Here is a 72,089-nt window from a genome sequence, read left to right as displayed (position 1 = left end):
ACCTAGCTGGACTTCGTGCCAAACGTCCAGTCAGCCCATCAACCTGTTTGGACTTCGTGCCAGCTATCCGGTCGGCCCGTCGACCTAGCTGGACTTCGTGCCAGTCATCAGGTCAGTCCGTCGACCTATCTGGACTTCTCCTGCACACTCGATCAGAGTGTTAGATAACAACGAAACTAACTTAACCTATTTTATCATTCATCAAAACTTGAGTTAAACCGTAAGTGCTAACCGCACCAACAATCTCTCCCTTTTTGATGTAATGCTAACTTGGTTAAGTTAGTGATAAATATGCATGTAAGAAACAAGCATAAGTTGTTAAGTTAGCTTTTAGATTTTGTTCTATTTCTGTTTGTTTAACTAACTTAACCACCTAACCCTCCCCCTTTGGCATTAATAAAAAAATAACATAGAACAGCAAGGTAACTTAAAAAAATGCAAGGTAAACGAAATTTAGAAATGTAAGTCAGATTATTTGGGGGAGTATATAAAAAAATGATTTAAGTTTTTAACTGATACAAAAAGCTATGTTTAATTTTTCAAGAAGATAATTGTAATTGTAACTTTTAATCTTTCAAAAATAGTTTTGCAATTTGGAAAGATGTTTTGCAAAGATAGTACAAAGATAGTACAAAGATATTAAGGTTAAGTTCAATTTACAAGTCAAGTTTTAAAACTAAGTAAAATACGTTTGATTTTGTGAAAACTTAACTAAGTAAAATAAGTTTAAGTTTGAAAAAACTTAACTAAGTAAAATATAAAATTTGATTTTGTAACCTTTTAGATCAATTTTTAAAAATATATTTTGAAATCCAAATATGATTTTCAAAAACTGAAGAATCCAATTTTTCAAAATCAACTTTTTTTTTAAAATTAAGTTTGGAAGGTTTAAATCAGAAACCAAGTTTAGAAGGTGTCATTTTCAAAATTTGAAAAGTTTAAAATTTGAAAAATAAAGCACATTTTCAAAAAATAATTTTAACTTTCAAAACTAATTTTAAAATTTCTAAACACTTAGTTTTGTCTTGTTTTAAAAAAAGGTATTTTGTAAAAACTAATTTAAAATAAGTAAAAAAATAATTAACCTCCCTCGAACCTGACATTACAAAATTTGTCTAACCAGTTAGCTACTTACTGATTATTCAGAGGATAGCAGCTTTCACTTGGTTAGTCAAGTTAAGTCTAAACATCAGTTAGTGTTTGACTAAACTGATGACTTAACTTAATTACTATTTGTTTGGTATTTAACGCCCAGACTTATATCGATGCACTGACATAAGCATCCTAAGTCCAGGCAATTTGCCTATACATCTCACCCCTTTTTATATTTGGCAATCACAAACAAGGAAATCCTAGGGTGTTGGTGAGATGCTCAAGTACTAGCCCTAGGGGAACATGCTTTCTAGGGGATTATTTTAGTCTAAGGCTAAAACTGTTTTGAAATTCTAAAAATAGGAAATTTTGAAAACATAAAACCATTTTACCCTAAAATTTGAAAATTATCATTTTTGAAAACAATTTTTAAAATTCCTAATCTATGAAACAAATCAAAATCAATTATTTTCAAAGTTAAGATATACCTAAGTAGGTGTAACCCAGAATATCATAAGTCAATGTCAAAGTCAAGGTACAATAATCATAATAAAATATACATGGTGATCAGGAAGTCAATCAAGATGAGGATGGGGGTGGTCCAGAACCCAAGGAATGGAACATCTCGATCAGCTCAGTGTGACGGGTCCGGGCATCCTCTCGGGAACTGGACAGATCGCGTCGAATGTCAGAAATATCCTGTCTCACGTCTCATCTCAAATCGGAGACCTCCTGACGAAGGCTCGTCATGGATAGCTCGAGTCCAGCAACTCGATCGCCTAGATTGTGAGGAGCGGGACGAGGTGCTCGACCTAGATGTGGAGGTGGTACAGGGGCCGAAGCGCCCTCGTCGAATAACAAGACCATAAACTCATCATGCTCTGCCTCCTCCTGGGCATCTGGGTCTGGCTGGTGTTGTGCCCCCCTCCGCCAAGACATGACACCATCATCATCTACATGGACACCTGCTAAAGAGAAGCTCCTAGGTCCTATGACTTCGAACTCAGTCATGGCCCGAACATTACCTCGGGTAACGTCAATATGTAGGTGGGCACAATATGCAGTCAAAATATGACAATACGGCATCTGGACTCGAGCACTGGTGATATATCCAGCTGAATAAATAATGGTCTGAAAGATGTGTAGACTAATATCTATATCTAATCTATGGCAAAGAGCATACAAGAGAAAGGAATGAAATGGGCGTATCATCGCTATATCGCGAGTGGATAGTGTTAGGACCTTTGTGCCCGCTAGGGGGGGGAGGGGTGAATAGCGTTTCGTCGCGCTTGAGTTGGTTTGCTTCTTCTTGATGATGTGCAGCGGAAAATACAAGAACCAAACACCAACAACGCTAACTCTAGGGATTTACTTGGTATCCACCTCAAGCAGAGGTAACTACCGAAGGCGGAGAAGCCTTACAAGCTCACAATACAACAAGAATATAAAGAGAAACAAACACAAGGGAAATCTTACAAGATTTGTACAATAAACCCTAACCCTAGCTTCTTCTTCTTGTTACAACTCGCCTCTTGACTTGGACGTGCCTCCAAGAACCTTCAAGACTGGCGGAGAGAGCTGTGGAGAAGTCGCTGTGAAAGTCGCAGAAGAATCGCAGGAAAGAACGCAAAGTTCTACGGAGAAAACGCTCTGCCCAGGCTTTAAACAGTGCTCCCAATCAATCCAATTCATCCCCAATCGATTGCCACGTCAGCACCGCTTCATCGTAGTCGTCCATCGCTCGTTTCCTGTGCAACGGTCGAATCCCAACCGATCGACCGATCGATTGGGAACATCTGAATCGATCGGTGGATCGATTCAAAAGCGTTCTGTGTTCTCGCGATCGCACGAGAACTCCCCTGCCCAATTGATCGACCAATCGATTGGGCAGCTCCCAATCGATCGCTCGATCGATTGGGAAAGCTTCTGTGCTCACGATTTCACATCTCAATCGATCGACCGATCGATTGGGCCTTCCCACAATCGTAGCACACACCAATCGATCGACTGATCGATTGGACCCTGGTTCAATCAATCTCCCGATCGATTGACCAGCCTGGACTTGACTCAAACTCAAGTCCAAAGCCTCCAACCCAACTCCCGGTCAATCGTGACCTGTTGGGTCTTCGTGCCTAGTATTTAGCCACACCAGACCAACCTCGAACTAGCCTTCTAGCCTCCTCCATCAGCCTTGCGTCCCTCCGATATCTCCCATCCTTCACGCCTTGCCTTCAGGAGCTTCCTTCGGCCTCATCCTAGTTGTCGGATTATACCACCACACTCGACTAACCTCGAACTAGCCTTCTAGCCTCCTCCATCAGCCTTGCGTCCCTCGGATATCTCCCATCCTTCACGCCTTGCCTTCAAGAGCTTCCTTCGGCCTCATCCTAGTTATCGAGTTCTCCTTGCCAAGTAACACTAGGACTTACCTTGCCAAGACCACATGCTTGGACTTACAACCTGTGCCAAGATCACACTTGGACTTTCCAATTGCCTGGCTCCTCACCAGGACTTTCTCCTTTGCCAAGATCACACTTGGACTTTCTAATTGCCTAGCTCCTCACTAGGACTTTCTCCCTTGCCTAACATCCAGTTAGGACTTTCCATCACTGCCTAAATTCCAGTTAGGACTTCCATCACTGCCTAAACTCCAGTTAAGACTTCACCACTGCCTAACATCCAGTTAGGACTTCACCACTTCCTAACCTCTAGTTAGGGCTTCCACCACTGCCTAACCTCCAGTTAGGACTTCCACCACTGACTAAACTCCAGTTAGGACTTTACCACTGCCTAACCTCCAGTTAGGACTTCCACCACTGCCTAAACTCCAGTTAGGACTTCACCACTACCTAACCTCCAGTTAGGACTTTCCCAGTCAAGTCTCCTGTCAACCTTGACCTACTTGACTTGTATTCTCATCATCCTGGTCAACCCTTTGACCATCTCCACAACCGGGCGATTGCCCTAGCAATATCCATATGTTGTCAATCTCCTTATATTGTTAAACTCCTTATATTGTCAAACATCAAAACTTAAATCCCGACTCAAGCTTGACTCAACTCAAGCTTAGTCAAACTGGTCAAACATAACCTAGGGAAATTGCCCCAACAGATAGCGGTAAGATACAGAAAACTAAAACCCTATAGAGTGCATAATCATGAACTCGAAGGCCTACTGACCTAAACATAGTCACCGTGGGTAGACGCTCCCCTCTGAAAAAATACGAGTAAATCGTATCCAGAATAATGTGTGAGTAGGGATCACCAAATGGTAGATCCCTAAGAGGGTAGCACTGAAAATAACACGTAGATGGTCGTAACTCTAAGAAGTCCTGAAGCTACCCTAGTGACATAAGTGAGATCATCTACCCTAGCCAAGTTATTATAAAATTCAGCACATAAATCTATGTTTACTGAATTGGTACAGTGAACAAGGTTTCGCAAGTTATAGTGGCTAATAACCTCTACAACTGGAACACATGAACGTAAGAAAAACTCTCTATCTAGGCACTTAGTTCTAATAGGCACATAAATAGTCGACTCAAACTTAATCCTATGTTCGTCAGTAGGGAACCTAGGGTCAATACTAGCAGTCGAGGGCCTAGCACCAGATCTAGAGTGTTTTCTACATTATTTAAAAAAACTATACTTAAGCAAGTAATCAGTGAAATATTTAAAGAAACTTACGAGGAAAAAGAGAGTTACCGTGGCATCGTGACTAAAGTTTTAGAGATGACGACCTCGGTTGATTCGCACCCACGTAATAACCGCGGAATGGAATAAAATTTTAATTTAAATCACTCTCGCGGTAAAGCTCGGAAAGAGCCTTGACAAGAGTGAAGAGGAGAAGGTGCAAAAGGTGGGGGTTGTTGGGATCGAAATGTAGCTAGAGGGGGGGGTGAATAGCTCGTCGCGTGCTCGTGTGCTTCGTTGCTTGTTTCTTCAAGGATGTGCAGCGGAAATACAAAGAAACAAATGCATACAAGACAAACAAAAGGATTTTACTTGGTATCCACCTCACAAGAGGTGACTAGTCCAAGGACCGACGCACACAAACACACCTCCACTAATAAACACTCCTTTTCGGTAACTACCGAAGGCGGGGAAGCCCTACAAGACTCTCAATACAAAAAGAAAAAAAAGGGAACAAAAATATAAGCAAAGCTTACAATGAATACAAGAAACTCTAACCCTAGCTTTCTTCTTCTTGCTTTTGATCCGCCTTTTGACTTGAAAGAACCTCCAAGAACCTTCAAGAACTGGCGATCTGGAGCTTAGAAAGAGCTGTGGAGTTGATGTCAAGGATCTGAGATGAATCGGTGAAACGCTGCTGTAACGACCCGGCCCTTTTGGCCTCTTGGACGGCCCTTGTGGCGGCCCAACTGGCGGCCCTTATGTCGTCGGCCCATTTGGCGACCTCTCATGTCGTCGACCGACGACCCTTTGGCCGTGTCGTTACTCACTAGGACTTTCCACCCCTGGCAGTGGATTTTTGCCTCCCCCAGGATTCGAACTCTAAACCTCCAGGCTTAAGTATTAGAGATTATGAATCCTGGTAACCAAGTGAGATCATCTCGACTTCAAATAGACAAATCAAATAAGAAATTCCAAATCTGACCCAGAATTCGAAATCAGGCACCAAATTCCAGCAACACAGGGAACCCATCGCAGCTTCAAACTTGACTCAAAATATCCCAAATCCATTCACCAAATCAGTCTGACATTTAATGAGTACAAAAAGGATAAAAACTAGAAGTAATGCAAGCCCAAGTTAATCCCAAAAATTCCAGATCTCAATTAGCTCCTCATCCTTACTCAATCCTGTAGAATTCCTACTACACTACCCAATATTTCAAACCACCAAATAGCCAAAACAAAAACCCATTCAATCACAAAGTTTGCAGCGGAATCAAAAAAACCAAGGTCAACATCGAATCAACCTCTGTATCAACCATCCAATCCTGTTATCCCAGCATTCACGGAGATCACAAAACCACCAAGGAAACACACTAAGATCCATCGAATTGCAGCATTGTATTGAAATCCATAAACTATATCCCAATTTCACTAGAAATTTGATACTATCACAATGGTGCAGGAATCAAAATACACAGCCTACTTGGGTCTATTCCAGAATTTGAACCCAACTCCGCAAAACAGCCACAACAGCTAAGGAAAAATTCAAATGCATGAAAACACACTAATCATACAAACTGCAGAACACAATCAACTAGACATTGGAGTAGCATTTGAAACTCGGAACTACATCAAGCTAAAATCATGCCAATTCCACAACAAATTTTGGAAAACAAAAGCCTAGACTGCAACCCCCCACAAGAACGCAACACCAAATTCGTGCGTAGTCGTCTAAATCCAAGATAAGAGCATGGAACAAATAGGAACATCTTTGACACTCGCAAAAACCCGACATCACCTTGCCTACTAGACCTACTAGTATCAACAAAGGAAGAGTACTTGCTGCATCAATTAGGGCATAGCTCGAAGAGATGAAGATCGACGGCTTTGCTGCTCGCGTGAGGAGAAGAAGATCGCACGTTGCCGTTCGGGTGAGGGAGAAAGAAGACAGGGGATGGTGCCGCGATCTCGCGCTGAGGATAGGCGGCTATCTGGTGAGGAAACCGCGAGAAGGAGGTGCTTGCGGAAGAGGGAGTTCGGCGCGAGATTGGTGAGGGGAGAAGGGATCGGGAATTAGGGGTTGAGGGATTTAGGTTTAATATTTATAACTTAGGTTTTGATTAATTCAATTATAGGTTAATCAAATTAATCAACTCCTGCTTTTGGGTATTTCTAACAGGCTTTTATAGGCTCATTAATGTATCCCCTCTAAATACGTCCTACAAGCTCCAATTAATTCCAGAAAAATTTCTAAAAATTCCAAAAAATTCCGTTAAGGCTATTAGCCTATTAAACCTTATTATTTAATTATTATCCGGTTCGGTATTTTACAGCTGCTGAAGGAATCGAACGCCTGCAGCTAAATACGACGCCAACGGTTGAATCCCGATCGATTGGATTGCTCCCAATCGATCGGGGAGGCTTTGGATCGATCCACTGATCGATCCAGAGCGCCTCTGTACTCTCAGGAAATGCCTAGATCGATCCAGGGCTTATCGCGACAAATCACAGCTTCCCAATCGATCGACTGATTGATTGGGGCCTCTGGATCGATCGGCTGATCGATCCAGCAGGCTTCTATGCGATCGCGACTGCCTCCCAATTGATCCACTGATCGATTGGGATGAAGGCTTCTCGCGGGGACTCCCCAATTGATCGGCCGATAGATTAAGCTCCAGCCAATCGATTGGCTGATCGATCCAGCTGTTGGTTTTTGCCCAAAACCAAGTCCTAAGCCCCTCAAACCAACATCCGGTCAACCTTGACCTGTTGATACATCATGCTTAGCATCCGGTCACCCTTAACCTGCTAGAACTCGCTCACCAAGTGTCCGGTTAATCCCTTTGACCCACTTGGACTTTTCTCCTCTTGCCAAGTATCTGGTCAATCCCTTTGACCTACTTGGACTTTTCTCCTCTTGCCAAGTATTCGGTCAATCCCTTTGACCTACTTGGACTTTCACTAGATGTCTGGTCAACATTGACCCATCTGGATTTCCCTGTGCCTGCCTTCACTCACCAGGACTTCCCTTCTGCCTAGCTTCACTCACTAGGACTTCTCTTCTGCCTAGCTTCACTCACCAGGTCTTTCACCTAGCTTCACTCACTAGGACTTCCCTTCTGCCTAGCTTCAGTCACTAGGACTTCTCTTTTGCCTGGCTTCACTCATCAGGTCTTTCACCTAGCTTCACTCACTAGGATTTTCACCTGGCTTCACTCACCAGAATTTTCCTCTGCCTGGTTTCACTCACCAGGACTTTCACCTAGCTTCACTCACTCACTAGGTCTTTCCTTCTGCCTGGCTTCACTCACCAGGACTTTCCTTCTGCCTGGCTTCACTCACCAGGTCTTTCACCTAGCTTCACTTACTCAAATTTTCTTCTGCCTGACTTCACTCACCAGGACTTTCACCTAGCTTCACTCACTAGGATTTTCCAGTCAAGTATCCGGTCAACCTTGACCTACTTGACTCTCCATCACAATCTCCACACATGAACAATTGCACTTGCAATCCCCATGTGTTGTCTACATGTATTGTCAAACATGTATTGTCAACATGTATTGTCAAACCATCAAAACATAAACATTAAGACTCGAGCTTGACCTAATTCAAGCTCAGCCAAATTAGGTCAACCTTGACCTGGAGAATATTGCACCGACAATCTCCCCCTTTTTTATGTTTGACAATACCATATTTAAGTTAGGCTAATCCCATAGCCTCAACTCCCTTCATGCCACTAGGTAATGAAGACGTAAGTTAAACCCTACATTCTCCCCCTAAGAGGGCAAACTCCCTCTTAGATAATGAAGGTCTAACTTAAACCCCTTCATTCTCCCCCTATTGGCACACATCAAATCCACACATGCCTCATCTTTGGGCACATAACAAATACACAAACTCTCCCCCTGAAAAGTTGTTCATCGTTGTTCACAACTTCACTCGTTGTATTCAACAAACCTGTTGGGTTCAACATGATAATGAAGGTACCCTACCCTTCATTATCATCAATGCTCACTTGTGAGTATTAAAAGGTCCAATAACCCAAATGAAGGTCTCATACCCTTCATTTGTATCGAATGCTCATCCATGAGCATATACCAACTTGAACCACTTGAACAATGAGGATATCCACTCCCCATTAAAGTTCAAACGCTCAACCTTGAGAATGTTCTTAAAAGAAGGTTAACCACCTTCCAAGGTTCATGAAAAATAGTTTTCATGTCCTTAACGAGTAACTCCCCCGAAAGACATGGTCGTGAACTTCTATCATTGCACCAACAATGACTTGGAATCCCTAAAACTTTAGGAAACCCAAATTTAGAAGTTTTGAGGTTCATAAATTAAATAATGAAGTCAAACCTCAACCTAAACTTCAATTTAGTCTTCCTCAACCAATCCATCCTTGTTTTCAACATGAAAACACCCTTTTTATGTATACAAATGTATTTTGAGGGGTTAGGAGTGGTTACCTAGACTAAACTTGGTTTGGAATGCTGAAATCAGGCTTTCCCATCCAAAATCAGCTTCCTCAATCGATTGGAGTTGGGTCCCAATCGATTGAACTAGTTTAAATCGATCCACTGATCGATTCAGGAGGGCTGGATCGATCGGTGGATCGATCCAGGAAGCTTCTGTTCGTGAGAAGCTTGCTCTCAATCGATCGCCCGATCGATTGAGGTCTGATAGTTGCTGAAATTTCATTTCAGTCAACTTCAGAAGCCCCTAAAAAATTCTATAAAATTCTAAAAATCATAAAAATTCGTGTAGACATTTCTTAGGGTATATACTTTCAAGGAAAAATAGTTTTCTATGAAAATACATCATATTTTCAAAGATTGACACAAAAACTTGAAAACTTATAAAAACTTTAGTATTTTCTTCAAGTTTGTGCCTAACTCTTCAATGATGATCACTATCAAAAGATAGTCTTCATCAAGGTTTTCCAAAAACATTTTAAAATGATTTTCAAAACCAATATCCCACCATGTTCCTTGGACTCAATGCACATGACTTGTACATTAGCTTTCCTAATGATGGGAAAACACATAACTATGTGTTTTGATGAATCTAAAACTCAAAAGAATGCACTAAATCAACATCTTGAGTTTTGTTCATCATCCTAACATCTCACTTGTATCTACTATGCACAAAACACATACAAGTCATCTTATAGGTCTTTGTGAGATGTAAAACTTGGTTTTGCTCTAGTCTAGGGAGCATGCATATCTATCTAGGCATTTTGTGGATATTGAACATCCACCTAGGATGTATCTTGTTGATGCTTGTTGATAAATGTCATTTGTCCTTAATTTTTAAGGAAATAAACATAATTCATGATAATGTTATGGCATACATCAAAAAGAAATAATTTTCAAAAGAAAATTTCCTATAACTACATGATGTATCTATATCATGACATGGTATTTTTGTGTTTTTCATCATAAGATATGAATGCAAAAATAATCATGATGTCATGACATATAATGGACAAACAATCATGGCGAGGTTTAGCATAAATAACATACCGAGGTTGTCTACCTAAGTATCCTTAAGCCTTAGCTAAAATAAGATTTAAAACCTAGATTGCCCAATTTCCTCAAGAAAATGCCAAACCCCAACTTGACATTTCTTTAATCTCTTAATTAATTTATGTCACTTGAAATTAAGCTTATTCCTCAAATGTTGCCATATTTCGTTCTTCCACAAGAGTAACATTAAGAAAATACCAAAATCTCAACTTGGTATTTCCTTATGATTTCCCAAATTGTGCCAATTAAGATTAGAATCAATATCTCCGGAATTAGGCACATTTTACTCTTCCAAAGAGTAAATGATAAATCCATTTCATTTTCAAAGGTTAATAATATTCTTAAAAATGCTCCTCGAGTGTCAACTTCATCATGATTGGTTTAACTACCCTTCCACTTAAGGTTAACACTCTCTAACTCATCTATGGGGTAGAGAAATGCTCCTAGGAACCCAAAATCTATTGGTGCTCCTTGGATGCTCTAGGTATTTACTAGGGATAACTTCCCTAGATACCTTCCTAGTGACCTTGCTTGGCTTCTTAGAAGCCTTGGTCACATTTTCTAGGTCAACCCTAGGGGTTTCTTCCCTTGTGACCTTTTTAGTGACTTTGTTAGACTTCTTAGAAGTCTTAGTCACTTTAGTTGCAAAAATACTCCTAGGGATAATTTCCCTTGTATTTTTGACTTGACCCTTAGACCTAGGGTTGGTTCCATAACTATATGGAACCCTATGGTAAGAAATTTCATCCTTCTTAGCCTTAGGTTTGTATCCCAAACCTCTATGGCCATTGGATGGCTTTTGTTGTTCTAAACCTATATTTTTACCCTTAGACCCTTGTGTTCCATTTGTGATTTTTCTAAGGGTCTTCTCTAATTTATCAAATCTTGACCTTAAGACTTAATTTTCCTTCCATAATTCCTCAACCTTAGATTTTTCACTAAATTCTTGATTTTTCCTTTTCTTAAGCAAAAACCTAGAATCCTTAGGGTTCTTGCCTAAATTCCTATCTACCCTTTTAAACCTAGGTTGAGAGGATTTGGTATGAAAAGCTACATGATTTTCCTTAACTTGATCATGCCTCCTATTTTCATAGTAAATAGCATTGAAGTGATATAAATTAGAACTATCATGCTTTTTACCATAATTTAAAGGGGTAGACTCAATGAAAGTTATCTTTCTTTTTACCTTGGAGGCTCCCCCTTGAATGAGCTTCCTCCTTGAGCCTTGACCACCTTCTTCCTCTTAGGGCATTGACTTCGATAATGCCCTCTTTGTTGGCATAAGAAGCATACAATGTACTCCTTGCTCTTCTTCGTTGTGGGGATGGTCTCCTTGGGCTTCTCCTTGCCCTTGGATGCCACTTGGCCCTTCGTCTTGGCTAAGTTGGGACACTTGCTCTTATAGTGCCCATTCTCCCTACACTCAAAACATATAATGTGATTTTTATTTTTAATTGAATTGTTTATACCTTCATGTGTAGGAATGGTATCTTCTCTTTTTGATCCGGAGGTAGAAGCTTCATCTTGATCCGAACTTGATACTCCTCCAATAGATTTGTCATGACTTGTGGAGGTGGAAGCTTCTTCATCCTCTTCTCTTCTTAACCCGGATGTGGAGACTTCTCCTTCTTCTTGATCCGGTGTCACCAAAAATTGCTCCTTCTCAATCCTAGAGATAGAGGCTTCATCATCTTGTACATGGAACAAGGAGTATGCTCCCTCCTTGTTCCCTTCATTGCATTCCCTCGAAGATGAAGCTTCTTCATGGACTTCTTCTTCGGAAGTTGAGCATCTCTCAATTTCAGAGTCCTCTTCCTTTTAATTTTGCTCCAATGAGTCACCCTCTTTGGATTCTTCTTGGATTGGTGCAGTGGAGGGGATCTCATGAATTGATACCAATTTGCTCCAAAGCTCCTTGGCATCCTTGAACTCTCCAATTTTTCCAAGAATGTGGCTAGGCAATAGATTGACCAAAAGCTTGGTCACTATATCATTGGCCTCACATCTTTGGATTTGTTCTTGGCTCCATTTGTTTTTCTTGAGGACTTTGCCTTTAGAATTTGTTGGAGCCTCGAAACCTTCCATGAGAGTAAATCATTGCTCTATCTCCACCATTATGAAATTCTCGATCCTTGATTTCCAAAGATCGAAGCTTGTTGAAGCGTATGGTGGAGCTATCCTCGTGTCAAATCCAAGTCCATCTTGGAATTGTATTTTGAAGTAGAGCTTCGTGAATTCTTTGACTTTGATAAATTTGCTCCAACTTCTTCACCCTCTCGCTTTGCTTGTTTGTTTGCCCCTTCCGGCAATGATTCCAGTGAAGAGCGACCTCGCTCTGATACCACTTGTTGGAACCGAAATTTAGCTAGAGGGGGGGTGAATAGCTCGTCGCGTGCTCGTGTGCTTCGTTGCTTGTTTCTTCATTGATGTGCAGCAGAAATACAAAAAAACAAATGCATACAACGCTAGCAAAAGGATTTTACTTGGTATCCACCTCACAAGAGGTGACTAGTCCAAGGATCCACGCACACACACACACACCTCCACTAATAAACACTCCTTTTCGGTAACTACCGAAGGCGGAGAAGCCCTACAACACTCTCAATATAGAAAGAAAAGAAAGGGAACAAAAATATAAGCAAAGCTTACAATGAATACAAGAAACCCTAACCCTAGCTTTCTTCTTCTTGCTTTTGATCCGCCTCTTGACTTGGAAGTGTTGGTTGCTACTCGGAAAACCTAGAGGTTCCACTGTACAAAAATTTTGTACAAAGGTCTGAACCTTTTCCTAGCTACCATGTGTTCTTTTAAATTAAATTTTGGATCGCCTACGGAACTTAACACGTTTGATCCAAAACTTAATCTATTTGTTCTTTTAGGTTTTGACTTGGGTCTCCTGGGAACTTAACACGTTCGACCCAAATCACCTTAAGTTATTAATTCCATTAAATATTAATTTCCATAATTAGTTCCCAGTACTGACGTGGCGAGGCACATGACCTTCTTGGATATGGGAGCAACCACCACCGACTAGACAAAACCTTTTATGGAAAGCTAATATTTAATTTCCTAAAATAACTTTAGGTTAACCGAAAAAAACAATCAAATCACAAGGAAAAATAAAACAAAAGAACACAACATCGAAAAACATATTCGAAATACTAGAATCGTAAGCCTCTTGTATTTGGTATTATTTCCATAAATAACTAGTATAATGCGGAAAGGAAAAATTACTAGTTATACCTTCTAGAAAGACCTCTTGATCTTCTACCGTATTCCTCTTCTAACCTCTGACGTTCTGTGGGCAACGATCTTCCGAGATGAGAAACCACCAACCACCTTCTGTTGGAGGATCGGTGGCCGGCTTGAAGGGGGGTTGGATAGACGGCACCCCCAAATCGTTTGCTTCCTACACTATTGTTAGCTTGCGCAGCGGAATACAAATAAAAACAAACAAGCTAAACTAAATACAAGACAAAGAAATGAAATGCAAACCGCTAACACGTTCTATGTAACGTGGTTCGGAGATGATGCTCCTACTCCACGGCTGTCCGTAAGGTGGACGATCCCTCAATCCGTCGGTGGATTAGTCCCCGGAAACTCCGGCTAGCACAATCCTCCTTGTCGGTGGAGAAACCTCGCCACAACTCGATCAAGAACACTTGGATTGCTAGAGCACTAAATGACTACTAATTAGGCTTTAACCAAGTCTAATTTCGTCAGGTTGACCGGCCATCCCAAGCTCCCTCTTATAGAGCTTGGGGAAATCAGCCTTACTGATTTGCCCGTTACCAGTCGACTGGTCCTTGCACCAGTCGACTGGTGCCAACCCAACGTCTCTCTCAACGGCTATCTATCGGTCGACTGGTCCCAGCCGTTTTGGGCACAGAGAGCTCACCACCAGGATCCAGTCGACTGGTACAACCCTAAACTTAGGGTTTCCCATCCCGAGTACATTTCTCTCGCACTCGGACCCTCACGACTCACTTGACTCTTCTTTGCAGCCTTGACCTCTTGCCTTCAAGCCTACTTCCTTTGGCTCTCGTCCCTCGGATGCATCCAAGCCCACGGCTCATACCCAATGCCATCCTTCGCGTATGCCTCGAAGTCGCTTCCCTCGGCCCTTGTCCTTGCTGCCTTGTCCACGGTCCCTCGGATGCTCCATCCTTCACCGGACCCGAAGCCGTCAACCTGAGTCACATGTGTCACCTGCAGTCCTGCACAACTCAAGTACACATATCAAATAACGAGGGTAAACCTAACTTAATCCCTTTGCCCAAACACCAAAACACATGGTCCCGCGGACCATTGGGATTGCTCCAACAATCTCCCCCTTTTTGGTGTTTGGCAATACGTTTAAGTTAGGGAAAACATATAGCAAATAAACATGCTAAAAATAATGGACTTACGATGCCAAGGCTACACACTTGGACTTACTCCGCCGAATGGACTTACGATGCCAAGGCTACACACTTGGACTTACAACGCCGAATGGACTTACGATGCCAAGGCTACACACTTGGACTTACAACGCCGAATGGACTTATGTTGCCAAGGCTACACACTTGGCAACCACCGAAACAATGCACCAAGCATTGGAACCTATCACAAGGCTCCCCCTACACCTAAGCTCCCCATTGAGCTAGGATTTTTCCACAGGGCTTTTTAAGAACCTATCCCAAGGCTCCCCCTACACCTATGCTCCCCAATGAGCTAGGATTTTTTACAACGGGCTTTTTAAGAACCTATCCCAAGGCTCCCCCTACGCAAAGGTACTAAAGGTTTTCCCAACTAAACCTTACTTCTCCCCCTTTGCCTAACATCCAAAAAGTTCTCCAACAATATCCCAATTGTTGAAAACTTATCATCCAAACTGACCCTAAACTCATGTATTAATCCTCTTTGGATCCCATACATCTAAGTGAGTTGACATGGTCACAAACCAATACTGAAAATAGTTTCAGACTGGTATCAGTCGACTGCCCCAAGTGCCAGTCGACTGCCCCCTTCGACAGAACCTTACAGAAGCATTCTGTGGTCAAAAAACACTGTTACCAGTCGACTGGTATCGGCACCAGTCGACTGCCCTCGTCAAAATGAGCTTACAGAACCATTCTGTGCTCAAAAACATTGTTACTAGTCGACTGGTATCTGTACCAGTCGACTGGTACCCTATTTCTGAAAAAATCAATCTTTTCAGGCCACCTTCAGAAATGCACCAGAAATTCCCTAAACCTCCAAAAATTCCCAAATTTTGTGGAGAGGTCTATTGTACCCTTGTCTACTTGGGAAAAATACATTACAAAATCTATCTATTACCAATCCCAAGATTGACACAAAATCCAAAACTAGCTAAATGGTCCAATTGAACCTTGACCTAAAGTCCTAGTTTTGGCTTCCTTTTGATGTATTTGCCCATACCAACCCACAATGCATCCCTAGCATTGGTTTATATGACATCTATACATCCAAAACCAATTATCATGCTATATGACCCCAAATGTCATATTTCTTGCATGAAACACAATCCATGTGTGCCAAATCCCTAGGTTTGAGACTCAAGTTCGTCTCCAAACCATTTGGCACACTCCATGGCTCCTCTAGACCCCAAAGTAGAACCCACCTGAGATCCATTGGCCATGGGTCCCAAATTGACACTTGGAGCTCCCCCTAGAGCTCTTTACCTTAGTCACCTCCCTAGGTGACTCATCCACAATGGCTAGGCCACAATGGTGCACCTTAGACACATCATCCTTGCCATAATCATATGCAACCCTAGCATATTTCTTCTCATTGGCTTTAGATGATTCTCCCTTGCCCTTATCATGTGCCACCCTGGCACATGGTCTCCTTTTGACCTTGGAGGGACTAGATCGATATCCCAAGCCCGATCTATCATTGTTGGGTCTTTGACTACCCAACACCATACTTAATCCCTTAGATCCAATAGTGAATCTCTTAAGGAATTTCTCTAAACCATCAAGCTTTGTCTTCAAAGCTTGATTCTCCCTTTCTAGATTCCTAACCCTAGAGTCAACATGTCCACCTTGGACATTCCTAGACCTACCCTTTCTAGGCATATGTCTCCCCTTCTTGGGATTAATGCCTTGGGTCTCCTTAGGTCTACCATTTCTAAATTTATCATGCATAGATTTCCTAGGGTTATGATCCACATTTACCCTACTCCTATCATGATATCTAAAACCAAAATTTTGCATGGGCATATAATAAGAATTATTTCTAACATGCATGGAGGAGTTTAAATTTGAATTAAACTTCAAGTTAGGATATACCTCCCTTACCCTTGAAGCTCCCCCTTGACTCTTGCTTCTCTTCTTCTTCTCCCATTTCTTTAGATGCGCTAGCTTCTTAATTTCTCCCTTCTTGCGGCATTTGGTGTGGAAGTGACCCTTCATTCCACATGTGAAGCATACAATGTGCATCCTCTTCTTTTGGGTTTCTTCATTCCTACCACCCATGTTAGCATTTAAAATAACTTGATTGGGTTTAGGAAATACCTTCTTCTTACTCATTGGACACCTACTCTTGTAGTGTCCCTTCTCATTGTAATCGAAGCATACAATGTGGTCCTTTGACTTAGCTTCGGTGGAGGTGCTCACTAGGTTGACCTCCAAGACCTCTTCTTCATCTGTCTTGGACTCTTCTTCAACCCTTGAGGATGTTGATGATGCTTCATCTTCCTTCTCCTCCTCGGATGTTGAGCGTGACTCAACTTCCGTTTGCTCCACCTCCTCTTCTTGAGCTACTAAGCCCATCTCCTTGGGCTCTATCTCCTCATGTGTAGGCAAAAGTTCTTCTCCTAGAACTTTCTTTACCTTGCTCCACAACTCGTGAGCATTCTTGTATTCACCTACACGACTTATCACGTTAGAAGGCAAAATTTCAATCAATATTGATATTACCTTTGAATTTGCCTCTGATCGTGAGGTTTGCTCCTCCGTCCAATGTCATGTTCGGAGCTTCTTTCCTTTCTTGTCTCTTGGGGCTTCAAATGGTTCTTCGACGACCATCATTGTGTCCCAATCCGTGTCGAGGAAGCTCTTCATCTTCACCATCCAAAAGGTGATGTCCCCAAGGCTTCCTCCTTCAAATTTTGGAGGGACAATAAACCCGGCCATCTTATGCTTCCTTGGCGGTTAGTCCAACGGAGAGCGTCCTCGCTCTGATACCACTTGTTGGAGGATCGGTGGCCGGCTTGAAGGGGGGTTGGATAGACGGCACCCCCAAATCGTTTGCTTCCTACACTATTGTTAGCTTGCGCAGCGGAATACAAATAAAAACAAACAAGCTAAACTAAATACAAGACAAAGAAATGAAATGCAAACCGCTAACACGTTCTATGTAACGTGGTTCGGAGATGATGCTCCTACTCCACGGCTGTCCGTAAGGTGGACGATCCCTCAATCCGTCGGTGGATTAGTCCCCGGAAACTCCGGCTAGCACAATCCTCCTTGTCGGTGGAGAAACCTCGCCACAACTCGATCAAGAACACTTGGATTGCTAGAGCACTAGATGACTACTAATTAGGCTTTAACCAAGTCTAATTTCGTCAGGTTGACCGACCATCCCAAGCTCCCTCTTATAGAGCTTGGGGAAATCAGCCTTGCTGATTTGCCCGTTACCAGTCGACTGGTCCTTGCACCAGTCGACTGGTGCCAACCCAACGTCTCTCTCAACGGCTATCTATCAATCGACTGGTCCCTGGACCAGTCGACTGGTCCCAGCCGTTTTGGGCACAGAAAGCTTCTGTGCTCACCACCAGTCGACTGGTTCCAGTACCAGTCGACTGGTACAACCCTAAACTTAGGGTTTCCCATCCCGAGTACATTTCTCTTGCACTCGGACCCTCACGACTCACTTGACTCTTCTTTGCAGCCTTGACCTCTTGCCTTCAAGCCTACTTCCTTTGGCTCTCGTCCCTCGGATGCATCCAAGCCCACGGCTCGTCCCCAATGTCATCCTTCGCGTATGCCTCGAAGTCGCTTCCCTCGGCCCTTGTCCTTGCTGCCTTGTCCACGGTCCCTCAGATGCTCCATCCTTCACCGGACCCGAAGTCGTCAACCTGAGTCACATGTGTCACCTGTAGTCCTGCACAACTCAAGTACACATATCAAATAACGAAGGTAAACCTAACTTAAACCCTTTTGCCCAAACACCAAAACACATGGTCCCGCGGACCATTGGGATTGCTCCAACACCTTCTTCTCCTCCTAGCTAGGTTCGGCCACAACAAGGAAGCTTTACCAAGGATGAAGAACAAATCACCAACCAAGCTCCAAGGGATGCAAGCTTTCTCTCCTTCTTCTTCTTCTTCTCCAAGTAGTATCCGGCCACCACAAGAGCTCCAAGGGAGATGAAGAATTCGGCCACCACAAAGAAGAAGAAAGAAAGAGAGGATGGCCGGCCACAACACCAAGGAAAAGAGGGAGAGAACAATAGAAGTTGTATCCCATGAAGGCACCCCTACCCCTTCTTTTATATTCCTTGGCTTTGGCAAATAAGGAAATTTATTTATAATAAAATTTCCTTAAATTTCTTTGACAATAATTAATTAAGAAAAATTTAATAAAATTTCTTAATCAACTAATCATGGTCGGCCACCTCAAATAGAAAAATTAGGAGAGTTTCAATCAATAATTAAAACTTCCTTATTTGTCTTTGGAAATTTTAAAAAATAAAATTTCCCTTTATAATCCCTTCATGGTTGATAAAAAGAAATTTCTATAATTTTTATTTTTCAACATGTGAATAATTTTTAAAGAGAAAAAATAAAATATCTTTCCAATCTACAAATAAGGAAAGAGATCTAATCTCTTTCTTTAATCTTTTGTAGATCCTTTTAAGAGAGATATTTTAATTTTAATTCTCTTTAATAAATTATATCTTCCACATAATAAAAATTAAAATTAAAATTCTTTTTAATTTAATTATGGCCGGCTCTCTCTAGCTTGGGTTCAAGATAGGGTCGGCCACCCTAAACCATGCTTAGGCCGGCCCTAGCTTGATTCCAAGCTAGCTTGGCCGGTCCCCTTTAGGTGGGTATAGAAGGTGGGTATAGGTGGGTATAGTACTCTATAAATAAGAGGCTACGATAGGGACCGAGAGGAGGAATTGGTTTTGGTCTCCCGATAAAATTAAGCATCCCGTGTTCGCCCCGAACACACAACTTAATTTTATCAATAATAATTCATTCCACTATAGAACTATTATTGAACTACCGCACCAATCCCAAATTACATTTTTGGGCTCCTTCTTATTATGAGTGTGTTAGTCTCCCTGTGTTTAAGATATCGAATGTCCACTAATTAAGTGAGTTACTGACAACTCATTTAATTAATATCTTAGTCCAAGAGTAGTACCACTCAACCTTATCGTCATGTCGGACTAAGTCCACCTGCAGGGTTTAACATGACAATCCTTATGAGCTCCTCTTGGAGACATTATCAACCTAGTATCTCTAGGACACAGATTCCTTCTATAATCAACAACACACACTATAAGTGATATCATTTCCCAACTTATTGGGTTTATTGATTCATCGAACTAAATCTCACCCATTGATAAATTAAAGAAATAAATATCAAATATATGTGCTTGTTATTATATTAGGATTAAGAGCACACACTTCCATAATAACTGAGGTATTTGTTCCTTTATAAAGTCAATATAAAAGAAACAACCTCAAATGGTCCTACTCAATACACTCTAAGTGTACTAGTGTAATTATATAGTCAAGATAAACTAATTCCTAATTACACTATGACCTTCCAATGGTTTGTTCCTTTCCATTTTAGTCGTGAGCTACTGTTTATAATTTATAAGGTACTGATAACATCATCTTCTATATGTGACACCACATACTATGTTATCTACAATATAAATTAATTGAACAACTACAAACAAATGTAGATAAATTGACCAAATGTGATTCTTTATTTAACATAAGTGTTTACAAAAGCTTAGGCTTTCAGTATACATTCCAACAGGAAGAACCTCCAAGAACCTTCAAGAAATGACGATCTGGAGCTTAGAGAGAGCTGTGGAGTTGCTGTCGAGGATCTGAGATGAATTGGTGAAACGCTGCTGAATGAATCGAATGCCTGCAGCTAAATACGACGCCAATAGTCGGATCCCGATCGATTGGATTGCTCCCAATCAATCGGGGAGGCTTTGGATCAATCCACTGATCGATCCAGAGTGCCTCTGTGCTCTCAGGAAATGCCTAGATCGATCAATGGATCGATCCGGGGCTTATCGCTACAAATTGCAACTTCCCAATCGATCAACTGGTCGATTGGGGCCTCTGGATAGATCGGTTGATCGATCCAGCAGGCTTCTGTGCGCTCGCGACTGCCTCCCAATTGATCCACTGATCAATTGGGATGAAGGCTTTTCGCGGGGACTCCCCAATTGATCGGCCGATCGATTGGGCTTCAGCCAATCGATCGGCTGATCGATACAGCTGCTGGTTTTTGCCCAAAACCAAGTCCCAAGCCCCTCAAACCAACATCCGGTCAACCTTAACCTGTTGGTACATCATGCCTAGCATCCGGTCACCCTTGACCTGCTAGAACTCGCTCACCAAGTGTCCGGTCAATCCCTTTGACCCACTTGGACTTTTCTCCTCTTGCCAAGTATCCGGTCAATCCCTTTGACCTACTTGGACTTTTCTCCTCTTGCTAAGTATTTGGTCAATCCCTTTGACCTACTTGGACTTTCACCAAATGTCTGGTCAACCTTGACCCATCTGGATTTCCCTGTGCCTGGCTTCACTCACCAGGACTTCCCTTCTGCCTAGCTTCACTCACTAGGACTTCTCTTCTGCCTAGCTTCACTCACCAGGTCTTTCACCTAGCTTCACTCACTAGGACTTCCCTTCTGCCTAGCTTCACTCACTAGGACTTCTCTTCTGCCTGGCTTCACTCACCAGGTCTTTCACCTAGCTTCATTCACTAGGATTTTCACCTTGCTTCACTCACCAGGATTTTCCTCTGCCTGGCTTCACTCACCAGGACTTTCACCTAGCTCCACTCACTCACTAGGTCTTTCCTTCTGCCTGGCTTCACTCACCAGGACTTTCCTTCTGCCTGGCTTCACTCACCAGGTCTTTCACCTAGCTTCACTCACTAGGATTTTCTTCTGTCTGACTTCACTCACCAGGACTTTCACCTAGCTTCACTCACTAGGATTTTCCAGTCAATTATCCGGTCAACCTTGACCTACTTGACTCTCCATCACAATCTCCACACATGAACAATTACACTTGCAATCTCCATGTGTTGTCTACATGTATTGTCAACATGTATTGTCAAACCATCAAAACATAAACATTAAGACTCGAGCTTGACCCAATTCAAGCTCAGTCAAATTAGGTCAACCTTGACCTAAGGAATATTGCACCAACAATCTCCCAACAGGGGTAGGGAATACCAGGGGCGCCCGCCCCTGGTTTTTAAATTCATTTTTATTTAATTTTTTTTATAGAATTTTTAAAGTTTTTAAAAATAATTTTTTAAAAGAGATTTTTAAAGTTTTTAAAAGAAGTTTTAAAAGAATTTTTAAAAGGATTTTTAAAGTTTTTTTTTAAAAGAATTTTTAAAAGGATTTTTTAAAAGAATTCTATTTTTAAAAAAGACTTTTTAAAAAGATTTTTAAAGTTTTTAAAAGAAGTTTTTAAAAGGATTTTTAAAGTTTTTAAACAAAATTTTTAAAACACTTTTTAATGTTTTTAAAAGAATTTTTTAAAATAAATTTTAAAGTTTTTAAAATAATTTTTAAAAGGGTTTTTAAAGTTTTTTTTAAAAGAGTTTTTAAAGTTTTTAAAAGAATTTTTAAAGTTTAAAAGAAGTTTTTAAAAGGATTTTTTTTAAAAAAAAATTTCTAAAGTTTTTAAAAGGATTTTTAAAGTTTTTAAAAGAATTTCTAAAGTTTTTAAAAGATGTTTTTAAAAGGATTTTTAAATTTTTTAAAAGAATTTTTAAAGTTTTAACAAGAAGTTTTTTAAAAGAATTTTTAAAGTTTTTTTTAAAAGAATTTTTAGAATAATTTTTAAAAAGATTTTAAAGTTTTTAAAAGAATTTTTTAAAGAATTTTTAAAAGAATTTTTTTTAAAGGATTTTTAAAATTTTTAGAAGAATTTTTAAAAATATTTTTAATGTTTTTAAAAGAAGTATTTAAACAAATTTTTAAAGGATTTTTAAAGTTTTTAAAAGAATTTTTAATAGATTTTTAAAGTTTTTTTTAAAAGAATTTTTAAATTTTTTAAAAGAAATTTTTTCAAAAAAATTAAAGTTTTTTAAACGAATTTTTTAAAAAAAATTTAAAGTTTTTAAAAGAATTTTTAAAGGATTTTTAAACTTTTTTTAAAAGAATTTTAATAGTTTTTAAATGAAGTTTTTAGACGAATTTTTAAAAAGATTTTGAAAGTTTTTAAAATAATTTTTAAAGTTTTTAAAATAATTTTTAAAGTTTTTAAAATAGTTTTTAAAAGAATTTTTAAGGTTAATTTAATTTAATTTGATTTAATTTAATTTAATTTAATTAGTTTAATTTAATTTAATTTATTTTAATTTAATTTAGTTTAATTTATTTTAATTTAGTTTAATTTATTTTAATTTAATTTAGTTTAATTTTAATTATAATTGAGTCCTTAGTCATCTCACCCGATCTACGTTTTCAATTAGGGAATCTTATAATTTTGTGAGATAAATTAGGTTCAATTTTAGGATTTAGTTTAACTTTGTGTTAGATTCAGGTTTAGCTTTGGGTCCAACAGATAGACATTCTCTGGATAAACTTCTGGGCTATGGTGAGTCACTTGGACATCATTAAAATAACCATGCCTTCGAGGTTTTCCAAATAGTCCTATCCACTGGACTTAGTACAAAATCTTGGTCTAACTGGTTAGGATCCATAAAGGGTAGCTTCGGTCAATTCCACTTGGCCAAATGCATCAGGTCGAAGTCATATCTTCCTAGACATGCATAGACTAAGTTTCCCTAACGTACTATCATCCAAAGCTTCACCAATACCATAGGTCAAGTTAAACTTGAACCCTTTCTAAATAGTCCTTATTACTGTGCCGGGTAGGTTGGTTTGGGTTATCCTGTCGGGTAGGTTAGTTTTGGAAGTGTCAGCTATTCTGGAGTCTCCCCCTGAATTATTGGCCTTTAATTTTTTATTCTTGATTTATGTCTGTTCTTTTTATAGTTGTAATTTACTTGATGATATTCTAAGTCTTAGTGGGGTTTAAAATATTTGGTTTTGAATTTATTGGTCTAGGTTTGTATTTTATTTTTTGATTTGATTTTATATAATGTATTTTTTTCTTTGGATATGTAGTATTGGTTGAGTCCTACTTGCGTGGTTAAGCACGCTTTCGGAACTCAAGCTTTACTTGATTGTTTGTGTTGAGTTATTAATGATTTAAATGTTTTATTTGAACTTGACTTGTAGCCAAGTCCGGTTTTGTTGTAAGTTGCTTTTTGATTATTTAATATTAGATCTAAATTTTTGGATCTAGTTGTAAATTTTTTTAACATTTCTTTTAATTTGTTAATTTCTAGTTTTAGTAATAAATTTTCCTCCTAAGTGTTGTGTCTTGAGTTGGTTTTGGATTTTTGATTTGTTCCTTGAGATTTTAATTTTTCCTCAAGGAGCAATTTATTTTCTTTTTCTAGTTTAACTAATTTACTATTCAAGCACGAAATAATTTTAAAAAAAATATTTAAAATAAAATTTACCTTGTCGGGACCTTCGGAAACGAGTACGGACTCGTGGCTCGATTCGGGTTTGGACCCGTCTTCCGATTCTTCGTCCGATTCTTCTTCGAGGGCCATCAACGCGAGGTGGCTCTGGTGCTTCTGATCGTCGGCCTCCGATTCGTCCGAGGAGGAGTCGTCTCAAGTTGCTTTGAGAGCCTTCTTCTTGGATGCCTTTGTTTTGTCGCTCTTTAGTTTCGAACACTCGTTCTTGTAGTGTCCCTTCTTGTTGCATCCAAAGCACGTTACGTTCTTTAGTTCGGGGGAGTTGATCTTCTGTAGGTCCTTCTTGCTGAAGTTGTCCTTTCTCCTGGTGAACATCTTCCTTACCAGGTTCACCAGGCACTCTTCATCTTCAGTCTCCTGATCCGACTCTTCTTCGGGGTCAGGCTTGTTTTTAGATCTCTCCTTTGAAGAACCTGGAAACAGAGCTACACCTTTCTCGGTCCTGGCGTTAGTTTGCTCATGCAATTCTAATTCACAAAAAAAGCTCATCTAATTTTACTTTGGATAGATTTTTAGATATTTTGTAGGCATCCATGATAGATGCCCATAAATTGTTGCATGGAAAAGCGTTCAAGACATACCTTATTAAGTCTCTGTTCTCCATTTGATGTCCTATTGCATGGAGATCATTGAGGATGTCCTTGATCCTTGCGTGGAGCTGACTTGCCGTTTCTCCTTCCTGCATTTTAATGTTAAATAACTTATTTAATAACAAGTAACGTTTCGTTACCTTTACGTCACTTGTTCCTTCGTGTAGCTCGATCAATTGTCCCAAAGTTCTTTCACATTCTGGTGCGGTCCTACCCGGTTCAATTCTTCCTTTGTTAGTCCACACTGGAGCGCGTTGAGTGCTTTGAATTCTGTTGAGGCTTTTTTCTTCATATCCGAAGTCCACTTTTATGGGTCCAGTGGGATTCCGGAGTTGTCGACCGGCGTCTTGTAGCCTCTTGTGATGCTGAACCATTGGTCGAAGTCCGTCTTCATGTAGACTTTCATCCGCTTCTTCCAGTACGAAAAGTCATCCCCGTTGAATAGGGGAGGGCGTACTGTACTAAAGCCTTCAAGTTGAGACATCCTGCACACAAGTAAAGAAAAAGATAAACAGAGTCCCAAGACTAGGTCTTGGATTAGTAGTGCGGGATTAAAATAGAAATAAACTAAAAAATTGATTTGGTGTTGCACCAAATCAGATTAATAGCAACGAAAAGAATTCCCAAAAAGGTAATAAAACCAGTTTGGGATAAAGACAAAAAATTGAAAATCAAAAAAGAAGAAAGAAAATTACACCCCTATCTGATTGGTGGTTGCACCAAATCAGAGCGGTACCTGTTCTGATACCACTTTTTGGATCATAAGCATTCGATAGAGGGGGGGAGGGGTGAATATGGATTAAAAATTTCGATATGCACAGCGAAAAAAGTGAACAACCAATAACAATGCTAACACAAGAACCTTTTACTTGGTTCAGAGCTTGTGTCGACTCCTACTCCAAGACCTGTACACAAGGGTACTTTCGATGGGAAATTTACTAGCAATTTGAAGAATATTACAATAGTAATTACAATTTCTTTTTAAAATAAAAGTATACCGATGAAAACACGGAATGAAAAAGAAGAGCATGTCGTCGGAAGAGCGTCGCAACGTCGCAGGAGCACAGAAAAGTTGTTTTTGAGTTGTTTTGGAGTTTCAGCCTTAACCCTCCTTATATAGGAGGTTCGGGGCGCTTGAAACCTTCAGGGCTCCCTGAACATGACGTAGTCGAGCCAATCAAGGCGCTCCACGTGGTGAGGTGACTCTTGTTGGGTTTTTCGGGCCTCGAAAATCACTTTTTCGCGTCGCGGAAACCCCGAAACTCCCTAGCCAACAGATCTGTGCAAAGAAAAACATTCGAAGTTACAAGTACGAGTTTCTACCTAGATCTACTCCTAGATCTACATGAAAAGATTCATTACCCTCGTTGCGTGCCCTTTGCGTTCCCGCTCGTCTCGACAGTGTCGGATCTCGAGAGTGTCAAAGTAAACACTCCTCTAGAAGTATCCACACGAACACATAGGTGGAGAAAACCACACAAAAGGGTGTGCTAGCACCTTGTGTGATTCGGCCAAGGAGGAGGAGAGGGAGAAAGGAGAAGAGCACTTGAGGAAGAAGATGGAATAATGCCACTTGAATGAAAATGAATCCAATTCATTCAAAATTATGGCCGGCCACATTTCCAAAATGTAACCCCCATTCTCATTAAATGTAGTCATTAAAGAAAATGACTTTGTAACCCCCATGAGGTGGAACACTTTGATGATGTGGCACATCATCATTAGTCCTCCTAATGTCAAATCACTAATGATGTGGCAAATAGTCAAGTCAAACTTGACTCTTCCTCTTCCTCTCAAGTCAAGTCAAACTTGACCAAATCTCTCCCATGGTTGATCTAATCCAACCATTTGATTCAAGCCAACTTAATATAATGAATCTAATTCATTTAATTAAATTGATTTAATGAGTCATTATCTAAATTAGACTCATTGAACACATGAATCAACTTGAGTCTAACTCAATTAGCCCAATTAGGATTACTCTTAATCCAATTTGATTCATCAAATGAATCTAATCCTCTTGGTTCATCATATGAACCTAATCTCTATCTAATTGTCCTTAGTGTGTGACCCTATAGGTTTTTGTAACGTTGGCAATGCCCCTAAACCCATTTAGGAGCATAAGTAATGAGCGGTATCTAGCAACACATCATTACTACCCAAGTTACAAGAATGTTAAGATCCAACATCACCTTGTGATTACTAATTGTGACTCCTCACAATATATGACAAGTGTCCTTCCATCCTAGACATCTAGATTGATCAATGTGAGGTATAAACCGTGTCATCCTCTGATCAATCTAAATCCTGAACTCCAAGTAGACTCACTAAATCAAATGAGCTCAATATCTCATATTGACTCATTTGGGTATGACCATGCACTTCGTGGTCTCACTCTATCAAGAATACCGATGTCTCTCCCGTCATATAGGAGGGATAGATCCCATCTACATCACTCACATCCCTCCGCATAATTTGTTACATACCCAGTAATCGCCTTTATAGTCCACCCAGTTACGGGTGACGTTTGACGAAACCAAAGTACATAACTCCTTATGTAGGGATCCATGGTGACTTCAGGTCTAAGGACTAATAGTCATACTAATAGCCACATGAGAAAGTATATGACACTCATATAACGATCCATGATACTTTCTCATGGCGGGTCATTCAGTATACATTCTCCAATATATACCCATGTGTCAACTTGATATCTCTATATCCATGACTTGTGAGATCAAGTCATCGAGTTGACCTGCATGCTAGTCTTATTGCATTAACATTGTCCCTGAATGTTAATATTCGACTAGGAATGATTAAGAGTAGTGTTCCCTATATCATCTCACTATCGATTCAACCAATCGATTGATATAGGTAAGAACCTTCTACTCAAGGACGTTATTATACTTAGTTTATTTGGCACCAATACAAGTAAGTATAATAACAAAAAACCAAATGCTTTTATTTATATAGAATATGATATAACAAGTCCAAAATACAATCATCAAATGATTGACTCTAGGGCTCTAGCTAATAATCTCCCACTAGCACTAGTGTCAATCCGTGCAGGCTCTAAGTCCCAATGACCTAGTGTGACCATCATGCTTCCTCTGTGCCAAAGCCTTGGTCAAGGGATTTGCGATGTTAGCCTCTGTAGGTACTCTGCAAATCTTAACATCTCCTCTCTTGATGATCTCTCGAATGAGATGGAATCACCGTAGTATGTTTTTGGTCCGCTGGTGTGAGCGAGGTTCCTTCGCCTGTGCTATAGCTCCATTGTTGTCACAATAGAGCTCAATAGGGTCAGCAATATTAGGAACCACCCCAAGTTTAGTGATGAACTTGCGAATCCAAACTGCCTCCTTTGCTGCCTCTGATGCAGCAATGTACTCGGCCTCTATTGTAGAATCAGCTACTATGTCCTGCTTCGAACTCTTCCAGCTGACAGCACCACCATTAATGCAAAATACAAACCCTGACTGCGATCAGTAATCATCCTGATTGGTCTGGAAGCTGGCATCACTGTAACCCTTTACAGCTAGCTCATCATTGCCTCCATATATCAAGAAATATTCTTTAGTCCTTCTTAAGTACTTAAGAATATTCTTGACCGATATCCAGTGACTTTCACCTAGATCTGACTGGTATCTGCTCGTCATGCTCAAAACATACGAGACATCAGGTCGAGTACATAGCATGGCGTACATGATCGATCCTATGGCTGAGGCATAAGGGATCTGATCCATGCGGTCTCTCTCCTCTCTAGAAGAGGGACCTTGAGTCTTCGAAAGACTCACGCCATGTGACATCGGCAGAAATCCCTTCTTGGAGTTCTGCATGGCAAACCGTAGAAGTACCTTGTCAATGTATGTACTCTGACTTAGGCCAAGCAATCTCTTAGATCTATCTCTATAGATCTGAATCCCTAGAATGCGGGATGCCTCACCTAAGTCCTTCATTGAGAAGTAACTCCCTAGCTAGGTCTTGACAGACTGAAGCATAGGGATGTCCTTCCCAATGAGTAGTATGTCATCCACATACAATATGAGGAAGACAACTATATCCCCTACAACCTTCTTGTAGACAGAAGGCTCATCTTTGTTCTTGATGAAACCAAACTGTTTGATTGCATCATCGAATCGAAGATTCCAGCTCCGAGAAGCTTGCTTTAGTCCATAAATGGACCTATGCAGCTTGCATACTCTGCTAGTATGTTGTGGATCTACAAAACCCTCAGGTTGTGTCATGTACACATCCTCATACAGGTTTCCATTCAGAAACGCGGTTTTGACATCCATCTGCCATATCTCATAGTCATGGTAGGCTGCAATAGCAAGCATGATCTAAATGGACTTAAACATCGTTACTGGAGAAAAGATTTCATCATAGTCAATACCATGAATCTGCTTGAAATCTTTAGCTACCAAGCGACCCTTATAGATAAGTCCATCCATGTCAGTCTTTCTCTTAAAGACCCACTTACACCCAATGGGTTTTACCCCTTCAGGTGGATCAACCAAAGTCCATACTTAGTTGGTGTACATGGATTCCATCTCGGATCTCATGGCTTCTAGCCATTTCTCAGAATCTGGTCTCATCACAGCTTCCTGATAGGTGGTAGGCTCATCCTCTATAAGCACAACGTCATCATGGTGAGACAAGAGAAATGAGTATCTCTCAGGCTGATGATGTACCCTATCAGACCTGCGAAGAGGTAGGTCTACTTGAACTGGTTGTTGTTCCTCATCTCTTTGTGGAACAACATCATCCACAACACTTTGTGGTTCCAGTTCAACTTCCATCGAGGCTTTAGTGCTATTGTTTGCATCTTGAACTTCTTCAAGATCGAACGTGCTCCCACTAGTCTTTCTAGAAACAAAGTCCCTTTCTAGAAAGACCCCAGTCTTTGCCACAACTACCTTGTGCTGACTGGGAATGTAGAAGTAATATCCCTTAGTTTCCTTGGGATATCCAATAAGTAGCACTTGTCGGATTTGGGTCCTAACTTGTCTGAGACTTGACGTCGAACGTAAGCCTCACAACCCCAAATCCTCATGAAAGACATCTGGGCATCTCTCCCAGTCCATATCCTATATGGTGTCTTTATCACGGCCTTGGATGGAACTCGATTGAGTATAAAAGCTGTCGTGTCTAGAGCATAGCCCCAAAGGTATGTCGGAAGATCTGTGTGACTTACCATAGACCGTACCATATCTAATAAGGTACGATTCCTCCTTTCGGATACACCATTCCACTGTGGTGTTCCAGAAGGAGTGAGTTGGGATAGAATCCCACACTCAGCTAGATAGTCACGGAACTCATGGCTAAGGTATTCTCCACCTTGATCGGATTGAAGTATCTTAATACTCTTGCCAAGCTGATTCTGTACTTCATTCTTGAATTCTTTGAACTTTTCAAAGGATTCAGACTTATGTGTCATCAAGTACACATAATCATATCTACTGAAGTCATCAGTAAATGTGATGAAGTACCTATAACCGCCTCTAGCAGCGATATTGAAAGGGCCACATACATCACTATGTATGAGTCCTAACAAATCAGTCGCTCTTTCGCTGTGCCCACTAAAGGGAGTCTTGGTCATCTTGCCTAGTAGGCATGACTCGCACATCTCATAAGATTCAAAATCAAATGAATTCAGCAAACCATCCTTATGAAGCTGGGATAAGCGGTTGTCATTTATATGACCTAAGCGACAGTGCCAGAGATAGGTTTGGTTCAGGTCATTTGACTTGAACCTCTTGGTATTTATGTTATAAATAGGGCTTTTAAGGTCTAGAATATAGAGTCCGTTTATCAGAGGTGCACTACAATAGAACATATCGTTTAAATAGGCGGAACAACATTTGTTCTTTATTGTAAACGAGAAACCTTTCTTGTCCAAACAAGAAACTGATATAATGTTCTTAGTTAATGCAGGCACATAACAACAATCGACTAACTCTAGTACAAGCCCAGAGGGCAGAGATAGAAAGTAAGTCCCTATAGCAACAGCAGCAACCCGTGCTCCATTGCCTACTCGTAGGTCCACCTCGCCCTTTGTCAATGTCCTGCTATTTCTCAGCGCCTGCACATCAGTACAAATGTGAGAAGCACATCCAGTATCTAATACCCATGATGTAGAAATAGATAGATTGACTTTTATAATATATATACCTGAATTGGAAGTCTCACTTCGCTTCTTCTTAAGATCCTCCAAGTATACCTTGCAATTTCTCTTCCAGTGCTCGGTCTGACCGCAGTGGAAGCAGGTAGCATCCTTGGCGACCCCTCCTTTAGGCTTCAGTGCCTTGCCTTTGCCCTTGGCTTGGGACTTTCCCTTGCCTTTGGGCTTGCCCTTACCCTTATGTTTCTGAACCATCAGAACAGTGTTGGGCTTAGCCTTCTTAAGGTTCAGCTCAGCAGTTCGCAACATACTAAGCAGCTCGGGCAGTGGCTTGTCAATCTCGTTCATATTGTAGTTTAGAACGAATTGACTGTAGCTATCCGGCAAAGATTGCAAGATCAGGTAGCTTTGGCTAATAAGCCCAAGACTTAGTATAATCGGTAGGTAACGATTACCAATTACATCTCTATGCAACTATTGTTTATAGGATAAAATCCGCATTTATATTAAAACTCGAGTTAGCTTTGGCTAATACGCCCAAGAGTTAATATAAACGTGATTTTGACCTATCTACCAACCATTGGATAATGCCTATAGTTAAACTCGATCTAATTGAGTTAACTAGTTACTCAATCTAATTGAGTTGTACTCACCCATGCGTTGATAGGCGGGACCAAGATTGTCCCTCGGTACCCTACCAAGATAGTATGCGTTGCTCTGCTTTGGCAGATTCAACAACAACATGCGATCGAGGTAGTGGTAGGTATCACGGCATGGTAGGCATTACGAGTTGACGCGATTTAGATCTAATCTAAACGATGATGTGTATCATATACTCGATAGATCTAATCTAATCGTGGGGTGCATCATGTGCACGATTTAGATCTAATCTAATCATTAGGCACTAATTAATTACTTAATTAACTAGCATGCATCACATACACACAAAAGCAATTAATTAAATAATTTTATGATTATGTCATGGCCCTACTACGATCTTCTCAAGCCAATGAGAAGATCAGATGGTCAACCTAAGGTCAACAGCTTCTCAAGCTCCTTCCTTTGACCACCTCGTGTTGCTCGCGCCCTCCTCGTAACTCCGTCTCGAGTGGACCTTCCACCGCTTCAAAATTTACATTACAATTTTGAAACTCGAGTTACATTCAAGTCTAAATCTAATTTACAACCAGAATATAAATAGGTCGCGTATCAAATACAGCACACACAAACACATGATGGCACGCAGGCCGTATTTTAAATTACAACACAAATTATCCAATCGAATTGGGTCTTTGGGCCATGACTATCACAAAAATAATATATAATTCAAAATTATATATTTCTATAATTTTCTATAATTTTTCCTATAATTTTACAATTTTTACGAGTACAATTTCCCGACGGTTCCGTTTAGCGGTTTTCGGGCGCAATCGCGAAACAAATCCCCTTGCAAGGCCAGGGGCAGCGCCCCTACCTGCGATCTAACCATCGCGAGGGTTCCTTTGCGATCTAACAGCGCCTTAGCCCGCTGTCCCAAAAGGTTTTTGGGCGAAACTTGGCCGTTTTGGGATAAACTTATCGGTAGTCGAAGCCTACAAGTGTCGAAACACTTGTGCTTCGCTTCTACGAGAAAAATACTCATAAAAACTATAAAAATCATAAATTTACAGAATATTACAGAACTGAAAAGTTTTCATAAAACACAAAATAAACTCGTATTCATCTTCGCACGTGGCTCTGATACCACTGTTGGATTTTTCGGACCGCGAAAATCGCTTTTTCGCGTCGTGGAAACCCCGAAACTCCCTAGCCAACGGATCCGTGCGAAGAAAAACATTCGAAGTTATGAGTACGAGTTTCTACCTAGATCTACTCCTAGATCTACATGAAAAGATTCATTACCCTCGTTGCGTGCCCTTTGCATTCCCGCTCGTCTCGACGGTGCCGGATCTCGAGAGTGTCAAAGTAGACACTCCTCTAGAAGTATCCACACGAACACGTAGGTGGAGAAAACCACACAAAAGGGTGTGCTAGCACCTTGTGTGATTCGGCCAAGGAGGAGGAGAGGGAGAAAGGAGAAGAGCACTTGAGGAAGAAGATGGAATAATGCCACTTGAATGAAAATGAATCCAATTCATTCAAAATTGTGGCCGGCCACATTTCCAAAATGTAACCCCCATTCTCATTAAATGTAGCCATTAAAGAGAATGACTTTGTAACCCCCATGAGGTGGAACACTTTGATGATGTGGCACATCATCATTAGTCCTCCTAATGCCAAATCACTAATGATGTGGCAAATAGTCAAGTCAAACTTGACTCTTCCTCTTCCTCTCAAGTCAAGTCAAACTAGACCAAATCTCTCCCATGGTTGATCTAATCCAACCATTTGATTCAAGCCAACTTAATATAATGAATCTAATTCATTTAATTAAATTGATTCAATGAGTCATAATCTAAATTAGACTCATTGAACACATGAATCAACTTGAGTCTAACTCAATTAGCCCAATTAGAATTACTCTTAATCCAATTTAATTCATCAACTGAATCTAATCCTCTTGATTCATCATATGAACCTAATCTCCATCTAATTGTCCTTAGTGTGTGACCCTATAGGTTCTTGTAATGTTGGCAATGCCCCTAAACCAATTTAGGAGCATAAGTAATGAGCGGTATCTAGCAACACATCATTACTACCCAAGTTATAAGAATGTTGAGATCCAACATCACCTTGTGATTACTAATTGTGACTCCTCACAATATATGACAAGTGTCCTTCTATCCTAGACATCTAGATTGATCAATGTGAGGCATAGACCGTGTCATCCTCTGATCAATCTAAATCCTGAACTCCAAGTAGACTCACTAAATCAAATGAGCTCAATATCTCATATTGACTCATTTGGGCATGGTCATGCACTTCGTGGTCTCACTCTATCAAGAATACCGATGTCTCTCCCGTCATATAGGAGGGATAGATCCCATCTACATCACTTACATCCCTCCGCATAATTTGTTACATACCCAGTAATCGCCTTTATAGTCCACCCAGTTACGGGTGACGTTTGACGAAACCAAAGTACATAACTCCTTATGTAGGGAACCATGGTGACTTCAGGTCTAAGGACTAGTAGTCATACTAATAGCCACATGAGAAGGTATATGACACTCATATAACGATCCATGATACTTTCTCATGGCGGATCATTCAGTATACATTCTCTAATGCATACCCATGTGTCAACTTGATATCTCTATATCCATGACTTGTAATATCAAGTCATCGAGTTGACCTGCATGCTAGTCTTATTGCATTAACATTGTCCCAGAATGTTAATACTCGACTAGAAATGATTAAGAGTAGTGTTCCCTATATCATCTCACTATCGATTCAACCAATCGATTGATATAGGTAAGAACCTTCTACTCAAGGATGTTATTATACTTAGTTTATTTGGCACCAATACAAGTAAGTATAATAACCAAAAACCAAATGTCTTTATTTATATAGAATATGATACAACAAGTCTAAAATACAATCATCAAATGATTGGCTCTAGGGCTCTAGCTAACAACTCTGAGGATGAGTTTTCACCTCTGGGCACCCGGGTACCTCCCGAGCACCCGGACCCCAATTTTCCAGCAGCTTCCTTCCTACAAGAAAATGTTAGTCCGGAGGCAAATATATAATACATATATCCTGCAAAACAAAGTGTTAGCACAGTTCAAGTTTAACAAGTAGAGTATTAATTAGATTCCGTCTCTCCGAGACCGGAATCTAGTCAAGATCTCGACTTAGAGTTCTGAAATGGTTCTAAGTCGGATCGGCGCCTAAGTTCCCTTCCCGGGAACGCATCCTCACAATTACTCCCCTCCAGTGACTTACCTTCACTTACTTGCCAGACGTCCAGTCAGCCTTTCGACCCGTCTGGGCTTCGTGTCAGCTATCCGAGCAGCCCGTCGGCCTAGCTGGACTTCGTGCCAAATGTCTGGTCAGTCCGTCAACCCGTTTGGACTTCGTGCCAGCTATCCGGTGGGCCCGTCAACCTAGCTGGACTTCGTACCAGTCATCAGGTCAGTCCGTCGACCTATCTGGACTTCTCCTGCACACTCGATCAGAGTGTTAGATAACAAGGAAACTAACTTAACCTATTTTGTCATTCATCAAAACTTGAGTTAGACCGTTAGTGCTAACCACACCAACAGATTCCTCTATTTATAATAGAGGAGGATAATGTTCCTTTATCAATAAATCAGGTATCTCAAGCAATAACTGAATCTAGTCAACCTAGTGGGAGTGATTTGTTGTTAAATGAGTCAGTTTCTCAATAGTCTAACCTACCAAAAAGTAGTCATCAGATTATTGCTCGGATAAGGTTTAACATTGAGAATGAGGCATTGATGATTCTCCCAGTTGACGATGAGGAACCTCACATGATTGAGGAAGCTTTGAGATACTCAGTAAGAGAATAATGGAAAATTACAATGGATAAGGAAATGAAATCTATGAGAAAGAATCAAGTTTGAGATTTAGTTTATCTTCCTTTGAGTTGAAGGTCTATTGGGAATAAGTGGCATTCTCAACATCAAGAGGAAAGAAGATGGATCGATTAATCGATACAAAGCTTGTATAATTACAAAAAGATATACCCAAATGGAATGTATTGATTTCGAAGAGAATTTCTCCCTTGTTGTGAGGTTTGTGTCAATACGTGTCATCCTAGCTATAGTAGCACATTTTGACATAGAATTATATTATATGGATGTAAGAATGACTTTCTTTAATAGTAATCTTGACAAAGAAATCTATATGACACAACTATAAGGTTATATTATTGAAGGTTAAGAGAATAGAGTATTAGACTTAAAAAGTCTATATATGGGTTAAAATAAGCGTCAAAGCAATGGAACATAAGATTTAATAAAGTCATTTTATCTTATGATTTTGAAATAATCAATGAGGATCATTGTATTTACCTAAAAATGTAAAAAAGAAAAGTTTGTCATCTTATCATTATATGTTGATGATTTGCTAATAGCTGGAAATGACATAAAGTGTGTGATAAAAGTTAAATCATGGTTGTTATCATAATTTGGCATAATAGATATGAGAAAAGTTGAGTACATCTTAGGAGTAAAGATCATTAAAGATCAATCAAAAATGCTTTTGGATTTATCTCAAGAGCCTTATATCACTAAGATGCTACAACACTTTAATATGTTAGATTTCAATATTGAACAAACACTTGTAGGATCAGAAAGACGCTAGAGGGGGTGAATAACGTTCGTCGAAAAATCGTGACTAAAAACAGTTGCGCAACAGAAGAATAAAAGACAACGCTAACAAAGCCAAGTTTTACTTGGTTCGGAGCCTTCAACGACTCTTACTCCAAGGTCCGCACTCGTCAAGTGCTTTCATTAGGCAATCCAGTAATAGCTCGAACGATTACAAAAGTTAAGTACAAGAATTAATAAACAATGATACCAACAATAAAGAAAGTAAGAAAATCTTGATCGTCGATTGTCGGAGGAGCGTCACAACATCACAAGAGCTTTTTTGGAGCACCAAGTAAGAGTAAAAGTCATAGCAGTTGTTGTCCTGAAGCTCCTGGTTGAAGGCTTTTATATAGGCCCATTCTGGACACCTGGAGCCCCTCTGGGCACCTACACCACTTGGCTTTGTCAGTCGACGCGCTCCACATCAACTTTTGAATGAATTTTTGGGCATGGCGCTTGGACTGACTCCGGACGCCTAGACCGCCCGGGTGCCCACGACACTCGCCCGAGCCAGCCTGGTCTGGGCACTCGAACCAACTCCGAGTGCTCAAACTCTCCTTTTCTTCAACAGCTTCTTTTCTGCAAAAAGGTTAGTCCATGCAACAGAAAATGTATTTACCCTGCAAAATAGAGTTAACACAATATGATAGAATAGTAGTAGTAATTAGATCTTGTTATCTCGAGACTAGAATCTAGTCAAAGTTTCAGCTTAGGTTTCACAAATGGACCTAAGTTGCACTGATGCCTACAGTTCCCTCAAAGGGGAACGCATCCTCACTAGATTTCTCCTCCAGTTGCTTACATCTACTTACCAACTGTAGTGGCTTGACTTGCCTTTGACCCACCACATCTTCCCGCCAGTTGTTAGGTCGCAAACCCAACTGGATTTTAGCCGGCTGTCAGGTCTTGCGGACCCAACCGGACTTCCCGCTAGATATTGAGTCCCGCGAACCTATCTAGACTTCGTACTAGCTATCGGGTCCAGCAGACCTAGCTGGATTTCAACCTAGTGTCAGGTTCTTCAGATCAGTCAACTCCTGTATACTTGGTAGAAAGGTTAGACAAATACCACATCTAACTTTAACCTATTTGTCATACATCAAAATTAGATTATTAGTGCAACCTGCACCAACAAAATCATATATTTGTGATATTAGTAGTTTAATTTATACTATATTATGTACTCGTCCTAATATAATTAAAGAGAATAATATTATAGCATGTGATTCATACAACATGTGCTATAGCGACAATACGGGTAGTAGGATAATGAATCCCTGCTTCTCTACTACGTGAGACCCTTAAGATTATAAGTTAATCTAAAACTTACTCTAAGTGACTATTTAGCTGTCTACTTGAAGTTATTATCAATGTTTGTTATTTTAGCATGTTTCCTATTGGGTATGGATGATTCAGTTTATGGAGCATAACTAGGAAAGTGACTGATTAGAATGAATAGATTCTAACTAAAAAGGAATATTTAGATTAATTTACATCTTTGACATTTATTCACTAGTACCAGTTATATTTTTTATTCAGTACATAAAATGTAATTGTGAATAATTGTATTGATTGGAGATGTTGAACATGCTCTCGACATAATAGTCATAATGAGGGATTAGAGATTTTCATAATGATACAAAATGATTTAATCTGGGATAAAGGCAAGATGTTGATATTTCAGATTTGTTCTATAAGAGCAGCTAAGTTAAGTGTAACAACTTTCTTAGCAGTTAATACAGTGTGTAATAAGCGGACCCAAGAAATAACATGACAGTCAAAGTCAAGGTGACATGGCAGTCAAAGTCAAGATTTGGGGTATACTTCCTAGTTAGCTTCATGGTTTGTCTGACATCAAGGCTCTCAGGTCTAGCTCGATCGAATAAAAAATCATGTGGGGAAGGGTTGAATGGTTAGAATAAAGGTCGGCTGAGCCTAAAGCACCTAATATTATAAAACCCTATGTATGCCCGCCCGGATAAAAGACCAATCAGGCCTAAAGCACTTAGCCCCATAACTTTCCATGTGTGCTTGTCCAAATTACATACTGGTCAGGCCTAAAGCACTTGACCTAATGCATCTATATGAGCCCCTGGCAGGATGAAATACTGGCTGGGCCTAAAACACTTGACATCATAAACTCTATGTACCCCCGCTCGGATGAAATACCGATCAGGCCTAAAGCTCTTCATAAAGCATACATATCGGGCTAGATTAAAGGTCAGTCGAGTTCGAGGCAATTAACTTCATAAAGCTCTTCATGTATGATTGACCATGGAGTTAGCCGGAATTAAGAAACTTAGTTACATATTTTACTGTCGAATGGATCTTCAGTACATACAGTTTATCAAATGATTGCTTAAGTGGATTTCTAACATGCTTAATGTATCATATGAATCTCTGACCGGATTTATGACAAAATCCAATACATAACAAAGCAGTTCAATGCAAGGACGGGAGTAAGGACAATCAGCCTTGCTAGTCAGCCGAGATATATTCAATAGACAAGCAGCAGACAACATTTTAATAACCTGTCAGAGTTATCGAGGAGTATTCCTTTGGGACTTCCTTCAGAGTTTATCTTGTTTCCAATTGGGCAACCATTTATGACAACATATTCTTGTAATAACTTCATCAAAGGCCTAAGTCATAAACGACAAAAGAGATACATCTGTGGGTAGATAAAAGATTTCTCGAATACTCATTACACAACTAACTAACAAACTTCTACACATGATGTCATCTCATGATCACGGAGGTTATGAGAGATGGTATAAAAAGGGGGTCCTTTCCATTGGCAAGGCACACAATCTACATCATCTGAGCTTTATTTTTGGCACGAACACTTCTCTATTCTTCATTCCTCCATCCAAAACCGTATTAACTTGAGCGTCAGAGGGCTTTGTTAGGGATCCTCTTTCCTGATTTTTTGTTACTAACTCTCAGTTTGATCATCGATGTGTGCACATGATCACAAAGAAGCTTCGCCGAGAAGGAAAAAGTCTTGCTCCAGTCAATCATCCAGTCATCGTCATCAGCGCACCATCTCTTCAGCTTTTAGACATGATCAACAGTAATTGCTCATGTGATTATTATCTCATGAACCATTTTCTTTGACATATGAATTAAATATTTTTACATAGTCTTTGTGATTTACATGGTCTTTGTGACTGATGTACTTTACAGATTGACTTTGATGAGTGAGAGATGTTGAATATTGCGAAGACAAAGGGATGTCTTTTCCTCTTCGTCTTCCTCAATCTTCTTATATATAAGGGCATTTAAGCTGAAGATCCAAGGCGGTGTCCAATTGGGAACATTAAAATAAGAGGAATTTGATTTGTGATATATTTAAGATGGTTCCAAGGTATGATCTTGTTGACAATGAGCTCCACAACAAGGGCATCTTTTCTAGTGTTTTTTCTGAGCTCTTCTATTGTTATAAATTTTTTATTTAGTATAATAGATTACTTCTCTCGCACATTGTACTCGACCCCGGACTTCCAAATTCTGGCGTATCAATCGAGATCACGTTTTAAAGTTTTAATGTATGAGATGTCAATATGACATCTCATATTGTACGATCAATGACTCACAATATAATATGGACTTCTTATTCTAGATACCGAATATATACCTCATAGCACCTAGGCTGTACAAAGCATAGTCTGGCACTCAACCAGTGGAATGATCATGAATTAGGCTTAGCTTTTCCATCAACTTCAGAAAGTTCAATTGGTTTAATAGATATAAGGTACGCTAATAGTGGGGTCCAATAAAATATGACAATTATAAATTAAGAAAATATGATAATCAGAAATTAAAGAAATATGATAGTTAGAAATCAAGGAGACATGACAGCCAATAATTAGGGGGGTCTAATAAAATATGACAATTAGAAATTAAGGAAACATGATAGTCAGAAGTCAAGAAGACGTGATAGTTAGAAATCAAGGAGACGTGACAGTCAACAATTAGGGAAAGAAGAAGTAGGACCGTCTGACGACATCAGCAACATGATTTCCGGTCAAGTTCTCATAGACCGGGACCCCAGATCTGAGACATCCTCGTCTAAAACATGATGGGTCGTTGGGGTGAGGTCTGACCTGCTCCGACTGGTCAGATTTTCACAGCTCGGTTATATCAAGGCCTGGTTCTCTCAGTAGGCCAACTCCCGGTCGGCTAACTCCTGGTCGGCTCTCGGACGTTCTCGCCACAGCTCTCTGCCCCTCAAAACTTAGGCTAATTGTTATACCCGACAGGTTATCCCGAGCTACCTTAGTCATAGTCATACTCGGTCGAAATAGAAGGTGATATACGATAACAAGATCAAGAAATCGTAACAGTCTGTCAGACAATAACTATTATATGTTAGAAAATATTTCAACGGTCTACGATGATTTACAAAGAAATAGATAAGACAAGATAAAAAAAGATTAACTACTATCTAAACTTATATATTAATGTTCTAAAAATTTTATTAGCTCACCATTGAACTGCTCTAAGGAGATTCCCTTTTTATTTGAAGAGATACCATATTTAGAAAATAAAATATATCCAACAAATGGTTGCTAAACGCAGACAATGAAAGGTATATCAATTGATTGATAATGAAATCATTCATCTTTGAAAAATCTTAAGAATCTTCAAAAGGTTTTTGAAATCAAAGGATGCAAAAATTGACCGTACCACACAAATTTGAACTTCTCTACTATATATATATACTTTAAATTGTTTTTAAATTCTGATTAACGACAACGCTGTCAGAATATATTAATGAGAGTGTTTTAATTTAGTCTTAAGATTAGAAAAATCTGTCCTAAGATTTTTATCATTTTATCTCTAATCATTAACGACAACGCTGTCAGAATATATTAATGAGAGTGTTTTAATTTAGTCTTAAGATTAGAAAAATCTGTCCTAAGATTTTTATCATTTTATCTCTAATCATTAACGTTATTAAAAACTATTGAAATTATTAACACTTAATTTTATAAGAGTTAAAGGCATTGTCCTTAAGTTTTCATAAGCATAAGTTGTATTCTTAATTTGCATAGTAGATAAATTAAAGAGAAAGTCTATTTTCAAGATTAATTGAATACTGAAATAAAATCAAATCAAATCAAATAACAAATTTTAAAAGGTGTCTTGACCGTATACAATGAACGTATAAATGCTATCTTGCAAAAGCAAAGAAAAGTGCATCCATAATTACATTTGTCGGTGTAATCGTTTTCTCCCCGGCAACTTGATGGACTTTGAAGCGTTTGTTATAAAACGAGGAGTGGTACAGATTGGACGTCCAACTAATCGATCCATTCCGTTGTAAGTATTTTTTATGATTTATTTTGATGACTGATAAAATAAAAAAGAAGAAGAAATATTAACTACTTTATTTAAAATTTTAAAGAATATTTTTACATAGGAATATGAGTGTTTTAAAAAAATTATTCTCTCAAGAATTTCATCCTCATTTATATACTATATTCTATTATCCAAATATCAATTTGGCTTCTCAAACATCCGATAAAAATGTCTAATTTATTGGATGGTATGATAAAAAATGGAATTTGTCATCTCAACGACCTCACACACTATGAAAAGGTAAATTAAAAAGTTATAATTAGACAGTACGGAATAAAATTTTTTTCCTTAACTTTATTAAAATTTAAATTTTTATCTTATAATAACAATTCTATTCCACACTAGTCAACTAATGTAACTTAATCAGGTCGATAGCTCTAGTGTATTTAAAATAAATGGATATACGGTGGATATGGTGCCATGCCGATATCAATATATAAATAATTTTGTTAATAAAAAACCTTATAAGAATTAGACCAATGCTGCCAAAGTTGACCCGCTAACACGCTCCCTATGGTCGGCCGAAGAAAGTAAATTATGATGATGAAGTGATGATGGAAGAAATTTTATTCTAGAAGGAATTAAAAATTTGATTTTTATTTTCATATGACAATCTATTACTTAAATAACAACTCGACTATATGAATTCCCAGCAGCATATCAAAAACGATAATTTGACAGCATTAATATTTTTAATAATATATTGAAAGAAAACAAGGTATATGCTATGAAGTTTCTTATTAATTTTATTATCGTCAAAAAACATTATAGACTGTAACTATTTTTAAAAGGTAAATATTATTTTGATTTTAAAATTATTATTATTTTAATACTACAGTATATTCTAATTATTAAATAGGATTACAGTAATTTTGATTAAGTTGTAAAAAAATTTAAATAAATTTCTCTAAATAAAAAATATTTTAATACAAAAGGACCTGGTATTAATATTAACCAAATTTAAATTATATTAAAAATAATAGTATTATAGTGAAAAAATAATTAAAATTATTTTTTTAATATATTTTAATTTATTTTTTTTTATCAAATGAAAAAAAAATTATCTTGGTTCATGGTAAAGAGACCATTAACCCAAAACCAATTGAACTCAAAGTGATAAGAACAAATGTGGTAAAAAATGTTATACAATTTAGGATCGAGTACTTGGCTCAAAATTAAATTGATATAACCAATTAAATTGACATAAATCAAAACCGAATATATCAATTTTTTAGACAAATAAAACCGATTAAACTTTATCAGTAAAATTAAACAAACTCAATTGATATAGAATCAATTAATTGGATTAATTATCAAATTAATGGGCTGCTATTGCATATTGATTAATCGAATATAGCAATAGCAGATCAAAAGTTGAGTCGGAATTTATAATTCTTTTAAATACCGATTACATCAATCCCTCACAACATAACAATATTTAATTTAATCAATTTAATTAATTTTAAAATTGAGATTCAACCGAATTTATAAAAATACCTTTTTTAAAATAATCAAAATAACAAATTAATGAATTAAACTTTCAAATTCTATGGATTTAATATGAAAATAAAAAAACCAAATAATCAATTGGCTTTTATATATATATATATATATATATATATATATATATATATATATATATATATATATATATATATATATATATATATATATATATATATATATATATTCTGGATTAGAAAAGGTTCTATAAATTTATTGATGGGGTGAGTTAAAGAAGACAGATCCTCTAGTTCATAATTTGTGGATCAGGGGATGGTTCACTATTGTAGACCCTTGATTTGGATGGACCCTATCAACTTAAAGGTGGGCTCCATCCAAATCAATGGTCCTTATACAGTGGACCATCCTATGGTTCGTAAATTGCGGATCAGAGGATCTCTACTATGAGTTAAATTCTATCTATTTAACAAGTAGAGTACAGTTCACCCCATCAATGATGGACAGGAGTCCAGGAGAAATTTAGGAATCCTGAACTAAAGAATCCTTTCCTTATAAAATAATACTTTGCTGCAGAATGTATGATGTCACCGATGTGTGAATGTGTGTGCTATAATACTAGACGCTTGGATTTTGTCTATAGAGAAATACTATACCTATAAACATTTAAAATTTTTAATCTTGAATATTACAATTGTTAAAAAAAATTAAAATTATAGATGAAAAATCCTATTAGCTTAAACTCATTGTAATACGTCCTTTAAATTTTAAAATCATAAACTTAAGTACATATAATATACATCATGAGTATATAAATTTTTTATTTTAAATACTATAATTTAAAAAAAAAATCTAAACTTAAAAAAAATTATTAGTTCAAATTTATTATAATCAAACTTCTAAATTTAAAATTTTTAAATATTAAATACATGAAATATATCTTTAAAATTTTAAAAATAAAAACTGCCGGCAGTGAATCCGCCCACTATTCGACATTTGTGTTATGTTTACTATAGAGTGTGGATGAGGAAAAGAAAGAAATCAACGATAAAATATTATCTTTGGAGGAATTGAAAAGAAAGGGTGAAGAAATCTTTTCCTTTGCACACTTGTTTACCTTGATAGAGGAAGGTGAATACTTGTGATGTAATTTTGTAAATAAAAAAGGATGCATGCGTCATTTTTTTTTTTGTACATAGTATAATTTTGTGAGTTAAAAAGGTTACATGCGTCATTTTTATGATATATGATGTAATTTTGTGAATGCAAAAGGGGTACATACGTCATTTTTTTTCTATCCGCTGCTTTCCGTCCGATTTTGAGGTGATCGATTTTGGCTCCAAAATTATCCGCTGATGGATTGCGTTACTTTTCCTTCGGAAAATTTTAATGAAGTAAACGACAGAAACTTTTCCGCAGTGAAATTTTTTTCTTAATTTTACTTTCCACTTTTCCAAGTAAACAGAACCTTGGTGTCAGCCGAGTAAATCGGTATATATATATATATATATATAGTAAATCGGTATATATATATATATATATATATATATATATATATATATATATATATATATATATAGACGGCTGCTGATTGATGAAGGAATCATCATTATTTACAATAAATATGGTGGAAAATGATTTTTTTACTAGAAATTTAATAATTATTTAAAATATATAATCAAAAAAATAAAGATATTGATGAGTAATACTTGGTATAAGATACTCAGACGCAACCAATTCGCATCTCATTTCGCCACTGTCTTCCTCAGTTGAACGTCAGCATGAGTTGGTGGTGGGCGGGCGCCATCGGCGCGGCGAGGAAGAAGCTGGACGACGACTCCGCACCCTCCCTCGGCGTCAAGTACGAGAGCGTCGCCCTCGTCATCGGCGCCACCGGAATCGTCGGTTCGTCCCTCGTCGACATCCTCCCGCTCTCCGACACCCCCGGCGGCCCTTGGAAGGTCTACGCTGTCTCCCGCCGTTCCCCCAATCCTGCTCTCCTCCCAGCCTCCGAAGCCGACGACGCCGCCCTGCCCGTACACTACGTCCAGTGCGATGTCCTCGACCCCGAAGACGCCTCCGCTAAGCTCTCCCCGCTCACCGATGTGACTCACATCTTCTACGTCGCCTGGGCCAATCGCACCGTCGAGGCCGAGAACCGCGCCGTCAACGCGACGATGCTCCGTAACGTCCTTGCCGCCGTTGTCCCCTCCGTCCCCAACCTCCGTCACGTTTGCCTGCAGACGGGGCGCAAGCACTACCTCGGCCCCTTCGAAGCCCTAGGCAAAGTCCCCGCTCATGAGCCACCCTTCAGCGAGGACCTCCCTCGTCTCCCCGTCCCCAACTTCTACTACGACCAGGAAGACGTCCTGTTCGACGAATTGTCCAAGAGGGAGGGCGGCGTGACCTGGTCGATCCACCGCCCCACCACCATCTTCGGCTTCTCCCCCACCAGTCTCATGAACCTAATCGGCACCCTGTGCGTCTACGCGGCGATATGCCGGAAGGAAGGGGCGCCGCTCCGGTGGCCGGGAAGCCAGATCACATGGGACGGGTTCAGCGACGCGTCGGACGCGGATCTGATCGCGGAGCAGCAGATCTGGGCGGCCGTCGACCCGTACGCGAGGAACGAGGCGTTCAACTGCAGCAACGGGGACGTGTTCAAGTGGAAGCATCTGTGGGCGGCGCTGGCGGAGCAGTTCGGGGTGGAGGCGGTGGGGTACCAGGAGGACGCGGAGCGGTTCTCGCTGGAGGAGGCGATGAGGGGCAAGGAGGCGCTGTGGGCAGACATCGTGGCAGAACACGATCTGGTGCCGACGAAGCTGGACGAGGTGGCTACCTGGTGGTTCGCCGACGTGGTGCTGGGCGCCCCGATGGAGCACCTCGACAGCATGAACAAGAGCAAGGAGCACGGCTTCTTTGGGTTCCGCAACACCGTCACTTCCTTCAATTCTTGGATCGAGAAGATGAGGGCCTTCAAGATCGTCCCCTGATTTCCGAGCTCGATCGTCTTCCTGGCGTTGGTGTTCCTATTTTGTCAAATAAATCTCGTTCGAATTCGAAATCATTGTTGTTCGTGGTCGATCATTTGCCAATTTGGGCAAAGTGTGGGATTGATTTCCTTGTTCGTGTGTAAAAGGCCGGATCGACTCATGACCTAGGCAGACATTGTGGGAATGGTAATGAATATTGAATGTCGCTGTAGGTCTATTTTACCATTGCCATTAATCGCATCTGGGGTGGAGGTAGGATATTGATCCCGTGTAGGTAAATTGTGGCTATCATTGACGGTACGTTGGGGAGGGCGTCTTTTGCGGTCCAATTTTAGTGGCAGGCCCGGTAATAATGTTGCAATTTAAGTTCTCTGCTCCACAAGTCATGACCTCATTGTCTGATGGGATATCGGTCTACTCCAATTCACAAATCAGAATTATTGGATCGAGATATGCGTGGAGAGTTGAATCATATGATTAAAAAAAAAAAAATCAGTTTTAAAAATAAAGAGCACAACGGAAAAATTAAACACAAAAGTAAAATAAAAAAAATTCAAACTCAGATCAATTTTATTTAGTTCAGATCCTTCGACAACTCCTACTCTAAGATCTAGGTCCCGCGAATCTATCGATGGATAATCTACTAATAACTTCTTTCGGAATCGTCGGAAAAAGAAATCAAATAAAAAAAGAATAGGAATAAGTGGAATACACTATACTTTTCTTTTTATAATAATTAAGTACAAAATTGAACTTTGTTACTCAACATTTTTGAAGATGATCGGATCAGGCTCAGTGTTGGATGGCTTTTCAACGACAGTCGGGTCCATAAATGTCATAGCAGAGCAGCAGTAGGAAGTCGGAATAGTCAGAAACGTCAAACGGACACATAGAAACTTGTAGAAAAAATGATGTAGAAGTCTTGGTCGAATGTGTCTTTTATAAGGGGTGGAAGGCGCCTTCCATATCATTGAAGGCGACTTCAATGCCAACTTATATCCCTTAAAAAAGGCTCCTTATTGTTGACGACATATTTGCCTTACCGAAAGTGCTTTCCAAACATTCGAAGGCACCTTCCATGAACAGTACTAAAGGCGCCTTCTGTCACCTAGAAGGTGCCTCAGGTACTGTTCACCCGAGGCCTTTTGTGCTATCTTTGCTCTGTAGAATACATTAGTCCAATACAAAATATTTAACTTGTAAAATAAGATTAACACAATAATAATATGATTAATTTATGACTTAGACCATGTCCTCTAGACCAGGATCTAGTCAGGATGTCAATTTAGGTTTCCAAAATGGATCTAAATTGGACCGACGTCTACTATTCCCTCAACCGGAATACGTTCTCACTGAATCACTCTCCTCTACTAACTTACCTCTACTTACCAAGTGTCAAGTCACATCCTTGACGTTCAATTTGACCCACCAGGTCTTCATGCTGAAATCGCACATTTGGACTTCGTCAATCGGGAATTGCACATCCGGTGTCACACCCCGCGGGTAAGGCTGTCCAATAAAAATCGGGCAGCACCTCCCCTGTAGTAGTGACAAATGAAACATGTATACAATACCACAAAACTACTCATAAGCTATCAATAGCTCACACGGCTGAATATAAATACAACCACACAGTTTATAAGCAGCCCACACGGCTGGAAGTAAACACAGCCACGCAGTTATTAAACAACCCACACGGATGAAATAAACACAGCGGAAGTCACAAAATAACGATCACAAAACTATAAAACAACTAACTACGAGTCGGCCCGACTTGACACAACAACAACAAATACCAAAATACATGCAACCACAAGACTAAACTTCAAATCCACATCGAGTTATTACAATACCAAGTTCACAAATTCAAAGCACAAACGAAGCATTAAACAAAACCAGAAAACCATCCTCGAATGTGACGTGAGATCGGCAGTCAGGATCCTCCAAGTGTCCTTATATCATCTACATGTTTGCTGGTGAAAGAAAAACTAGATCAAGGGGTGGTGAGTTCTGGGATTCAGCGGGTAATAGACAGATAGTGTATAAGCATAATATATATCTAAAAATTCAAAGGTATACAATCTCATAGGGAAAAATATCATGAACTACATAAGTATCATAATAAATATCCATACCTAAATCCATATACCAAGAAAGTCAGTGGTAGTAAGGAACTACAATAGTACTGCTCATAACTATAAGGGTGACATGTGAGGTATATACATACTACCAATAAGTAAGCCAGTATCTAACCCATGTAACAGGTATATAACTTAACATGTGTAAGCATATCACATAGATACAATAAAACAACAGCATAAGTAAGCAATCAACAGTAAAAGTGTATGCACGGATGGTCACCCCGCCCACCCCTCTACACCACGACCCCTGTATGGTTGAGAGGTCGGAACAATGACAACTGTACAACACTCCAGTTGCCACTACTTTCAAGTAACCGAGTGGACAGTTTATGTTAGACAACATGGGTGTTTTGATGTGATCAATCAAGTTAGTTAGGTCCTGGTTTGTGTTTCATCCCTATGTCTGAGTGTGCAGGAGCTTAGGAGCGCAAGAAGTCGAGCGGAAGACGCAACTAGCGAAAAGGACGGCACGGGAAGGGAGCCTATGGGCTCGGTGCGTCCGGAGGACGAGAGAGTTGCGGAAGAGTACACCGGTGGGCGAGAAGAACGTGCACGGCGTTCGAGGGACGTTAAGCCAGGGTGGAAGGCTGCTCGAGGAGAAGGCCGGGAATTGGGTTCGGGTGAACCCTATTCCGGTTGACCGTAATCATCCAAAAGAATGGAACTTCGGAAGCAGAAGCAAAGAAGCAAGTGTGTTGGAAACACTGCTCAAGGCGCCTTCATCATGGCTTGAAGGCGCCTTCACCTTGAAGGCTCCTTCAAGGCTTGATGAAGGCGCCTTCATCTGGTCAAAATGACTGTTTGCGTTGCGGATATAGTTCTATCCGCTCACTCCCTTGGAGGCGCCTTGGACCTCTATTGGAGGCGCCTTGGATCTCCGAGATAGAATTTCCAGCAACTATATAAAGGCCCCTGGAGTTAGGAATTATTCATCAATTGTTCTTTCAACTCTGTAGTCATTCCTAGCAACTTGTCTGAGCTTTCCATTGTGTAAAAGGCTTCTCCACCTTCAGAGAAGGAGATCTTTTCAGAGCGCTTTTCTTTTGCCTTGGATTAACAATCGTCTTGGTTGTAACTAAGTAAATTGCTGAGTTCTTTTTCTTTATTTCTGTTAAGTTTAATTTTTAATTGCTATCTTTTTGAGTTGAAAGACGAGGAGGGTATACTTTATTTTTTCAAGCAATTCACCCCCCTCTTGCCGGCCTCCGCTGCACCTACAATTGGTATCAGAGCCAGACTGCCTCAGAAGGACTAACCGCCGACTGAAGCACGAAGATTAAGAAGATGGCCAGAACAAGCATTCATCCCCCGAAGTTCGATGGAGACTTCGCGACGTGGAAACACCGGATGGAGGTATTTTTTAAAACCGACTTCGATATTTTACTAACTATGAAATATGGTTTTGAAGTTCCGAAAGACAAAGAAGAGCATCAGTAGAGTAAGAAGGAGGAAGCCGAGTTTGTTGCCAACAGAAAGACAGAGTTCCATCTGCTTAGCGTGCTGCCACCACAAGAGGTAAGTCGGATCGGAAGCTACGACTCCGCGAAAGACCTCTGGGAAAAATTCATGGAGCTTCATGAAGGTACATCCAAAGCGAAGCTTGCAAGACGCGATATCCTCCAGACTCAACTTACGAACATCCAGATGAACCAAGGCGAGAAGGTAGCGCAACTCCAAGCAAGGATTAAGGAGCTAATAACTCAACTAAGCACCCTTGGAGAAGAAGTAACGAACCGGGACTCGATCCAGTACGCGCTCAACACCTTCCCCAGAACTCCAGAATAGGCGTCCATAGTAGATGCATACTACATCTCTAAGGACTTCGAGGTAAGTACTTTAGAAAATTTATTTTCAACTTTTGAACTTCACGAATCTCGGATTGAAGAGCCCAATGAAGTAGAGAAAATAAGTCATAACATTGCCTTAAAGGCAATAACAAACGATTCTAACTCCGAAGCCTCAATCAACCAATCAGAAGCGGCACTACTGGTAAAGCGTTTCAATAAATTTTTTAATTCTAATAAATTTATATCACAGACAAAGAGGCATGAGCGAAAGAAAAGAACGGTTTGTTGCTACAACTGCAACGAAGGAGGGCACATCAAAGATGATTGCCCAACATTGAAGAAAAAGGGAAGAGTAAAGGAAAAGAGACAATCTTCCTCCAAACAGAAGAACCTGAAGGCTACTTGGTCAGATTCGTCTTCTTCCGAATCAGACGTCGAAGCTTTCTCGGGGTTAGCGCTAATGGCTAACCATTAGCTGGAAGAAGAGTCAAGCTCAGAGATGAGCATAGATGAAGGGGGAGGAACATCAGAGGAAGAAAGCTACAGTGAAGGGGGAGCATCACCAAGTCAGGTAAGTCAGGTGCGTAATCTAACCTCTACTCAGTCGTTTCCGCTTATCAAGTATCTTTCTAAAGATTTATTTAAATTAGAAAAAGAGAATGCTGACTTAAATAGAATCTTAGATAAATTAAAATCAGAAAATGATAATTTAAAATTAGAAATTGAAAAATTGAAATCTGATGCATGTTTAAAAATAAATGTTTTTCAAAAATCAAAACTTAAAATTTATGGAAAATTAAACTGGTATGTTAAACATCATCAAAAAAATTTTTTTGACTATGTACCCCCTAAGTATTTGACTAATCCAGTAGGAAGAAACCTCTATTAGGTTCAAAAATATGTCTTAAATTAAATTTTTTTTGGGCTTTCAGCGAAAAAATTAAACGTTAAAATTTCTTTATAAAAGCTTTGTCTAAGGAAGTGGTTGTTGCTCCAATAACTTTATCTAAAGAGATGTCTCCGATGACATCAAAGGAGATAGAAGACATGAAGGCAGTTCCTTATGCTTCGGCTATCGGAAGCCTAATGTATGCTATACACGAGATAGGATATTTGTTTTACCGTAGGCATGGTTAGCAAATATCAAAGTAATCCAAGATCGGGACGCTGGACTGTCGTAAAGCATATATTAAAGTACCTTAGAGGGACTAGAGATTATATGCTAGTTTACAAGGCAGATAATTTGATCCCTGTGGGTTACACGGATTTTGACTTCCAATCAGATAGGGACAATAGTAAATTGACCTCGGAGTTTTATGTTTACTTTAGGAGGTGAAGCCATAACTATGAAGGAGTGTTAAACATAGATGCTTTTCCGGACTCCACCATAGAAGCTAAGTATGTGGCAGCCTCTGAGGCAGCCATAGAAGTTATATGGCTCAGAAACTTCATGATGGACTTTGACATGATTTCTGGTTTGTCCAAAATTATTACGATTTATTGTAATAATAGTGGTGCAGTAGCAAACTCGAAGAAACCATAAGTCCATAAGGCAAGTAAACACAATAGAGTGCAAGTACCACCCAATACGAGACATCGTATAACGAGGAGAAATTGTTGCCGCCTAGATTGCATCAGATGATAACCTGAGAGATCCTTTCACTAAGGCCCTTCCAGCGAAAGCTTTTGATCGGCATGTGGAGGGGATGAGAATCAGATGTATGGCAGCAGATATGACAACTCAGTCTTTTAATATAAGTGGGAGATTGTTAGAGTGTATACTAAAATCCTAACTTTTGTAAACATTTATTTTGAAATAAAGAATCACATTGGTCAAAAATTTCCACATTTATGCTAAGTATAGTTGTTCAATTAATTTATATTGTAGATAACATGGTGTGTGGTGTCACACACAGAAGATCATGTTATCGGTTCTTTATAAATTATAAACAGTAGCTCGCGACTAAGATGGAAAGGAACAAACCATTGGAATAGTCGTAGTGTAATTAGGTGTTAATTTATCTTGACTGATAAATTACACTAGTACACTTTGAGTGTACTGAGCAAGACCATTTAAGGTAAATTCTTTTTGAACTGACTTGATAAAAGAACAACACCTTAGTTATTATGGAAGTGTGTACTCTTAATCCTAATATAATAACAAACACATATATTTAGTATTCATTTCTTTGACTTATCAAAGGGTGAGATTTAGCTCGATAAATCAATAGGCCCGATAAGTTGGGAAATGATATTACTTATAGTGTGTGTTGTTGATTATAGAAGGAAACTGTGTCCTAGTAATTTAGGTTGATAATGTCTCCAAGAGGAGCTCATAAGGATTGTCATGTTAAACCCTGCAAGTGGATTTAGTCTGACATGATGATAAGGTTGAGTGGTATTACTCTTGGATTAAGACATTAATTAAAATGAGTTGTCAGTAACTCAATTAGTTAGTGGACATCCGACATCTTAAGCACAGAAAGACTAACACACTCATAATAAGAAGGAGCCCAAAATGTAATTTGAGATTGGTGCGGTAGTTCAATAATAATTCTTTAGTGGTATGAATTATTATTGATGAAATTAAGTTGGGTGTTCGAGGCGAACACGGGAAGCTTAATTTCATCGGGAGACCAAAACCAATTCCTCCTCTCGGTCCCTATCGTAGCCTCTTGTATATAGAGAATTATACCCACCTATACCCATCTTCTTACCCACTCTTTGGTGGCCGACCAAGCTAGCTTGGAGCCCAAGCTAGGGCCGGGCAAGACCCAAAGATTGAGCCAAATAGAGGGGTCGGTCAATGCTTGGAGCTCAAGCATGGTGTGGTCGGCCCTAAGCAAAATAAAAGGATTTTTATTTTAAAAATTTTCTTATGTGGATTCCATGGTTTTAAAAGAAAGTTTAAAATTTAAATCTATCCTTTTATAGCTTTCTACAAAAGATTAAGAAAAGATTTGATATCTTTCCTTATTTGTAGATTGATAGGAAGATTTTAATTTTGATAAAACTTTTCTTTTTTGTAACCATGTTCATAATTTAAAAAGAGAGTTTTAAAATTAAATATTTCCTTTTATAAGTTTCTACGAAAGATTAAGAAAAGATTTTGTTGGTGCAATATCCTTTAGGTCAAGGTTGACCTGGTTGACCAAGCTTGAGTCTTGGTTTGGGTTTTGATGTTTGACAATATATTGGGTTTAGATGATATGGACAATGCAGGTGCAGTTGTTCATTTGGGGAGATTGTTGATACAATTCCCGTTTGGTCAAGGTTGACCAGTTGAGATGTAAAGGAGAGTCAAGTAGGTCAAGGTTAACTGGAAACTTGACTGGAAGTCCTGGTGAGTGAAGTCAGACAGAAGGAAATCCTTGTGAGTGAAGCCAGGTGAAAGACCTAGTGAGTGAAGCTAGGCAGAAGGAAAATCCTAGTGAGTGAATCCAGGTGAAAGACCTAGTGAGTGAAGCTAGGCAGAAGGGAAGTCCTGGTGAGTGAAACCAGGCACGAGGAAATCCATATGGATCAAGGTTGATCGGACATCTGGTGTTGGGAAGTCCAAGTGAGTAATGGAGGACCAGACACTTGGCACAAAGAGAAAGTCCAGATGAGTCAAAAGTTGACCGAAATCTTAACGGTCGTAAGTCCAATAGGGAGTTGGCATGGAACTAGGAAGTTCGGACATAGTAAACTTCCGAAGACCATAACTTTTGACTCGGATATCGGAATGAGATGATCTCGGATGCGAAACGAAGCTAATTTCAAGCTCTGCAAGATTTCTACTTCCCAATCGATTGACTGATCGATTGGGGGGGTTCAATCGATCAGTGGATCGATTGGTTGGCGCAAATTTATGCAGAAATGGGCTGAATCGATTGGTAATCGATTGAAACTTCCCCAATCGATCGGTCGATCGATTGGGAGAGTTTCTGAGCGAACAGTAAGCTTCTGAATCGATTAATTGATTGATTGAAGCCTCCAATCGATTGGGCGATCGATTGGAGCGCTGGAAATCGCTCGAGAAGCCTTGAATTGATTGGGCAATCGATTCAAGGCGATTCCAAAGAGCACAGAGGCGCTCTGGATCGATCGGTCGATCGATCCAAAGCCTCCCCAATCGATTGGGAGCAATCCAATCGATTGGGATTCGACCATTGACGCAAATATAGACGTTGGCGAGCGTTTTCTTCGACACGGCTTCCTCTCTTCTCCACATATGAACACAGAACTTCTCCAAAGCGATCTTTACTTCCTCACCGCTAGTTCTTGAAGGTTCTTGGAGGCTCATCCAAGTCAAGAGGCGATTTGCAACAACAAGAAGAAGAAGCTAGGGTTTTTCATTGTAATCTTGTAAGATTCATTTGTATTTTGCTTCTTTCTTTCTCATTGTTGTATTGTGAGGTTCTAAGGCTTCTCCGCCTTCGGTAGTTACCGAGAAGGAGTGTTTTCATAGTGGAGGGTGCGTGAGTGTGTGGATCCTTGGATTAGTCACCTCTTGTGAGGTGGATACCAAGTAAAATCCATTTGTTAGCATTGTTGTAGTGTTTCTTATCTTTCCGTTGCACATCTTTGAAGAAACAAGCAACGTCAAGAACGAAGATCGCACCGAGCTATTCACCCCCCCTCTAGCTACATTTCGGTCCTAACAAGTAGTATCAGAGCCAGGTTGCTCTTCATCGGAATCATCCTCGGAAGGGGCAAAGAGCTAGAGGGTGAAGAAGTTTGAGCAAAATTCTTCAAGTCAAAGATTTCTTCAATTGTTCAGCTTCAACATGGAATTCCAAGACGGACTTGGATTCGACACAAGGGTGTCTTCACCATATGTATCTACAAGCTTCGATTCTTGGAGATCAAGAATTGAAAATTTCTTGATGATGGAGATAGAGCAATGGTTTGCTCTATTGGAAGGCTTCAAAGCTCTAAGAAACTCAAAGGGCAAAATCCTCAAGAAAAGCAAATGGAACCAAGAACAAATTCAAAGGTGTGAGACGAATAACAAGGTAACCAAATTATTGGTTAATTTATTGCCAAGCACCATTCTTTGCAAAATTGGAGGATTTGAAGATGCAAAGGAGCTTTGGAGCAAATTGGCATCAATCCATGAGATCCCCTCCACTGTACCGAATCAAGAGGAATCCAAAGAGGGCGACTCATTGGAGCAATACCAAGAGGAGGACTCCGAAGTTGAGAGATGCTCAACTTCCGAAGAAGAAGTCCAAGACGAACCTTCATCTTCGAGGGAATGCAATGAAGGGAACAAGGAGGGAGCATACTCCTTGTTCCATGTACAAGATGAAGATGAAGAAGTCTCCACCTCTAAGATTGAGGGGGAGCAACATTTGGTGACACCGGATCAAGAAGAAGGAGAAGTCTCCACATCCGGGTCAAGAAGAGAAGAGGACGAAGAAGCTTCCACCTACACAAATCAAGTCATATCTATTGGAGGAGAATCATCATCGGATCAAGAGGAAGCCTCCACAGCCGGATCTAAAGGAGAAGAAGTCACCCCTACACAAGAAGGTATAAATAGTTCATTTAAAAATAAAAATCATATTATATGTTTTGAGTGTAGGGAAAAAGGGCATTACAAAAGTAAATGACCTAAATTGGTCAAGAAGAAGGGTTAAGTGGCACAAAAGGGCAAGGAGAAGCCCAAGGAGACCATCCCCAACACAAAGAAGAGCAAGGAGCACATTGTGTGCTTCTCTTGCAATCAAAAGGGGCATTACCGAAGTCAATGCCCTAAGGGGAAGAAAGTGGTCAAGGCTCAAGGAGGAAGCACAATTCAAGGGGAGCCTCCAAGGTAAAAAGGAAGGTATCATTCATTGAACCTACCCCCTTAAACAATGGTAAAAAGCATGATAGTTCTAATCTATATCATTTTAATGCTATTTACCATGAAAATAGGAGGCATGATGTTATCAAAGAAAATCATGTGGCTCTCCATGCTAAGACAACCAAACCTAGGTCTAGGAAGGTAGGTAAAAGTCTAGGCAATAACACTAAGGATTTTAGCTACAAGCCTAGAAACCAAAATGCTCATGGACTTAATGGGAAATCAAAAACTAAGAACTTAGCAATGGAGAATCAAGTCTTGAGATCAATACTTGACAAACTAGAAAAGACCCTAAAAAGGATGGAAAATATCCTTAAAGGGCAAAATGAGCAAAGTCTAAGTTTAGGACAACAAGGGTCATCCAAGGGCCATAGAGGTTTGGGATACAAACCTAAAACCAAAAAGGATGTACCTACTTATCATAGAGTTCCATATAGTTATGGAACAAACCCTAGGTCTAGTGATCAAGTCAAGAATACTAGGGAGGTCATCCCTAAGAGTATTTTTGCAACAAACGTGTCTAAGACTTCTAAGAAGTCTAAGAGAGTCACAAAGAAGGTCACAAGGGAAGCAATATCTAGGGTTGACCTAGAAAAGGTGACCAATGCTTCTAAGAAGCCAAACAAGGTCACTAGGAAGGTATCTAGGGAAGTTATCCCTAGTGAGTACCTAGAGCATCCAAGGAGCACCAATAGATTTTGGGTTCCTAGGAGCATCTTCTCTACCCCATAGATGGGTTAGAGAGTGTCAACTCTAAGAAGAAGGGTAGTTAATCCAACTTTGAAGAAATTGACACTCAAGGAATATTTTCAAGGTTATTATTAACCCTTTGAAAATGAAATGGATTTATGATTTACTCTTTGAAAGAGTAAAATGTGTCAAATTTGAGAAGTATTGATTTTATTTGTAATTGGCACAATTTGGGAAAGCATAAGAAATACCAAGTTGGGACGTTGGTATTTTCTTAGTAATTTAAGACAAATCTAAGCCTTAATTAAATGTGCTACTCTTGTGGAAAAAATGAAATATGCCAACACTTGAGGAATATGCTTAATTTCAATCGGCATAAATTTTGTCAAGAGAATTAAAAATGTCAATTTAGATTTTGGCATTTTCTTGAAGCGTTTAGAGGGTAATCTAGGTTAGATTTTAAGTTAGCTAAGGTTTAAGGACACTTAGATAGGTAATCTAGGTATTTTATCTATGCTAAACCTTGCCATGATTGTTTGCTCACTATATGCCATGACATCATGATTATTTTTGCATTCGTACCTTATGATGAAAAACACAAAAATATCATGTCATGACATACATACATCATGTAGTTATAGAAAATTTTCTTTTGAAAATTATTTCTTTTTGATGTATGTCATAACATTATCATGCATTATGTTTATTTCCTTAAAATTAAGGACAAATGACATTTATCAACAGGTGATATAAACAAGTAACATCATTGGTAGATGTTTGCCACTCAAAATGCCTAGATAGAGATGCATGATCCCTAGATTAGGGCAAAACCAAAATCTACATCTCACAAAGACCTATAAAGTGACTTGTATGTGTTTTAGTGCACAGTAGATACAAGTGAGATGTTAGGATGATGAACAAAACTCAAAATGTTGATTTAGTGCATTCTTTTGAGTTTTAAGTTCATCAAAACACATAGTTATGTGTGTTCCCATTATTGGGAAAGCTAGTGTACAAGTCATGTGCATTAAGCCCAAGGAACATGGTGGGATATTGGTTTTGAAAATGGTTTTAAAAATGATTTTGGAAAACCTTGGTGAAGGCTATCTTTTGATAGTAATCATCATTGAATAGTAAAACACAAACTTGAAGAAAACACTAAAGTTTTTGTAAATTTTCAAGTTTGTGTCAATTTTTAAAACTATGATGTATTTTCTTAGAAAACTATTTTTCCTTGAAAATATATACCCTAAATAATGTCTACACAAATTTTCACGATTTTTGAAATTTTGTAGAATTTTCTAGGGATTTCTGAAGTTGACTGAAATGAACTTTCAGGAATTATCATACCTCAATCGATCACCCGATTAATTATCATACCAAAATTAACAGAAGCCGTCTGGATCGATCCACTGATCGATCCAGCCCTCCTGAATCGATCAATGGATCGATTCAGCATGGTCTGATCGATTAGGATCCAATTCCAATCGATCAAAGTTGCTGATTTTGGCTGGTAAAACCTGATTTCAGCATTTTTGAACCATGGTTAGTCTAGGTAACCATTCCAAACCCTTAAAAGTACATTTGTATACATAAAAAGTGTTGGTCCCTTTGGAGGCCGGCAAGAGGGGAGGGGTGAATTGCCCTACAAGATAAAACAAAAAAAACCTTTCTCGGATATTCAACTAACTTAAAAGAACTTGTAATTAAAAGGGCAGAGACTAATTAAAACAGAAAATAGACACAGAGGAATTACTTGGTTTGCAATCAGAGGATTGCTAATCCAAGGCAAAGAAGGCGCACTAATTGATTCTCCTCTGGGCGGAGTAGCCTCTTACAGCGTTGAAAGCACAGAAAGAAATAACAAATGAAAGCACTGGATTACAAGTAGTTGTTCTTAATTAATTGCTTTGCTTCTGGACCAAGGATATATTTATAGCCTTGGTCGGGGCGCCTGGAAGGGTTCCGGGCGCCCTGGGGGGATAAAACTTTATCCCCCAATGTTCAGATCGAGTTTGACTCGATCTGGTCAAAAACCACATTCCGGGCGCCCCGGACCCAAAAAGTCAACTCTGGTTGACTTTTTCCGTCCGGTCGCTCCGCTTCGGTTCAGCTCGTCTCGGTCCGGGTCTTCTGTTCCGGCTCCACTAGCTTGGGTGATCTTGGCCATCCGGAATAGGGCTCACCCGAACCCATGTTCCGGCCTTCTCCTCGAGCAGCCTTCCTTCCCGGTTTCTCGTCCCTCGAACGCCGCGCACGTTCTTCTCGTCCACCGGTGTACTCTTCCGTAGACACCTCGTCCCTCGGACGCACCGAGCCCGTCGGCTCTCTCCCGTGCCGTCCTTCTCGCTAGCCGCGTCTTCCACTCGACTTCCTGTGTTCCTAAGTTCATGCACACTTAGACACAAGGGTAAACTACGCAGGACCTAGCTTAACTTGTTTGATCACATCAAAACACCTCGGGGTTCCAATAAAAAGGGTGTTTTCATGTTGAAAACAAGGATGGATTGGGAGACTAAGTAGAAGTTTAGGTTGAGGTTTGCTTCAAATATTGAATATTTGAACCTCAAAACTTCTAAATTTGGGTTTCTTAAAGGTTTAGGGATTCCATGTCATTGTTGGTGCAATGACAGAAGTTACCACTATGTCTTTAGGGGGAGGGACTCTTTAAAGACATGAAAACTATTTTTCATGAACCTTGGAAGGTGGTTAACCTTCTTTTCAGAAAATGCTCAAGGTTGGGCATTGAAATTAATGAGGAGTGAGTATCCTCATTGTTTAAGTGGAGTTTGCTCATGGATAAGCATTTGATAAAAATGAAGGGTATGGGACCTTCATTTGAGATATTCAAGTGGTTAATGCTCAAGGGTGAGCGTTGATGATAATGAAGGGTATGTGATCTTCATTATCATGGTGATCACAACGAGTGAAGTTGTGAACAACGATAAGCAACTCTTCAGGGGGAGGTGTTGTTTTTGATGTGTGCCCAAATATGGGAGCATGTTTGTGATGTGTGCCAATAGGGGGAGAATGCATGGTTAAGTTAGGCCTTCAGTACCTAAAGGGGGAGTTTGCCCTCTAGAAAAGGAGAAGAATGAAGGGAACCATCATTCAGATATTGGCATGAAGGGAGTTGAGGCTATGAGATTAGCCTAATTTCCTAACTTAACATGTGGTATTGTCAAACATCAAAAAGGGGGAGATTGTTGATGCAATATCCTTTAGGTCAAGGTTGACCTGGTTGACCAAGCTTGAGTCTTGGTTTGGGTTTTGATGTTTGACAATATATTGGGTTTAGATGATATGGACAATGCAGGTGCAGTTGTTCATTTGGGGAGATTGTTGATACAATTCCCGTTTGGTCAAGGTTAACCAGTTGAGATGTAAAGGAGAGTCAAGTAGGTCAAGGTTGACCGGAAGTCCTGGTGAGTGAAGTCAGGCAGAAGGAAATCCTGGTGAGTGAAGTCAGGTGAAAGACCTAGTGAGTGAAGCTAGGCAGTGGGAAAGTCCTGGTGAGTGAAGCCAGACAGAAGGAAGTCCTAGTGAGTGAAGCCAGGTGAAAGACCTAGTGAGTGAAGCTAGGCAGAAGGAAAATCCTGGTGAGTGAATCTAGGTGAAAGACCTAGTGAGTGAAGCTAGGCAGAAGGGAAGTCCTGGTGAGTGAAACCAAGCACGAGGAAATCCATATGGATCAAGGTTGATCGGACATATGGTGTTGGGAAGTTCAAGTTGGTAATGGAGGACTGGCCACTTGGCACAAAGAGAAAGTCCAGATAAGTCAAAAGTTGACCGAAATCTTAACGATCATAAGTCCAATAGGGAGTTGGCATGGAACTAGGAAGTTCGGACGTAGTAAACTTCCGAAGACCATAACTTTTGACTCGGATATCGGAATGAAGTGATCTCGGATGCAAAACGAATCTAATTTCAAGCTCTGCACAAATTTCTGCTTCCCAATCGATTGACTGATCAATTGGGGGGTTCAATCGATCAGTGGATCGATTGGTTGACGCGAATTCATGCAGAAATGGGCTGAGTCGATTGGGTAATCGATTGAAACTTCCCCAATCGATCGGTCGATCGATTGGGAGAGTTTCTGAGTGAACAGTAAGCTTCTGAATTGATCAATTGATCGATTGAAGCCTCCAATCGATCAAGCGATCGATTGGAGCGCTGGAAATCGCTCGAGAAGCCTTGAATTGATCGGGCAATCGATTCAAGGCGATTCCAGAGAGCACAGAGGCACTCTAGATCGTTCGGTCGATAGATCCAAAGCCTCCCCAATCGATTGGGAGCAATCCAATCAATTGGGATTCGACCGTTGACGCAAATATAGACGTTGGCGAGTGTTTTCTTCGACACGGCTTCCTCTCTTCTCCACAGACGAACACAGAACTTCTCCATAACGATCTTTACTTCCTCACCGCCAGTTCTTGAAGGTTCGTGGAGGCTCATCTAAGTCAAGAGGTGATTTGCAACAAGAAGAAGAAGAAGCTAGGGTTTTTCATTGTGATCTTGTAAGATTCATTTGTATTTTGCTTCTTTCTTTCTCATTGTTGTATTATGAGGTTGTAAGGCTTCTCCGCCTTCGGTAGTTACCGAGAAGGAGTATTTTCATAGTGGAGGGTGCGTGAGTGTGTGGATCCTTGGATTAGTCACCTCTTGTGAGGTGGATACCAAGTAAAATTCATTTGTTAGCATTGTTGTAGTGTTTCTTGTCTTTCCGCTGCACATCTTTGAAGAAACAAGCAACGTCAAGCACGAAGATCGCACCGAGCTATTCACCCCCCCTCTAGTTACATTTCGGTCCTAACAGATTTAATATCTTTCCTTATTTGTAGATTGAAAGGAGATTTTAATTTTATTGATAACTTTCCTCTTTAGAAATCATCCACATGTTTTAAAAGAAAATTTTTAATTTAAAGAAATTTCCTTTTATAACCAACCATGAAGGGATAAATTATTAGAGAAATTTTATTTTTTAAAATTTTCAGAAACAAATAAGGAAGTTTTAATTTTGTTTAAAACTTGCCTATTTTGGAAGCTCTTGAGGTGGTCGGCCATATAATTCTAGAAAAGAAATTTGGTTTTAATTAATTAAATTTTCCTTTTCATGGCAAAGGAATTAAGGAAGTTTTTATTTAAATTTTCTTATTTGCCAAGACCAAGGATTATAAAAGAGGGGGTAGAGGTGCCTTCATGGGTGACAACTCTATTCTATTTTCCTCCCTCTCTTCCTTGGTGGTGGTGGTTGGCCCTAGAGATTCTTCTCCTTCTCTTCTCTTCTTCTTTAATGGCCGGTTTCATCCCTCTCTTGGAGCTCTTGTTGGTGGCCGGCTCAAGCTAGGAGAAGAAGGAGAGAAAGGAGGTTTTGTTTCTTGCATCCCTTGGAGCTTGGTGGTGGTGGCCGGACCTCTACTTCTCTTGGAGAATTGGTGGTGGCCGAATCTAGCTTAGAGAAGAAGGAGCTTGGTGGTTCTCCATGACTCACCATGAACTTTTGATCACCAAGTGCGGTGCCCTTGACCCACTTAGATTTATCGTCTCGTGCCAAGTGTCCAGTCCTCCATGACTCACTTGGACTTCCTTCCACCAGATGTCCGGTCACCCTTGACCCATTTAGATTTCCTTGTGCTAAGTATCCAGCCAATCCTTTGACTTACTTGGACTTCTCAATACCAGGTGTCCAATCAACCTTGATCCACCAGGATTTCCACGTGTCTGGTTTCACTCACTAAGTCTTTCCATCTGCCTAGCTTCACTCACTAGGACTTCCCATCTGTCAGGCTTCACTCACTAGGGCTTTCACCTAACTTCACTCACTAGGGTTTTCACCGGCTTCACTCACCAGAATTTTCAACTACCTAACCTCCAGTTAGGACTTACCCAGTCAAGTATCCAATCAACCCTTTGACCTACTTGACTCGTCTTCACATCTAACTGGTCAACCTTGATCAGAAGGGAATTATATCAACAATCTCCCCCAAACAGACGATTGCATCTGCAATCTCCATGTAATGTCAAACATCGAAATCCAAACATCAATACTCAAGCCTAGGGATATTGTACCAACAATCTTCCCCTTTTTGATATTTGACAATACCTTTAAGTTAGGATAATCTCATAGCCCCAACTTCCTTTCATGCCAAGGCAAGAATGAGAATTTTCTTCATCTCCCCTTTTCCTAGAGGATAAACTCCCTCTTTAGGTAATGAAGGTCTAACTTAAACCCTGCATTCTCCCCCTATTGGCATACATAAAAAACTCTCCTCTTGAAGAGTTACTCATCGTTGTTCACAACTGCACTTGTTGTGTTCAACATCATAATGAAAGTTCCATACCCTTCATTATATCTAATGTTCATCTGTGAGCATACGCAACTAAACAAGGAAGATATCCATTCTCCATTGTGTTTAAATGCTTAATCTTGAGCATTTACACTAAGGAAGGTTGATCACCTTCTAAGGTATATGAAAAATTAATTTTCATGTCCTTAAAGAGTATCTTCCCCTAAGGACATGCTTGTAACTTCTGTCATTACACCAACAATGACTTGGAATCCATAAATCTTTGAAAATCTAAATTTAGAAGTTTTGAGGTTCAAAACTTTAATATTGAAACCAAATCTCAACCTGAATTGCTACTTAGTCTCCCTTAACCAATCCATTCATATTTTCATCATCAAAACTCCCCCTAAATATATACAAATGTGTGTCAAGGGGTTAGGAATGGTTACCTAGATTCAAAATGATTTAAAATACTGAAATCAGGCTTTCCCACCCAAAATCAACATTTTCAATCAATTGAAATCATTTCAATCGATCCATTGATTGATTCCGCGAGCTTCTGTTCGCGGAAATTGCTCTTGAATCGATCGGCTGATCGATCCAGCCTGGGGCAATCGATCGGCTGATCGATTTCGCGACGTTCTGGTCGCGAAAAATACATTCTCAATCGATCAGCTGATCGATTGAACCTTCCAATCGATCAGTTGATCGATTGGATTTCTGATTTTCTGAAATCCAATTTCAACGAAATTTAGAAATGTCCTAGAAATTCTATAAAATTTTAAAATTATGAAAATTCATGTAGACATTACTTAGGATATATACTATCATGAAAAAAATAGTTTTCTATGAAAATATTTCCTATTTTCAAAGATTGACACAAACTTGAAAACTTGAAAAAAATTCAATGTTTTCTTCCAAGTTTGTGTCTAACTCTTCAATGATGATTACTATCGAAAGATAGTTTTCACCAAGGTTTTCCAAAGTATATTTAAAATTATTTTCAAAATCAATATCCAACCATGTTCATTGGGCTCAATGCACATGACTTGTACATTAGTTTTCCCAATGATTGAAAAATACATAACTATGTGTTTTAATGAACCTAAAACTCAAAAAGAATGCATTAAATCAACATATTGAGTTTTGTTCATCATCCTAAGATCTCACTTGTATCTAATGTGTAGTAAAATACATACAAGTCACATTATAATTTTTTGTGAGAGTAAAGTTTGGTTTTGCCCTAAACTAGAGATCATGCATATCTATCTAGGCATTTTGGATTATGAACATCCACCTAGGATGTTGCTTGTTAGTAAATGTCATTATCCTTAATTGCAAAGAATTAAAAATAATGCATGATGAGTTATGATATACATCAAAATGAATAATTTTCAAAAGAAAATTTACTATAACTACATGATGTATGTATGACATGACATGATATTTTTATATTTTTCATAACAAGTATGAATGCAAAATATGATATCATAGCATATGATGGGAAAATAATCATGGAAAATTAGTATAAATAAAATATACCTAGATTACCTATCTAAGTATCCTTAACCTTAGCTAACTTAAATTTAAATCCTAGATTACCCACTTTTTCTCAAGAAAATGTCAAACTCCCAATTTTGACATTTCTTTTACTTTTCTTAATTTTTGACAATTTAAATTAAGCATAATTCCTCAAGATTTGGCACACTTTACTCTTTCAAAAAGTAATCATTTTAAATTAAGGTCTAGATTGACCCTCAACTTCCTAAGAAAATACCCAAGTCCTAGCTTGGTATTTCTTCTGCTTTTCCCAATTGTGTCAATTTAAATTGAATTCCAATTCCTCAAGTTTTGACACATTTTACTCTTCCAAAGAGTAAATGATAATCCCCTTCATTTTCAAATGTTAACAATAACCTTGAAGATGCTCTCCGAGTGTTAACTTCATCAAGGTTGAGTTAACTACCCTTTCAATTAGAGTTGACACTCTCTAACTCATCTAAGGGATAGAGAAAATGCTCCTAAGAACCCAAAACCTATTGGTGCTCCTTGGATGATCTAGATACTCACTAGGGATAACCTCCCTAGTTACCTTCCTAATGACCTTCCTAGGTTTCTTAGAAGCCTTGGTCATCTCCTCTAAGTCAATTCTAGGGACTGCTTCCCTTGTGACATTCTTAGACTTCTTAGAAGTCTTAGTCACATTTGTAGTTGCAAAGGTACTCCTAGGGATAATTTCTCTTGTATCCTTGACTTGACACCTAGACCTAGAGTTGGTTCCATAGCTATATGGAACCCTTTGGTAAGAAGTTACATCCTTCTTAGCCTTAGGCTTGTATCCCAAACCTCTATGGCCATTGGATGACTTTTGCACTCCTAGACCTAGGTTATGTTCATTTTGCCCTTTTAGGATATTTTTCATCTTTTTTAGGGTCTTTTCCATTTTATCAAGCCTTGACCTCAAAACTTGATTTTCTTTCCATAAATCCCTAGATTTTGGTTTTTCATTTTGTCCTTGAGCATTTTTATTTTTAGGCCTATAATTAAAATCCTTAAAGTTTTTGCCTAAATTTTTATCTACCTTCGTAACCCTAGGTATGGTAATCTTAGTATGAAGAACCATATGATTTTCATTAATTCTATCATGCCTCCTATGTTTATGGTAAATAACATTAAAATAATATAGGTTAGAACTAGCATGCTTTTTACCATGATTTAGAGGGATATGCTCAATAAATGATACCTTGGGTTTTTACCTTAGAAGCTCCCCCTTGACTTGTGCTTCCTCCCTTTTGCTTGACTGATTTCTTCCCCTTAGGACATTGACTTCGATAATGTCCTTTTTGGTTGCACAAAAAACACACAATGTGTTCCTTGCTCTTCTTCGTTGTGGGGACAGTCTCCTTGTGCTTCTCCTTGCCCTTTTGTGTCACTTGGCCCTTCTTCTTGGCCAATTTAGGGCACTTGCTCTTATAATACCCATGTTCCCTACACTCAAAGAAAATGATATGATCTTTATTATTAACAATTGAAATTGTTATACATTTGCTTGTAGGGGTGGCATCTTCTCCTTTTGATCCGGATGTAGAGGCTTCCTCTTAATCCAATAATGATGCTCCTCCAATTGATTTGACTTGACTTTTGGAGGTGGAAGCTTCTTCATCTTCATCCCTTCTTGATCCGGAGATGGAGACTTCTTCTTCTTCTTCGTCCTCTTGTACATGAAACAAGGAGTATGCTCCCTCCTTACTCTTTTGGTTGTACTCCTTTGAGGATGAAGCTTCTAGGATTTCTTCTTCCGATGTTGAGCATCTCTCAACCTCGGAATCCTCCTCCTCTTGGTCTTGCTCCAATGAGTTGCCCTCTTTGGATTTGTCTTGATTTGGTGTAGTGGAGGGTTCTTCATAAAGCTTGGCTAATTTGCTCCACAATTCTTTTACATCTTCAAACTCTCCAATTTTGCATAGAATTGTGCTTGGCAATAAACAAACCAATAGTTTGGTTACCTTGTCATTCGCCTCACACCTTTGGACTTACTCTTGGGTTCACTTGCTCTTCTTGAGAATTTTGCCTTTGCTATTTGTTGGAGCTTGGAAACCTTCCATTAGAGCAAACCATTGCTCTATCTCCATCATAAGGAAATTTTCGATTCTTGATTTCCAAGAATCAAAGCTTGTTGATAAGAATGGTGGAGGCGCTATTGTATCGAATCCAAGTCCATCTCGGAATTCCATCTTGAAGTTGAGCTTTTTGAATTCGTTGACTTGATGAATTTCGGTGCTTCAACTTCTTCACCCTCTAGCCTTGTTGCCCCTTCCGGCGATGATTCCGATGAAGAGCAATCTTGCTCTGATACCACTTGTTAGGGTTGAAATATGTTAGAGGGGGGGGTGAATAGCTCATCGCGCTTGGTGATGTGCTTCTTTGATGATGTGCATGTTGGTTGCTACTCGGAATACCGTCCTAATTCCCCTGTATAAAAATTTGTATAAGCATAGAACTATCCTAGCTACCCATGTGCTCTACTAAAGTAAAATTTGGATTGCAAACGATGCTTAACATTATTAATCCAAATTTCCCTTTAGAAGTTAAACTTGGATTGAGAACGAAACTTAACATTCTTACTCCAAGTTCAACCGATGTGATCTTCCTAAGTTAAACCATATTACAGAAGTTATCAAATATCTATTTCAAAGATCGGCTTCCAGGTTAAACATAGCGAGGTACTAGACCTTCTTGGGTATGGGATCATCCACCACTTTCTAGACAAAGTCTCACAAAGAAATCAAATATTTAACTTCTTATAGTAAACTATGTTTAACTATAGAGACCTCAATAGAAACACATTATCGAAACATGAAATCGAAAAATAAAATTGATAACAAAAATGATAACTAAAACCGATAACCTCTTGTGTTTGGTTTTCAAGATCTATACAAAAGATGAACTAGTCATGATGCGGAAACTAATAACTAGTTATACCTTTTGTAGCTTATAGACCACTTGGTCTTCCATTGTATTCCTCTCCTTCTCTTGGACGTCGTGTGGGCGATGATCATCCAAGATGAAATCCACTCAAGCTTCTTCCAAGGCTTCCAAGATCCGGCCACCAACTAACATCCAAGGGATGCTAGACAATAGAGCTTCCTTCTCTTCTTCTCCTTCAAGCAACCGGCCACCAAGAGATCTCCACACCAAGATGCCGCCGGCCACCAAGAGGGAAAACAAAAGGAGAGAAGAGAAAGAACAAGGGCCAGCCACCAAGGAAGAATAGAGAGGAATAGAAGATGTGTTATGAGGTGAGACACCCCCTCCTTCTCTTTTATATTCCTTGGTCTTGTCAAAAAAGGAAAGTTTTATAACAAAAAATAAAACTTCCTTTTCTCCCATGACATGGCCGGCCACAAGCTTATGCTCCAAGCAAGGAAAGATTTTAAACAAAATTAAAACCTCACTTTTAAAATTCCTTTTGTAGATAGTTATAAAAGGAATGTTTTATAAATTAAAATATCTCTCTTTTAAATCCTTTTATGAATATCTATAAAAGAAAAGATTTAAAATAAAATATGGTTTACAAAAAGAAAAGTTTTATAACAAAAATTAAAATTTTTCTTTCACATTATAGATAACTACAAATAAGGAAAGATTTCAAATCTCTCTTTTATTCCTTTGTAGAAAGCTATAAAAGGAAAGATTTTAAAATTTAAAACTCTCTTTTAAAACAATCATAAAAGGAAAGTTTTTAACAAAATAAAAGATCCTTTTATTTCCTTTTGTGACCAATCTAAAAAAGGAAAATTTTATATTAAAATCATCCTTTTAAATCCTTTTAATGGATCTCTAAAAAAGGAAAGATTTTACAAAAAATAAAACTTCCTTTTCTTCTTGTGTGTGGTTGGCCCCTTGCTTGGGCACCAAGCAAGGCTTGGTCGGCCCTACCTTGGGCTTCAAGCTTAGCTTGGCCGACCCCTTGCTTGGTCTCCAAGCTAGGCTTGGCCAGCCCTAGCTTGGGCTTTAAGAAGCTAGACTTTTGGGTGGATATAAGACTTTATAATAAGAGGCTACAATAGGGACCAAGAGGAGAAATTGGTTTTGGTCTCCGATGAGCTTGAGCTTCCCGTGTTCATCAATAATATCTCATTCCACTAAAGAGTTATTATTGCACTACTGCACCAATTCCATATTACAATATAAGCTCCTTCTTATCATGAGTGTGTCAGTCTCCCTGTGTTTAAGATATCGAATGTCCACTAATTAAATGAGTTACTGACAACTCACTTAATTAATATCTACCTCCAAGAGTAGTACCACTCAACCTTATTGTCATATCGGACTAAGTCCACCTGCAGGGTTTACATGACAATCCTTATGAGCTCCTCAAGGGGGCATTATCAACCTAGATTACTAGGACACAGTTTCATTCTATAATCAACAACACACCATATAAATAATAGCATTTCCCAACTTATCGGGCCTACTGATTTATCGAACTAAATCACACCCTTTGATAAATTAAAGAAATAAATATTAAGTATATGTGCTTGTTATTATATCATGATTAAGAGTATACACTTCCATAATAACAGAGGTCTTGTTCTTTTTAACAGTCAGTATAAAAAGAACAACCTCAAATGGTCCTGCTCAATACACTCAAAGTGTACTAGTGTAATTTATAGTCAAGATAAACTAATACCAAATTACACTACAACCACTCCAATAGTTTGTCCCATTCTATCTTGGTTGTGAGCTACTATTTATAATTTATAAGGAACTGATAACATGATCTTCTGTGTGTCTCCTCACACCATGTTATCTACAATATAAATTAAATGGGCAACTACACTTAGCATAAATGTAGACATTTGACCAATGTGATTCTTATTTCAAAATGATTGTTTATACAAGAAAGCTAGACTTTTAGTATACACTCTAACAATCACCCACTTATACTAAAAAACTATGCTACTATAAACGCTGCCATACATATGATTCTCATCCCCTCAACATGCCGATCAAAAGCTTTCACCGGAAAGGCCTTAGTGAAAGGATCTGCCAGGTTATCTACTGATGCAATCTTGGAGACAACAACTTCTCCTCGCTTTATGATGTCTCGTATCAGGTGGTACTTGCGCTCAATGAGTTTACTTGCCTTATGGGCTCGTGGTTCCTTCGAGTTTGCTACTGCACCACTATTATCACAATAAATTATGATGATTTTGGGCAAACCAGGAATCACATCTAAGTCCATCAAAAAGTTCCTGAGTCATACAGCTTCTTTGGCTGCCTCAGAGGCTGCCACATACTCAACTTCCATGGTTGAGTCAGAAACACATTTCTGCTTAACACTCCTCCATGCTATGGCTCCACCTCCTAAAGTAAACACATAGCCTGATGTAGACTTACTATTGTCCCTATCTGATTGGAAGTTAGAATCCGTGTAACCCACAGGGATCAAATCATTTGCTTGGTAAACCAGCATATAATATCTAGTCTTTCTTAGGTACTTTAATATATACTTTATGGCAGTCCAATGTCCCTGTCCTGGATTACTTTGATATATGCTAATCATGCCTACAGTAAAATAGATATCCGATCTCGTGTATAACATAGCATACATTAGGCTTCCTACAGCTGAAGCATAAGGAACTGTCTTCATTTCTTCTATCTCTTTTGATGTCTTCGGAGATATCTCTTTAGATAAAGATACCCCATGCCGAAAAGTTAGAAAACCTTTCTTGGAGTCTTGCATGCTAAAACGAGCTAGGATAGTATCAATATATGAAGTTTGGGATAAACACAACATTCTTTTCTTGCGATCCCTTATTACTTTGATCCTAAGAATATGTGCACATTCTCCCAAGTCATTCATATCGAATTTCTTGGATAACCGTATCCTTACTTCTGACAACACTTTGATATTGTTTCCAACTAACAAAATGTCATCTACATATAGTACAAGAAATATCACCACATTTCCATCACACTTCTTGTATACACAAGACTCATCCGGACTCTGAATAAATCTATAAGATTGGATTACTTCATTAAAACGGATGTTCCAAGATCTTAAAGCTTGCTTCAGTCCATAAATAGAACGATTGAGCTTACATACAAGATGCTCTTTGCCCTTTGCAATAAACCTCTCTGGTTGCTTCATATGGATGTTTTCTTCAAGACTTCCATTAAGGAAAGTTGTCTTGACATCCATTTGTCAAACCTCATAATCTATATGAGCAACAATAGATAAGAGTATTTGGATAGACTTAAGCATATCTACTGCAAAAATGTTTCCTCATAATCAATTCTCTCTTTTTGAGTATACCCCTTCGCAACAAGCCTTGCTTTGAAGGTTTCCACCTTCCCGTCTATCCCTCTTTTTCTTTTGTAGATCCATTTACATCCAATAGCTTTTACACTATTTGATGGTTTTACTAGCTTCCAGACTTTGTTAGAATACATAGATTCTATTTCTGAATTCATTGCTCTTTGCCAGGATGTTGCATCTTTATCTTGGAGTGCTTTATCATATGTTTGGGGATCAGGTTCATGTTTACCTGGGATTAAATCTGAAGACTCTCCCAAAAACATGAATCTTTCAGGTTGCCTCACAATCCTTCCACTACGACGAGGCACTGTCTGTGGTTGTGCATCATTTATGATACATGTTGCAGTTTCTTGTGATATTTCATCTTACACTTTTGGTACTAAAGTAGGCGTGCCCTCTCTCATTTCTTCTAAAACAATTTCACTCATGGGCTTGTGGTTTATTACATAGTCCTCTTCTAAAAATCAGGCATTCGTGCTAACAATGACCTTCTGATCTTTAGGACTACAAAATAAACCACCTTTTGTTCTTTTAGGATAACCTTGTTGGGACCGAATATGTAGCTAGAGGGGGGTGAATAGCTTGGTGCGCTCGTTGTGCTCTTCGTTGCTTGTTTCTTCAAAGATATGCAGCGGAAATACAAAGAAAACAAACACAACGCTAATAATAAGGATTTACTTGGTATCCACCTCAAGAAGAGGTGACTAATCCAAGGATCCACACACTCACGCACCCTCCACTATGAAAAACACTCCTTTATGGTAACTACCAAAGGCGGAGAAGCCCTACAAGTTCACACTACAAGACGAAAGGGAAAGGTAACAAAATACAAGCAAAAGCTTACAAGTTTGCACAAGAGAAACCCTAACCCTAACTTTCTTCTTCAGTTGTAGATCCGCCTCTTGACTTGGAAAAACCTCCAAGAACCTTCAAGAACTGGCGATCTGAACTTTGTGGAGAAGCTGTGGAGTTCCTGTGAAGATCGGGAGTGAACAGTGCAAGTTTTGTCGAAGGAATCAAACGCCTGCAGCTAAATATCATGCCAACGATCGGATCCTGATCTATTAGATTGCTCCCAATCGATCGGGGAGGCTTTGGATCGATCCAGTGCACCTCTGTGCTCTCAGGAATTGCTTGGATCGATCGGCTGATCGATCCAAGGCTTATCGTGCGAAATCGCACTTCCCAATCGATCCACTGATCGATTGGGGGCTCTGGATCGATCGGCCGATCGATCCAAAGCTGTTCTGTTCACGCGACACTTCTCCCCAATCGATCCACTGATCGATTGGGAGAAGGCTTGTCGCTGGGACTGTCCCAATCGATCGGCCGATCGATTGGGCATGAGCCAATCGATCGGCTGATCGATCCAGCCCTTGTTTTTGCCCAAAAACAAGTCCAAAGTCCCCTAAACCAACATCCGGTCAACCATGACCTGTTGGTACTGTTAATATAGTCTGACCTGGCTGTTGTTTTGATGTTGACACTGATTTAAGTTTGTATCAGATATTAATTAAACTCAGACTGATTAATGATCAAGATTGATCATGTGGAGAGGAAAAGTCCAAGTACGGATACTTGGCACGCGAAGTCGGAGAGGGCTCGGCAGCTCGTTCTCTAGACTAGATCGGAGAGGGCTCGGTAGCTCGTTCTCTGACCCGGACGTGGAAGTC

At 39.4% G+C, this 72,089-nt stretch overlaps 1 protein-coding gene across 1 annotated transcript; it reads left to right on the top strand.

Annotated features, from left to right (window-relative positions):
* Positions 1 to 44,591: 44,591 nt before the first annotated feature.
* Positions 44,592 to 46,057, top strand: LOC122001730 (3-oxo-Delta(4,5)-steroid 5-beta-reductase-like). The gene has a single exon (XM_042556621.1). The coding sequence runs from the start codon at positions 44,642 to 44,644 to the stop codon at positions 45,851 to 45,853; it is 1,212 nt and encodes a 403-aa protein (XP_042412555.1). The 5' UTR covers positions 44,592 to 44,641; the 3' UTR covers positions 45,854 to 46,057.
* The last annotated feature ends 26,032 nt before the right edge of the window (positions 46,058 to 72,089 follow it).

This window comes from Zingiber officinale, chromosome 7A, assembly GCF_018446385.1.
Source record: "Zingiber officinale cultivar Zhangliang chromosome 7A, Zo_v1.1, whole genome shotgun sequence".
NCBI classification, from domain to species: Eukaryota; Viridiplantae; Streptophyta; class Magnoliopsida; order Zingiberales; family Zingiberaceae; genus Zingiber; species Zingiber officinale.
The sequence above is the reverse complement of the archived record's forward strand: the minus strand, read 5'-3'. Positions and strand labels throughout refer to the sequence as shown.

Excerpts from the sequence above, each read along its gene's own strand:
- LOC122001730 (XM_042556621.1), top strand. The coding sequence starts at position 44,642 with ATGAGTTGGTGGTGGGCGGGCGCCATCGGCGCGGCGAGGAAGAAGCTG.